The sequence below is a fragment of the Antechinus flavipes genome, chromosome 1, assembly GCF_016432865.1.
Source record: "Antechinus flavipes isolate AdamAnt ecotype Samford, QLD, Australia chromosome 1, AdamAnt_v2, whole genome shotgun sequence".
In the NCBI taxonomy this organism is placed as follows: Eukaryota; Metazoa; Chordata; class Mammalia; order Dasyuromorphia; family Dasyuridae; genus Antechinus; species Antechinus flavipes.
Genome location: NC_067398.1, coordinates 696,934,561 through 697,006,447, shown reverse-complemented (window position 1 = coordinate 697,006,447; position 71,887 = coordinate 696,934,561). Strand labels below are relative to the sequence as shown.

Below are 71,887 nucleotides of genomic sequence, written 5' to 3'. Positions count from 1 at the left end.
ACAGACAAAAGTTAAGGGAGTTTGGGTAGAATGCTAGCTCAGAAGACAGTCAAACTGAAAAAATATTATCAATCATGTCACAAACCTAAACTGGGTACTATGGAAGGTGCTAGAAACATAAATATTAAGGATAAAACAATTTCACTTCTCAAGATGCTTTTATTTCCAAGCAACAGAGGAAAAAATTAAGGATCTGGAGGATTCATGAAGGACCCAGAAGAACAAAGAACATTGGCCTATGGGTCACAGGATAGTCTACTTTTGACCTTTAGCTCCATCATTTAATAGTTGTGTGATTTTACGCAAGTCATTTTACTTCTCATCTCAAGTTTCCTTATCTGTAAAAATAATAGATTCAACTATATGATGTCTTCTATAGTTTCTTCCAGCCATAAATCCTAGCATCCTAAGTCTTTAAAATTATTCTGTGGAGGAAGGGAGGGAGGGAGGGGAGGAATACAGAGGAAAATTAAGACAAATCTTTTTTTTAAAAAATCAATTTTTAATCATAATTTTCATAAATAATTCCATGGGCTCTCAGAAAAACTGGCAAAGTCCTTCATGAACTCAAGTAAAAGAGAATTGTTTTGCATTTTAAAAATATCATTTCCCCTTCTGAACACACTGAAAAAGAATATAGACAGTTGATTTCAAGAAAATAACTCTTTAACACTTGAATTACTCAGAAAAAAAGTACTGTCTGCATATTGAAAGAATCCACTGAACTTCCAAAATGGAGAGTTTGAAATTCATATTTCCACTCATCCAAAAAGATCATTGAGATTCAGACCTATAACAATGGAGAAGAATCAAACTAGGCTTCTGAAATAAAAAGGTACCCCCAAAAGATAATGATTCCATATTAACAATCTCTACTCCAATTCTTACCCTCATTCAAAGGTGGTTTTTTAAAATAGCTTTTTATTTACAAGTTTATGCATAGGTAATTTTACAGCATTGACAATTGCCAAACCTTTTGTTCCAATTCAAAGGTGTTTTAAAACACATGTTGGTGGTCCATAAAATACACCAACTCAACCTCTCTTCCATTAGTCTCTCTCTTCAAGAGTCTAGCAGCAAGACAAAAAAGACAGGATGGTGGGTCATGGCCCAGAATGCAGTAAATGACTGTGGCAACTTCAGTGTCTCAAATTAGAAGCACTCCACAGTGTGTGCTTCAGCTGCCTTGAAGTTCATTGGTTCTGGTCACATTCAACCCATTTTGCGGGGGGGGAAAGTCTTCATATGTTTAGAGTAGACATCCTCTTGACTCATTGATGAGTTTGAGCCTGTAGGTTACCCTCAACCTGGTTTAGTTAATCTGCAGAGATGGTTTTACCAGAATGTAGCTATTATGTATGTTATAGCTTTGGGGAGCTACAGGTTGGAGTTAGGTGAAAGTGGACCTCACAGGTAGATAAACAACCCCCAAAAAGAACACAGCAAGCCCTCCCTTTCGAGATGCTAGTCCTCCCTCAACACCCCATAATCTCCAAAAGGAAGGGACTTGAATTAAAAGAGGTTGGGAAAGGCTTCTTTTAGAAGATGGGGTTTTATTTGTGAACTAATGGAAGTCAGAAGGTGGAGATAAGACAGGCATGGGAAATGATCAGAGAAAATGCCCAGAATTAAGAGTCTTGTTTAGGGACATACAGAAAGCCAGCATCCCTGCATTGAAGAGTAGGTATGGGGGAGTAAGGTATAAGGAGACTGCACAGGCAAAAGGCGGCAGGTTATGAAGGGGTTTGAATGCTAAACATTTGAATTGTCTTAGGAACATTCCGCAGATCACCTGGCGGGATAAAATACCAGACACTGAGGTCTTTTTTCAAACTAAATTGCCAAACATCCCAACTCTACTTAGAAAATGCAACTCCATTGGGCTAGCCAAATTGTTTGAATGTCCAAAAGATTATTTTATGGAGAACTCCCACAAGGTGGACAGAAAAAGTGATACAAGAACACCCTCAGGGTCTTTCTTAAGAACTTTAGAATTGATTGCATAACATGGGAAGACCACCCAACATGACATCCCCTCCTCAGGGAAGGTGCTGTGCCACATAAGAAAAGCAAAATCGAATTTGCTCAGAAGAAACACGAGATGCATAAAATTAGAGAAGCCACCAAAATGTTCATAGGGACTATTTGCATCTGACCCTGAGGCAGAGTACTCCCAGCTCCTTCCTACTGGTCTGATCAGCCACAGTTGGACACACTACAACTCAACTCTAACATAGTAATGTCATTTTGGCCCTCTTAGAGAAGAAAGGACAACAACCAACCAACTAAAAACATTTAGTATTTTATCTTAGAGGCAATAGGGAACTATTAGGGTTTATTTAGTAGGGGAATGCTGTTGATCACCTCTGTTTTAGGAAAATTATTTTAATGACTGACTGAAGACAGGCAGACCCATCAGAAAGCTATTGCAACAATCCAGGTGTGAGATGTTAAGGGTCTACCCCAGGGTGATGGCAGTGTCAGAGAAAAGTGTTATTGCAGAGGAGATATCGACAGGACTTGACCAACAGATTAGACATGGGAATGAGAGAATGAGGGGGTATAGGGCACTCCTAGTTTGGGAGCTTGAGGGACAGGGAAGATGGCATTTCCCTTTGTAGAAATAGGGAAAGGGGCAGGAAGGATTTAGGGGAAAGCTAGTAAGTTCTGTTTGGGGCATATTGAGGTTGGGATGTCTACTGGACATCCAGTTTGAGATGGCAGTTGAATTTGTCAGAGTGTAGATTTGAGAATCATCGGCATAGAGATGTAATTAAATCCACAGGAGCTGATAGAATCACCAAGTGAAGGAGTATAGAGGGAGAAAAGGGTCCAGAATAGAACCCAGGACAACTACAAGTGTCTGGTCTGGAATAGGGAACAAGGGAAACCAGTTAGGAGAGTCAGAGAGGTAGGAGAACCAAAGGAGAACCGAAAACTCAGATTTTAGAGAGTAGCTCCATCCTATGGCAATTAAATAAATTAATGGCTGATGGGATCACGAAGTGAAGGAGTACTGAGGGAGAAAAGGGTCCAGGATAGGACCCCAGAACAGCTATAAGTGTCTTGTCTGGAATAGAGAACAAGGGAGACTGGTTAGGAGCAATCAAAGGGATAGGAGAAGAACCAAGGGAGAACAGAAAACTCAGATTTTTAAAAAGTATCAAAGAGAAGAGCATGATCAACAGTGGCAAAGACTGCAGAGAGACCAAGGAGAATGAAAATTAAAACAGGACAATTGAATATGACAACTAAGACAATTGGTAACTGGTAACTTTGGAAAAAGCAGTTTTGGGGGAAATGATATGGTCAGAAGCCAGATTGTAAAAGGTTAAAAAGGGAGAAGAAAAATAGTGGAGACACCAGGTATAGGTAGCCTTTTCAAGGTGTTAAATACAAAGGGTAGAAGAGAGAGGATGATAACAGAGATAGAAGGATCAAGTGAGGATTTTTTTCAGGATGGGAGAGACACAGGGGCATGTTTATAGGCAGTAGAGAAGTAGAAATTGAAAATAAGTGAGAGAATGTGCTTGACAGAGGACAATCTGTTGGAGAAGGGGAGGTAGGATCAGGTAGATGGATCAGTTTCGGTAAGAAATTAAAGCCATCTTTTCAGGATGAAGGAGAGTGGCAGAAGGCCATCTGAGTGATAGATGAGAAAGAGAAGAGAAAAGGAGTTGAATGACTTCAATTTTTCCTGTAAAGTATTAGGCAAGGGATGATAGCCATATGTGTGTGTTTGAGAAGGACTAAGGTTTGGAAGAGCTTTTATGGATTCGATCAAAACGACTGCATGATTTTCTCCACCTTCATTTGGCAGCTCTTGCGAACATATGAAGGCAATGAATGTGTAAGTGATCTAAGATTGAAGTTTGATAATTGGAGATATGATAAGAGCTCAAGAAATTCAAGAAGAGAACAGGGTAAGGGTGGCATTCACTTGGTTCATCGAAGAATCAAAATGGGAAGAAGAGGGAAGCAAGTGCAGGGGAGAGGACCTGGGAGAGAAATGAAGGGTCAAAGGAAAAAAAGGTTTTTTAAGGGAAGGCAGGAAAGGAAAAAAGTCAATAGATTATTGTCATATAAGAGGATTTCAGAATTTTTTTTTCTGAGGCAATTGGGTTTAAGTGACTTGCCTAGAGTCACACATTTAGGAAATGTTAAGTGCCTGAGGTCAGATTTGAACTCAGGTCCTCCTGACTTCAGGGCTGGTCCTCTACCCACTGCACCACCTAGCTGCCTCCAGAATTTTTTTGGATGAAGGTGGGTGATGATAAGATTGATGGTATGACCATCTTTGTGTGTTGCTGAATTGGGATGGAGTAGCTGCTCATGGTAGGAGAGTAGGCAGATGGACTGAGTAGTTAGGGTACTTGAGAAATAATCAGTTTGATGCTGAAGTTCTTAGAATGAACAGAAGTAATTGAGAAGAGAAATCAAACTCATTCAGAGGAATGACTTGCAATGTCCTCGAGGGCAGGTTGTATGTGTGTACGCCTGGAACATTTGTTATGGGCCAGAACTCTGAACTTGAAACAAAGGATTCTTACAAGGTGCTAACTCAGTGGAATTGATAAAGACAATGGTTGTTTAGGATGGTACTTAATAAGTTCTCTAGTTTAGTACATATACTTAGTACTTAATACAGTTCTACAAGATTCACACCTATGGTGAGAGAGCATATAACCTAGAAGCCTCAGCTAGGTAGATCTGGGGAGATTCAGAAGCTGGCAGAGACAAAGAACTAGCAGCAGGAGCTCAAGCTCTCAGAACCAAGGAGAGAGATAGACCTCTAAGAAAGCTAACCGGGCCCCACGTTGGGCGCCAAAATGTAATGTTCTTTTTGGTTTGGTTTTCTTGAGGTCTCTGGGAGCAGCCTTTGTTTCAATTCAGTAATTACCACATGAGTAGTCAGGGGTTAAAGTCCAAATCCTTTATTATCTCTTTCAAAGTCTTCTTTCCTTTCCTGCAGCCCATTTAGCTTTCTTAAAAGCCTATCTCTCTCTTTGGTTCCAAGAGTTTATGCTCCCATCTGTCTTCTCTGCCCTCTGAATCTCTCCAAATCCAAAGATTTGTGCTTCAGCCTCCAGCCACCACAAAGGTGGACGATGGAATGAATCTATCTCAGCCTTCGAGAGCTCCTAATGCGCTTGTCTTCTCTGGCTCTGAGAGCTTCCCCTCTGTGGCTCTTAGTCCCTGTTTATATGCTCCACACTGAATATATACCAATCATTATATCACTAGGAAACCATTATTTGTTGTAGGATTTAATAGATGGTGAACTAGATTTAACCATTGTCTCCTCAATTCCACTTAGTACCTTGTTTCAAGTTCTGGCCCATAACATACATTGGTCGTAATTTAGTCATTTTTTTAGTCCTGTCTGACCCTTTATGATCCCATTTGGGGTTTTCTTGGCAAAGATAATGGAGAGCTTTGTCATTTCCTTCTCCAACAGATCCAGTGGATCCATTTTGTCAGACAATAAGATACAGTGACTTGAGATAAGAAGTAACTTGGGTCTTTTTGACTCCAGGCCTGGTACTCCATCCACTGAACCACCAGCTGCCTCTAACCTGGCACATAGAAAGTTCTTAATAATTGTTTGTTGATTGATTTGGGAGCACAGAATTCCCATCAGGAACTGAATGGGAATTACAAAGAATTTTCCAATCTAATGTTACATAGTTATGTAGAACCAGACTTAAAATCAGCATTAGCCTGATTTAACCTGAGAACATTTTAGCTAGGTTTTGTTGGCTATCCTTTGCTAATTAAGGTAGCTCATAACCTTTACTACAGACTAAAGAGTTATCCGCTTGTTCATCAGTCAGCAAAGTGTCACAGTAGAAAAAGCATTGTACCTGGAATGACAAAGACCTGAGTTCAAATCCTACCTTAGGTATTTGCCAGCTGTGTGACCTGGTTGTGTAAGTCACAACCTCTGTTTGCCTGTTTCCACAAAGATAAAATGGGGATAATAAGAACTTCTCTCTCAAAGGGTGGTTGTGAGGATCAAATGAGGTAATATTTGTAAAGCCCTTAGCACAGTACCTGGCACACAATAAGAGCTTAATGTCTGTTTTATTCCTTTCTTCCTGCCTTCTTAATAAGCAGAAACTATCTAAGAAGGCTGGGATCTAGCTGAACTGTCCTGAAGAAATGAAGCCCAGAAGATAAAAACAAAGAGAACCATAGTGACCAGTACAGATAGTGACCAGTACAGATTATAATTTAGGACAGAAACAGTGGGAATGGCAAAGTCCCCACTGGAAAATGTAGCCGTTACATCCATCAGAGAGCAGAGTGTAAACATCACCAGAGGACAATGGCAGCCCTTTAGCTTCAGGAGAATGAGTTGCCCTCGCCACATGTTCTATCTAAGAACACATGGAACCCACATGGGTTCATCTAAATTTCACCTCCACACATTTCATAAGTATTCCATCTATGTATGTTTTCTGCTCGTGAATACATATGCCCACCCCAGGTGGTGTGAGAATCTCTGAAAGACTAAAACCCATGTGTATTTGGTGAATGTTGGAGAATTTTTTTCCTTGTCCTTCTATTTGCTATATTGTTTCTATTAAATATATTTTGTTTTGAGTGAATGCATCCTTCTATTGGCTGGTAAAAGTAAACTTTATTAGGGGAATCTGTTGAACTGATTTGGGGTGGACCTACTGAGTGCCTCAAATCTAGGGTAGTTTTTCAGAAGTTCCATGTATGAGAGGAAATCCTCGGGTGCTACGTATAGCTAAGTTCTGAGTCCTGCTGGTAATTCTTCATCTGCTTCTTCCTCAGTTACCCAGCACAGTAGGTAGTCCTGGATCTCTCCATCCCTGTGTTTACCCTAAAGATATCTAACACTGAGGCCGGGCAATCTATGGCTTCCGAGATAAAGGAAATCAAAGAATGAACCAGACAACGAAGTAAGAACTAGAATGAGTTAAGTTTAGAACTGGTTGGTGTCCACTCTGTGATCTGGGCCACAAAGGCAGGCCAAGAGTCAGAAGACTTTTATAGCAGACAGAAGTCCCAGAGAAGCAGCAAAGGGATTGGAGAGGCAGCATCTACAAGGCTAAGGTAAAGCCCCACTAGACCAAGGGGTAATAGATTTTATAGAGCTGGAAGGAACCTTAGATTTCATCAAGTACAATTGTTTCCAGACATTTTTTGCTCATGCCATAGTATGTTTTCCATGACAAATTGTGGCAAGGATGGGAGAACTATGCTTGACTGGTATCCCTTCAATAAGAAGGGTTATCGGTTGACTTCTTTTCAAGTTTGAAGTCCAACATGTTCAGAGGCTAGTGAGCACATTTAATATTTGATTTAGTGAATATCATATTTACTGGCTTACAGAGGCACTGGTTATATACAATTTGTTTTTTAACAGACCTAAAATCTATCCATTTTGTTTTATCTGTAATGGCATCCAAAAAGCACATCCAGAAAAATTCACAGTGCACTCGGGTGTCATGGTGTACTCTTTGAGAATCATTTCCCTTAAATTTCCCACAGAAGAATATGTGGCCCAAGGTCACAGACATCCTTATGACAAAGCCAAGATTTCAATGCAGGTCCTCAGATTCCTAATCTAACATTAATCTTCATACTAAGAAGAAAAAACTCAATTGTTCTGGCTGGACGGGCAGGAGGAACAAACTCAAGAGGATTTGGCCACATGCTCCAAGAGGGAAGGTGATCTGCCCTGCTTCTGGACCCTGAGCCTCACTTCCAAAACTGACCCATGATTTTTGGCAGCTCGAAGAAACATAATAATTTTGGGACACACCTTGGTGTATTATTTTATTCAAAACCTCTATGTCAGGAGGAAAAGTGAGGAAGAAGGGGGAAAGGGGCTTGGAAATCCCCACTTTTACTTTGACCACACAGAGTGGTCCTGTTCCCTCCCCAAACCTCAGGGATCCAGTAATTGGCATCAAACCTGGGTCCCACTCAACCTAACTGAACGTACTCAGTCTGTTTATACCATTTCTTCACTGTCTTCCTTTTTTTCTATATTATTCTATGTTAATGTTTCTATATTCTTCTATCCCCTTTTCTCTCTTCCTTTTCTTCCTTTTCTCCTCTTCCTCCCTTTCCTGCTCTTCTTCCTCTTCATCTATTTGAGATTCTGCCATTTCCTCTTCTAAAATTGGTTCTGATTTGAATAGGACAGACAAAACTTGCTCTTCCTCCTCCTCCTCCTCTTCCTCCTCCTCGTCCTCCTCCTCTATGACAGACAAAACTTCCCCTTGCTGCTCCTCTTCCCTCACCCTGTTCTCCCGATAAAACAGTACGTATACCAGGCAGCACATTAATACTGAAAAAATGACGATTACAAATAACGTCTCAGATAAGGGCACAATGGACTTGTTGGCTTCCTGGCTGTTGTTTGCCGCGATTTCCTCCGTAGTCAAGTTAGCAGAGAGCTCAAACATTGGAAAGGGGCTAACAGAGCCTGAAGATGAGGGAGCGACGGGGTCTACCTCTGGCGAAGGACGGACCCTGAGGTCTATCTAACACGGGCAGAGGACAAACTAGGAGGTGGGTTGTTAGCGAGTAGAGTGGCTTGGGACTGCTGAGAGAAGGGAAGTAGCTTGAGAGAATGGGGCCTGTCCTTCAGAGCGGGGCCGCTGTCCACGCTGCCCCCCGGGCCCTCGGCCTCGCACGCGGGAGGAGCGTAGCCGGCGTCACAGTGGCAATGCTGCAGGTTGTTGCAGACCCCTCGGCCGTGACACGTGGTCTCGGGCTCGCACTCGGCCCGCGGCCCCCCCACGTCGGAGCACGTGTGGTTCACACAGACCTGGCGGGGGCCGCACCAGGTGCCCGCCTGCACGGCCCCTCCCTCGGGCTCAGCCGCCTCCTCGAAGAGGTCTGCCGCCCAGCACCACGCGTCCCCCAGGGGCACCTGGATCAGGGTGTGGTGCTTCCGCATCCGGGGCAGCCTGCGCACGTGCTCACACAGCAGCTTCCCGCACAGGACGTGCTGGGGCTCGCAGCCCACGAAGGCCTGAAGTAAGCCGGGCTGGCCGCGGCCGCAGTTCCCGAAGCGGTCCCCCCGCGTGTTCAGGTGGCGGTAGCAGCTGGGCGGGGCCGCTCGGGAGCCCGCCCCGAACAGCGCCTCGCACTGGCTGCGCAGGCTCCGGCAGCGGCCGCGGTAGCAGCGGCCCTCGGCCCGGCAGGGGGCGCCGTCTTGCTTGTAGCTGTCGGGCGGGCAGCGCGGGGACGCGCCGTCGCAGTACTCGGGGAGGTCACACTCGTCCACGCTGGGGCGGCAGGGCGTGGCGGCCTCCAGCAGCCTGCACTCGCTGCAGCAGGGCCCGGAGGCGCAGGCGGAGCCCGGCCGCCTCTGGCACGAGGGCAGGCAGCAGGCCTCCTCCGGGCAGGCGCCGGGATCGCCGCAGTCACACTCCTCCCCTGCGTCCACCACGCCGTCCCCGCACCTGGGCTTCCTGGGCACCGGCCGGGCCGCGGGCTTGTCGTAGAGGCAGGAGCCGTGCGGGGGGCGCACAAAGGCGTAGAGATCCCCCAAGCTGCAGTTGCTGAAACTGCCCTGCAGGCTCACCGGGTCCCCCATGAGGCAGGAGGGCCGGTCCGGGCAGAGGCAGGCCGCGTGGTCGTGCCTCATGCCCAGGTTGTGGCCCAGCTCGTGGGCCAGCAGCGCCGCGAAGGCGGCGGGATCTTCGTGCGAGAAAGCCTCGACTCCTGCCGCGCGCCCGGGCACGCAGGCCCCGCCGAGAAATGCTGCCCCCGCGCGCTCCCCCGGATCGGAGCCCACGACGAGGTGGGCCGCGTCGTGCCTCGCCCGCCCGGCCAGCTCCCCTTCCCGCCAGCGGTTGAAGGCCCGCAGGACTTCCCCCAGGTCCCCAGACACCCTCACCCGGTCCCGCTCCGTCCAGATCTCCAGGCCGACCAGGACCACCCTGACCCGGAGTGCCCGGCTGTAGGTGTTAACGTGGGCGAGGGCGTCCATCACCGTGCGGACCGCCTTGGTCACGTTGCTGTTCCACATTAGGAAGCGCCTGTTGTCGACCACCAGAAACAGCTCCAGGTACTTGGTGTGGGACCAGATGTAGCCGAGGGCCCCGGTTCCCACCGTCTCTCTGTCTTCCGCTCTCTCTTTCTGCCCCCGGCTTCGGGCTCTCGGGCCTTCCTCTGCCGTCCCTCCCTGCGGTACAGGACGGGTTCAAAATGTCTTGATGTTTCAATGGGTTCAACGCCATAAACTGATTTCTGGAAGATCGTTATGCCCCTGAGGCCCCAACAAGTGCTGATGGACACGAGGGACCCCGGCTCCCCTTCCACGGATCCATCATAGTAGCAGCCGGGACAATAGCAACGTCTACGTTGGGGACGCCTTTGGAGTAGGAGGAGACAGGGAAGTTCTTGACAAAATACAAAGAAAATAGCAAAAGGGTCCTGCCCGCAAGCTTACAATGGGGGAGTAAGCAGTAAACATACCCGCAAACAACTTTCATGTAGGAGAAATGGGAAATAAGAGGGAAGGCACTGAAATGAAGAGGGGCTGGGAAAGGCTTTCTGTGGATGAAATTTTCATTGGTACTTGAAGGAACCAGGAGGAGGTGATGAGGAGGGAGAATATTCCAGATGCAAAAGAGAGCGTTCTCGGACTATAGACTATGTAATAGGGAGTAAGGTAAAACTGAAAAGGGCGGGCCGGGGGCAAGGAAGAAGGCTAGATTATGAAGATTAAAACCTAAGAAAGAAACCTAAAAAGGTAAATTAATTTGAACAATTGGAAGAGGCTACATGATAATGTAATGCTAATATTCTTTTTTTTTAGTGCTAATATTCTTTAAGAGAAAAGAAACAAGTATCCCCTCTAAACCTTAATATCTTCAAAATGTTCTGAGATGAAATGATCTCTAAGACAACTCTAAAGATGCTATCCACCTTCAGAAAAAGAACTAATGCAACTCTTGAGTGCAGATTAAGTGCATATTATTTTTCACTTTATTTTTTTCCCAAGATGTGGAAATGTTTTTCATGACTTCACGTGTACAATGGGTGCCATATTGTTTGCCTTCTCAATGGGTAAGGGAGGGAGAATTTGGAACTCAGGTTTTCTTTTTTATGAATTTTGTTAAAAATAAATATTTACAATTTGGAACACAAGGTTTTGCAAGGGTGAATTTTGAAAATTACCTATGCGTATGTTTTGAGAATAAAAAGCTTTAGCAATAATTAAAAAATAAAAATAAAAATTTACAAGAAAAAGCAGCTGAGTAGATGCCCATCAGTTGGAGAATGGCTGAATAAATTATGGTATATGAAGGTAATGAAATATTATTGTTCTATATGAAATGATGAGCAAGTTAATTTCAGAGAAGCCTGAAAATACTTACATGAACTGATGCTTAGTGAGGTGACTACAACCAGGAGCAACACTATACAGAGCAACAAGATTATGTGATGATCAACCCTGAAGGCCTTGGCTCTTTTCAACAATGAGGTGATTCAGGCCAATCCCAATAGATTTGGGATGGAGCCATCTGCATCCAGAAAGAGGACCGTGGGGACTGAACCTTTTTTTGTTGTTTGGTTTTTTTTGATCTGCTTTTTCTTATGCAGCATGACAAATGTGGAAATGTGGTTAGAAGAATTGCACATGTTTAACCTATATTGGATTAACTTACTGTGTAGGAGAGAACAGTGGGGAAGGGAGGGTGAATGTTGAAAACGATCTTTGCATGTTTTGAAAATAAAAAACTTAATAAAAAGATGAAGATTCAGTTTCTCATACAACCCTCTTTATATTCTGTGTATATGGAAATGCTTTTAGATGTCTAAATTTAGAAAATATCTATATTTACACACACACATTTCAACTAACATTAAATCCAGAAATTAAATATATATATATATGTATTCTAACATTATATATGTATGTATATGTAAACATACTTAATTCAGAAATTATATTTATATATTTTAACTAACATACTAATTCTAGGGAGCATTACTTGCTGTGGAAAACTGCTTTTAAAATCAAGGATAATCCCAGTTAAGGAAGGATCTCTTAGGACTGGCAAGACTTACATGAACTGATGCTAAGTGAAATGAGCAGAACCAGATCATTATATACCTCAACAACGATACTGTATGAAGATGTATTCTGATGGAAGTGGATTTCTTTGACAAAGAGACCTAACTCCATTTCAATTGATCAAGGATGGACAGAAGCAGCTACACCCAAAGAACGAACACTGGGAAATGAATATAAACTGCTTGCATTTTTGTTTTTCTTCCCGGGTTATTTATACCTTCTGAATCCATTTCTCCTTGTACAAGAGAACTGTTCGGTTCTGCACACATATATTGTATCTAGGATATACTGTAACCTATTTAACATGTAAAGGACTGCTTGCCATCTGGGGGAAGGGGTGGAGGGAGGGAGGGGAAAAATCGGAACAGAAGTGAGTACAAGGGATAATGCTGTAAAAAATTACCCTGGCATGGGTTCTGTCAATAAAAAGTTATTTAAAAAAAAAAAGGATCTCTTTCACAGCCTCTGTTTCTCTGGAGATGGGTCAGATTTCATGAAGCAGCTGACAGTTCTGAGTGTCCATCTCAGCACCTTACCTCAGTTCCAAGCTCCACTGGTGACACGGTCCATCATCACACATCCCTAGGTGACAACTGCAGTTGTTGGTTTTAGCAGCAGAGAATCCCAGGATGTTGGGCAAACCCTCTGGCTACCTCTTCCCAGTGTTGATCTCTCTTTTGTGTCTCAGTGTCTTAGTTCTTGACCTGCCCAGAACCAGAGAAGCTTTGGTGCTGCTTGGATAAATGGGTTCTTTATAGGAATTCTTTCTGCCCACTCAACAGGTTCTGCCAGTACCCAGCTTTAAGGACAAGAGAGAAAAAAAAGATCTTCAGTCCTAGGTGCAGTCCTAGGGTATACCCCCTTGCTCAATAGCATCTCTGAACTGAAAAGAATTGTGTTGGGATGGTTACAGGGTGAGGTGCTTCCAGATCCGAGGCCAAGACCAAGAGCTCTGCTCACTGCTTTTCCCCAAATTAGTGCCTCTCTGTGCTCAGCGTCCCAGTGCAGCTGTCTATCGGCTCCCAATGTCTTTTAGAGTTGGTCATTAACGCTGGGCATTTTAGAAACCACCACCCCTCTATATACACAGATTCACGTCCATATGAGACCCTCCCCAATCTGACTTTTCATACTTTTTACTGTCAGGTAAAATTTCCTCAGGAGCAGAATGGTGTCTAAGAAATAATTTCTGGTGCACATTTCACAACTGCAAATAAAAACAATTTAAAATGTTTTCTACTCTATCTCATATCCACAAAGGGAGATACACATTATATAGTACACACGACATTGGTGGAGTTTTTGTTTTTTTGTTTTTGCCATTCACCTGCTTTCATTGGCTAAAACAGGTATAGTTGGATTGTAGGCATAGGACTGAAAAAAATAGGATCACAGATTCAGAAATGGAATAGAAGAACCTTTAAAAATTATCATTTTGCAGAGTGTTGGAAAGTAAGGCCCAGAGAAAGGAAGGGACTAGCCCAGTGATTGAATGTCCAAAGAGAGTCAAGGTAGCAGACCAGAATTTGAACCCATAAGAAGGTGGTTGCCCTTTGGTGTAAACAGGAATCTTCCTAGAGTTTCCATTTTATTCTAAAAATAAGACTCAGCATCTCTTAACTTTAGTAAAATCATTTTATATACAACAATGTAGAATATTTACAATATAATACTGATTCCAAAATAAAAATAAGCATACAGGTAACACTGAAAAAGGAGAACATTCTTGACCTGACACAGAAATGAAGGGTAGGTACTAGGGGATGTCTCACACGCCATCACTGCTGTAGACAAACTACCTGGGCTGATGGTTCATTATCAATTTGTAACATTTCTTTCCTTGAAAAGATGACAAAGTTTCTCTTCATCATCTGACAAAAAGATAAAATATTGTCAGACAGGTAGGTCATTAGTTCTGAAGAATACCCCTACAGACCAAAGGATTTCTAGACACATCTTTGTCTTTGCATTTTGTATAAAAGAGCGTTTCTTTAAAATTGTCCAATGTGAACATTTCAATTTGAAGAATCTGGGGAGATTCCTCCAGGACTTCACAAAAATCATTGGAATTACATATTTGAGTGATTATCTTAAAATCAATGAGTAGGATGGAATAAGAATAATCATTTGTGGGGAAGGAACCATTTGGACTTTTTATTCCATTGGCATAGGGAACTCCGAGTTTGAAAACTCCCCGTACTTCAGGCAGATCCCAGACTCATCTGCACCTTCTAATCCTAGACTCAGACTGAATTTCAACAGTTCTGAGAGGCCAAGAACTTACTCCATATCCATTACCCCTCTTGATAATTCAATGATTGGCTTTTTCCCACTTAAAAGATTACAGCATAATTAGAAATTAAATTACATCCCATCTTTGTTGTCAAACACAGCTGTTTATAACATGCCTGAAATCAATCTTTGACCTTGTTACCCTATTCTTACCTATCGATCCTTCAAATTGGTCCTTTCTCAAATGGATAATACACTTAACATGAACTCTCTAAAAAAAGGGGGAGAGAGGGAAAGGATAATTCCTCATGTCCACACACTTCAAAACACCTTTCTGATGACCCTGCCCATACATATTAGTTCATAAAGACACACAAGATACAGGTAGGATTGGCTCTGCCGCCTACCAGACACCTAACTATGGATGATCCAAAGGCATTTCACTAACAAACAATGGCTTTCATAAATAAATCAGTGGGGAGAGGTCAGAGGTACAAAGGAGAAAGTCAAGACGATCTACACCTGGTAACTTCGTGCAACTCACCTCTCTGGGCAGGAGTGGTTTTCTTATCAACTCTCCAATCCACAAGGCCTACCTTAGCCAGAATGTGTCAAAGCCTTTCAGGAGTAGGACACTCCTTAATATTTACACAAAAAAGAGACCCCTGAAAGTGTGGCTCAGGTTTGGATTATACCCACAAAGCAGGAGAGAAGGCTACTTCAAAGTAAGCGCCAGCCCTGCGGGCTTAGAGGCCAGGGATCCCTGGCCGGAGCATCCCAAGCCCGCCAAAAGGACCGCCATGACTGAGTGGCAATAGATCAGACGCCCCATGTGGCCTCTCTAGGTCAGCTCGGTCCTCCCACAGGCCTCAAAACACTTTCTCTTGGTTTTACGGACTGATGTTCAATGGCCCCTGAGGTGAAAAACAGGTAACCTATCGTTCGCTGCCTCAGATGTCCCTTATACCTCAGCCACTTCCAGCCCTAGTAAAAAAGAGGGGCGTTCAAGCAGATGTATTTTCAACTCTGGGGTGGAGATGAAGTCCCAGAATCTACACAAAAGGAAAAGCTTGGGCTGATGGCAATGCTCCTCAGGCACAAGCACCCCCATTTCCTCCTAGAAACTCCCCTCCTTGATTCCCTCAGGTTTGAGTTCTGCAGCTCTCAACCAAGAGAGCTATCTGTAGCCACGATCCTGTAATGGCCTCTTGGATGATGGAAAGCATTGCCAAAGGGGAAGAAAGTCTAGCTGTGCTGCCTGAGCAGGCAGCAGTGTAAGGGCAAAGAAACTCTCTAAATGGCCACAGGCTTTCTCACAAATTGTCAGAGTTGCCCCATGTGGTTCTAACCAACTGAAGATCTATTCAGAAAAGAGCTTGGAAATGGTCAGCAGCCATGGAGCAGCAGCCCAAGGAATCCAAGTTGTCAACTAGAACCCCAGAACTCGAAGGGGTACCCTAAGAACAGGGACTGTCTCCCTATGGTCTCTAACCCCAGAGACTGGCTCTAGGAGGGGCTGATCCATAGCAGGAGGAGCTTTATCAGTGCTTGCTGGTTAAGAGAGCTGGCGTAGTGGAAGCTCCTTCAAGGCACTGACTGGTTCATTTTTGCCTCAGCCTAGTCCCGTGTCTTAATCAGTGCTAGCTGATCAACTTGGCGTACTGTCAAAGTGAACAAATTTACTTTTTCTCTTCCTGAATGGCATCCCAGCTCCATCGCCTAGTCTGCTTACCTACATAGGTACCAGAGTCTCTCTAAAAGCCTTTGTTTTTTTAAATAGAAAAATATCATAGCAGATTGAGGGCCATGCTCTGAATATGTTCAGTCTAATGACTGGCTATGACAGTTGAGTGAACATATGGGAGCAGGAGGGAGAAACATGGCCAAATAGGCTGAGAGAAGAGCACAGATTTGGGGAGAAGAAATCTTAATGATGCAGAAGTTTCTAGTCTCAGAGTCAACAGATATATACAACACAGAGCCTTCCACGCCCTCGACCAAGGTTTAGAATCAACAGAAGAACAAGGAAGGAGGAACCAAGACAAACAAACAACAACAACAAAAAAAAAACCCTTGGATAAAAGGCAACAGGGAGAGATAATCTTATATTCAGGGCTGGAAAAACAAGGCGAACATTTGAGGAACCTACAAGCATAAAACGAATAAATGGACTAGAATCTGCCTTTATACTAAACTATTCAAATCCTTTTCATTCCTAACCATTACACAAAGAGAAAACCTTAAGGGACCTTACTATTCCACCCTAGAAAGATCAGGAGAAAAACAGGAAAGGAAATAAGACAAGTTCTGCACCAAAAAATCCCTCACTCTGGGGCAAGCCCAATGGCTCCGGCCTCAGAGGTCAGGCGGGCTGAGGATCGGCTTGCTGGGCTCCCTCCGTGACCGTCTGGGGTCAAAGCCAACAGAGCTGCCCCACTCTGGTGCTCCAGCTGTCACAGGCCCTGATAGTTCAGGGGGGAGCACACAGGGACCTTCTGAGATTATATTCCACAATTCTGTTCCAGCTTTTACAGAGCAGAAAGGCCTATGAAACTGCTTAGCTGCTCTGCACTGGCATAGTACTCTGTATCTATTACAAGTCAAAGGATCTTGGTGACATCATCTGCCTTAGAGACATACAAATGAACAATACAGAAGTGATAAGCTATTTCTAAGAACTCAGCTTGTCTTAAAAAAATATTACAGTACCAATGATTCTTGTATCTACACCTATACAGCATCTTTCAGCAGAATGGAAATTTAATGAAATTATGATTTATTAATTTACATAAAAATTACTTTGTACAGTTAAGGAATAAATTTTCAAAATGTAAAAAATAAAACAAAAACAAACTAATATTCCAAGGCTGTGGCTATTGGGACTCATGAGAAGCTGTCTGTTCTTCAATCACTTGTTTCACAATTTCTGCCAGTTTTAGTCGATCCACTTTGTCTGTGAATCCACGGCCTGAAAAGCAAAAGAACAGAGTTAGTATCAATAGACTTGCTCTGGCAAGAGAATGCCCTGGAAGCCACGATCCGGCAGTGCAGAGGGTTCCCAGGGCCTGGGCCTGGCTCGCCATATGACCCGGCTCCATCCAGGAGAGACTCAGGACAAATCCCCACGTGCCCTAGTGTGATCACCAGGGCCTTTAACTACCAGTGTCGGGCCAGACCCACTGTCTGTGGGGAGGGAAAAAGGGAGAGAGGTGCCCTGAGCCTTCTAACACACACCCGCAGCAGAGACAGACAGACAGACAGACAGACACACCCCTCTCAATGGAGCTCATCTCTGCCAAGGATAGAAATCGGTAGTCACACAGAGGCCCCAGAGGAGTCTACTCCTCTCCCCGCATTTTGGTACTTCTTGGCTCACAGAACTGGAAAACAGTCTAGTCCAACCCATATCAGCCTCCAAATCACCTGTATACAATAATCATCCAAGTCTGAATGAAGACTTCTTGAGCTATTACTTGCACTGATCTTAAAGCTGCTTTTTAACAACTTTTCTCTTCTTTCTCTACATCCTGTCCTTTGACAGATCTGATCTATATTTCAGCCCTTCAAACATTTGAAGCTAGCTATCAACGTCCTCCCCTTGGCTGGCTTCCCCGATCTTCACTTTCCAGAACTTAGAATGGTGTTTTTGAGGTCCTTAAGCACCCTAGTCATAGCTAACTGATGCTCTTTCTAAAAGTTGTATAGAGCCCAGAATACACCATTCCAGACAGGATAGTCAGCCCTCATTCTTTTCAGGTAGTCTAAAACTGGGTTACTTTTAGGACAGCCTCATCACCCAGCTGCCTCAAGAACAAACAACTACTTGTTGAAGCAAACGTGCCAATTGCTCTATAAATATTCTCTCAAAACATTCATAGGAAGGAAGTATTCTTATGATCCCAAGATTACAGTGGAGGTAAAAGTGACAGGGCCAGGATCACAAAGTTGGTAAGTGACTGACTCCAAGTCTAGCTTTCTATCTCCGAAGACACCCAAACCTCTTAAAGATGAATTACTGTCCAGCCACTTCCCCTGTTTGGGTTTGCAAAGGTAATATTTTACACCCTAATATAAGACTTTTTATTTGATCTTATTCAGCTTCTCAAGGTTAGTCAGGGTGGTAACCCATCCCCATCCTCTTGAATTCTTAGTCAATCAGCACCTTAGTCATTTTTCCTAGATTGCTGACATCTGCATCCCGGGGACAAGCTCTGAACCTTCCTCCAGGATCCCGGATAAAAATGTTCCAAGACCCTGGGGATACTCTGAGAGACCTCCTTCCAAGCCAAAGCCACAAAGGACTTTTTTGGTTCCAATTTCAAAGCCACCTAGCTAACGAGCCCAGCTCACAAATTAAATGAGGGCAGTGGAACACGGCCTGTTCTCCACCTGCCTCCTCCTCCAGATGTTCACTCATCACTCCTTTTGAAAGTGTCCATAAGAATTTTGCCAGAAATCAAAACTAAGCTCATTAGCCCACCATCTGTACACTCCACTGTTCCCTTTTTGGGAAAAATCAGAACTCCTGCCCTTCTTTAGTCCTCCCATCTGCACAATTTTTCAAAGACTACCTAGAGTGGCTCAGCAATCACAATAATCCTCAGCACCCTGGAAGAGGGGGATTGGGTCTGCCATCTGCAAAGAGCTCAAGCTCGTGGGTCAGCTCCACCCTCCCTTCATGGAAGGGAGGACCAGGACACCTCCCTCCCCTCAGCTGCTCATTAAGAGGAGGCAGGCTCCACAGAACTTAGCCCTATCTCCCTCCTCTCGACAGTCGGCAGCATGGTCGCAACAGTGGCCAGAGGTGGGCTTGAAAATGACACTTTCTATCTGTGGGACCCTGGGAAACTTACTTAACTCCTACTCAGTTTCCCCATCTTTACCTACTTCCCAGAATTATTGGGAAGATCAAATGAGACAATCCACATACAGCACTTGCAAACTTTGAAGCACTCCATAAAAACAAATGATCATTAACATTATTACTCAGTTGCTGCCCAAACCTGAGGCCTACTTCAATCAGACGGTTTCTCCCAAAGATCCACATCTTGTGAGCTATCAGACCTACCACCCTCATCCTTGTGGGAGTGAATGCTCTGGAGCCGCTCTCCTCCAGAATGACCTGGAGTCCTGAGAATCACTCAGCAGCAGTGGTGGCCGAAGGGGAGTGGCTGAACACTGAGCCTGGCCCTGCCGCCTCCCCCAGCCCATCCTGGCTCTGCCATCTTCTCCAGCCTTCCCTGGCCCGGCCCTGCCCTGCCACTTCCTCCGAGCCCAGCCCTGCCCTGCCATACCGTTCCAGCTGAAGCTCTGCAGGGTGTCCCGAAGGAGTTTACATTCCCGATTGTACTTCCACGCCTCCTGCATCACCTCATTCAGCTTCTCGTCTTCGTTCTCTCCTATTGAAAGGGATGAACAGGGAGTTGTGTTTTCTCAGAAGCAGCACAGGGTAGAAGGAGCATCAGAGAAGTCCCTTTCCTTAGGTGAGGCTTGGAGGGACTGGGGGAAGGGAAGGAGAAAGGAAGCAGGAGGGAAGGAGAGGACCAGGAGACAGGATTTTTGATCAGTTGATTCTCAAAGATCAAATATGTAAACCCTCACCAGTCTCAATATCCTTCCCTACTTGGACCAGATAATTCCAGGTCATTTACATCCTTGGTTCTTTATAATCCCATCCATTTCCCCTCAGAACAGAGCCCTAAATTCTAACATGAATCTAATCATCAGGCAGGGCCAACCACCACCAGACTCTGAAACCCCCAGGCAGAAAGGACAAAGTTCTCTAGGCTATTTTGATTACCTTGAGTTCTTTTCCTATCTCATAAACATTAAAGAATTAGCTTGAAAGGGTTTGTTTCAGGAAGATGCTTGGAATTTTCCTAAAATCTGAATAGTCAGAGAAGAAAGGTGTGGACAGCGAGCCCTCTCATTGGCCCTCGGACCGCTGCAAAGACCCGTACTGTCTAACAAGAAGCTGATGATTATTCCCCACGTGAATCACCAAAGGCCGTAAGCTTTGTACACTTTGTATGCAGCAGCAATGGTCAGTTTTAAACTGAGTGTGCCGCTTCTAATGCTACTAAGATGCTGATCAAAGTCTCCTAACAGACTCCCATGGACTCCTAAACCAAGGAACTGGAAGAGATGCTCAACAATCTCCACACTTTGATCCTGTCTAGATTGATTCGCCAAGATTTCACTCTCAGATTTCTACCCTTGCTTCTGAGCTTTAAATAAATCTCCCAACTTCATCTGTCTACTCTTAACCACATCCCTCCCTGCAAAAGTACAAAGGGCAAGGAAACCCAAAGAGAGAGTATTAATGCATCTCTGAGGCTCTACACTGACTTTGCTTAGTGGACACAGGATTACCCTGCAGCCTTTAAAACACAAAGACAGAAGGGCCACCATAAAAAGACTTGCTACTTTCAAACCCTAAATGCAAACACACACACCACACACACCACACACACAGAGACGTACAAACAAAGAAAGCATTCTTAAAGAGTGTGACCTTTACCAGCCTGGGGGAGAATACACTGAGCAATGACATCTCGTAGCTTCTCCAGTGCCACATTGGAGTCCTCTGCTCCATTCTCAGGGTCATGAATATAGACACCATCCTTCGGCTTCGTGCTTTGAAACATTGAAGGAAAAGTAAATTTTTTTTTTTTAAAGTCAGATTTCCCCAATCCAAATCTCTGAAAAAGATGTTAATTCCAATGCACCCAGAAAAGACTTTGCTCAACAATATCATGATAACATCTCCCAAATTCTGAAAATGCCTTGAGCATACTGAGTTGGCTCCCCCCTTTCCTCTCCCCCCAGAAGGAAATTGAAGATTCCTTGCACGGCTAGGTTTGGGGAGTCAGAACCAAACCACATTAGCCTTGTTGTTGGAAAAGAGAATAACGCAATCCAGAAACAAAACCAAATTACCCAAGCAATTTCCTCTTTCTGAGAATGGGATTATTTACAGAGTGCAGGGGTTTGAGGCTGACTTTGAGGTCCTGGATTCTCATGTTGGCCAGCTGTTCTGCATGAGCCTGTTGGATTCCAGCAACTACTGCCTGAATAGAAAGCAGCAGAGTTAGTTTAGCATTTGACACAGTGCCTGGTATATAGCAGGCAATTAATAAATACTTGCTGACTGATTGAAAAAGGCATGTGGGGGGAAATCCAAAACCATTTAATCCAATTTCACCAAGTATCACAGGGATGGTCTGCCAAACCAAAGGAGGATCCCGTCATGGCAAGTAGGTTACTGGGGCCATCAGGATTAGAGCAACTCAAGAGTTACGCTTTAAAAAACAAACTAGCAGCAGCACTAATAGGAAAATATACTATAAAAGTAGTAATAATAGTAGCAGTGGAGTACTAATATTCATTTGCATACTCTCTTGTTGTTACCAAAGCATTCTAACATAGACCATTTCATGCGACCCTCACCAAAACTCTTCTGATTCAAATAGAGATGGGCTGAATGTCAGAAAGCAGCTAGTAAGCTCACACAGTAAAGCATGCTTCCATACTGCAGATTACACACTTTCCTAAGATTCAGACCCTAAGAAAAGCGTTCTTTCCATCAGATCTGAGAGCTACTTTTTGGCACTATTACACAGCCTTATAGAAAGCCTCGCTGGAGCCAGCATTCAATAAAGAATTCCCAACTCATGGCTCTTCTTCCTCCACCATCTGCCCCCAAAATGGGGCCCAGTCTTTGGCTCTCTGTTTTTTTTGTCTCTTCATTCACTCCTCTGAACAGCTTGTCCCATCTCATGGTTTCGACCAGACCATCTTTTTTGGTACCAAATCTACGCTACTGGTCTTGACCTCTTACTTGAGGTACCATATTTCCAATTGGCTAATGAATGCTTCTACCCAGATGTCTCACTATCATTTCAATATATCCAAAACCAAACCCAAACCCAATTTCCCCAACTTCCCTCCCAAACTATCTTACCTCTCCAATTTCTACTTTCTGTCAATTATGGTATTGCTCTCTAGCCTCAAAACCACTGCATTGTCTCTGAAATCTCCCCTTTCCTTTATTCTCTACATCTACCTTGGAACCAATTCTTCCAAAGGATTTTTCTTCCCCAATGTATTCCATTTATCCAGCCATTCTTTCTTCTTTCTTCCAAATGCCAACAAACTCATCTATCTCATACCTAGATTACTGCCACAGATTTCTAGATGACTTCTCTACAAGCCGATTCTCCTTCCAACCAAAGTCTCACATAATTGCTAATAACCTTCCTAAAACACCACCTTCTCTAGAGTCCTGGGTCATTAGAAACTTGGGATGGTCCCCGTGCCATTAAGTCTGAACTCTTCTGCCTGGCTTGCACAACCTGGCTCCCTCTCCCTATCCAACTTGATCTGCCTCTAACCATGATCCATGTTAAGTTCATTTTCTACCATGTTCAAACTCTAGGCTTTGTTCACAGTGTTTTATTAACCCTTGTAAAGAGCTTTGGCTCCTAGGGCCATGTTAATTACCCTCTTCTCGGAAAGCCTTCTCAGTCCTACACAATGACACAATTATCTACTGTCTGACACTATTCTCCAACTGCTTTCTACATTAGAAACAAAGTGTTAAGTAGCCTCAGGTCAGGAACCAAGTCTTCTCTATAGCCCATAATGCTTAATATAGGGGTGGACACAGGGGAAGTAGGTGCTCAATAAACACTTAAAGTAACTGGGAATAGAGACCTATATTTCAACCACTCCAGCCCTAGGTCAGTAGTTTCTTGGCGTCTACCTCTTGGTCTAGTTTTTTATGAAAATACTTCCTGTCACACAAATGATACCACATTTCTGGGGACCACGTTAGTCTCCTAAAAGGATAGTTGACCATAACATGACCCTTTGCCCAGACATTTCCCAGAAACAAAAGAGGTATCAGCAAAAACCTTGTCCATCATCAGCTGGGCAGATGGCAGCACATTGTCCAGAGCTTCATTTGAGTTTAGCCAGGGGTGGTCCAACACCCCCTCAATGGTAAGCCGCTCCTCTGGCTTGACCTTCAGCAACCTATGGGAAGAAGACAAACACTCCTGACGTGTCCCGCTACTGGCAGAAATTCTAATAGAAACACATGGCCTAGAGCTGCTTTTCACCATTCCCGGCTTCTCCTCGCCTTCCCCCATTTACCAGTCAAACTCGATGAAGCTCAAGGTACCTAAAAAACTATGCCTGGGAATCCCAGCATTGACCCTGCTGTTCCTTCAAGAGTCCCTGGTCAATTCACTCTGGGGTTACATTGCTAACCCACCATTAGAATCAGACCTGCATGGCTTCATGTTACAGAGGACTTGGCAGAAGCAGAAAGGATGTGCCACTAAGAAAAGGATTCAGTAACTGGGACACTGATGCCTTGTTGGTGGAGTTGTAAACAAATCCAGCCATTCTGGAGAGCAATCTGGAATTATGCCCAAAAAGTTATCAAACTGTGCAGACCCTTTGATCCAGCAGTATTACTTCTGGGCTTATACCCCAAAGAAATACTAAAGAAGGGTAAGGGACCTGTATGTGCCAAAATGTTTGTGGCAGCCCTGTTTGTAGTGGCTAGAAGCTGGAAATTGAATGGATGCCCATCAATTGGAGAATGGCTGGGTAAATTGTGGTATATGAATGTTATGGAATATTATTGTTCTGTAAGAAATGACCAGCAGGATGAATACAGAGAGGCTTGGAGAGACCTACATGGACTGATGCTGAGTGAAATGAGCAGAACCAGGAGATCATTATATACTTCAACAACGATACTGTATGAGGATGTATTCTGATGGAAGTGGATTTCTTTGACAAAGAGACCTAACTCCATTTCAATTGATCAAGGATGGACAGAAGCAGCTACACCCAAAGAAAGAACACTGGGAAATGAATGTAAACTATTTGCATTTTTGTTTTTCTTCCCGGGTTATTTATACCTTCTGAATCCAATTCTCCCTGTACAACAAGAGAACTGTTTGGTTCTGCAAACATTTATTGTATCTAGGATATACTGCAACATATTTAACATATATAGGACTGCTTGCAATCTAGGGGAGGGGGTGGAGGGAGGGAGGGGAAAAATCGGAACAGAAGCGAGTGCAAGGGATAATATAAAAAAATTACCCTGGCATGGGTTCTATCAATAAAAAGTTATCATTTTTTAAAAAAAGATTAAATAGACAAACTCCTAATAATACTAATAAATCATGTATACAAATAAAAAATAATTTTAACTGTAAAAAAAATAAAGTGGATTAGTAGAAGGTACTATATAATGTACTAATATAAAGTACTTATAATGCCTACTTAAGATGTTATTATAGGAAATATATTTAATGACTCATAAATGCTTCAGAGGTTTTGTTTTTAATCAAGGGAATTTATCATTTCTTCTTAATAAACAGAAATTACAAATTTAAAAAAAAAAAAAAAAAAGAAAAAAAAAAGGATTCCGTCCAGGTATATTTAGACAACCTCTGAACTTCATGTAGCTCTTCAGAGGCAATCTGAAATTCAAGGACTGAATTTCTGAGTTTTAGTTACTTTTTACAAAAGATGACTTAGTTGAATGGCTATGCTGGCCAACAGTGAGTACAAATGAAGAAAAAATCTCTAATTAGGTCCACAGACTTGCTCTTGCTTTCACTGGGACAAAGACCTGAGCTCCAGGGATGCTGGTCTAAAGCAAAATGTCAGGACTTACGAGGGCAGAGGATCAGCACTGACTTGGGATATTGCTACACAATCTATGGATATTTAAATCAGATATGGGGAACTGACCCATAAATTTCTGGTTCCTCTTAGCAAACCGAATTGCCTTCTACTGCATTCCCTTCCCAACTACTTCTTCTGTTCAAGTCTCAGTCATCCAGCTGATCTTTCAAAGTTTGGGACTCTTTGAGCTACTCAGTTCAAAGTATTTGGAGTAGAGCTATAATTTCTTATTACATTAATTACACATTACAGAGATTGTGTCTTTCACTCTCTAGAAAGCTAGAGATTGCAGAAAAACTACCACAAAGCCACCTGCAAAATACAGATTTCCATTAGGATCATATGAACATAAATGTCTTAAAGTCCAATCACTTCATTTTAGAGATAGGGAAATTAAGACCCAGAGAGATGAAATGATTTGCCAAGGTCACCCAGGTAATCATGTAAACTGAGGACAGGAACCCAGGCTTTCTAACTTCAGATCCAGAGTCCTTTCCAGTAAGGCTTGCTTGCTCAATAGGCTAATGGCATTCAAGCAGTTATGAAGGACAAAACTGGCAAGAAACACTGCACAGAAGCAAAAGGAAGTGAAAGCAAGTGTTATAATTTAGGCTCACCAGTTTCTCTAGAGAATAATCACCATTATTCTCCCATTGTCTGGTGCAGACCAAAGCTAGATCAGCAAGTGATTCTAAGGAAAGAGGCATATGGGAAGAGCTGTCCGGTAACAAGTCCTGAAACAGTCACTTTAGTAGAGCTCTGTACCACGTTCATGTAAAACATTAACTGTTCTTCTGTATGACTGTTTAACCTTTATAACCAGACTCCTAACCTACCTTTCCAGCTTCATTATACATTATGCCCCTTCATGAACTTGATGGCCCAGCCAGACTAGTTTGGCTCTCTTCCCCGTTTGGGGTTTTGCATTAACCATCAACACCCTGCAATGCTCTCCCTTCCTTGCCCCCATTTCAAAAAATCCTTCCCTTATTTCAAGACTCCACTTAAGCATTGTCTTCCACAAGAAGCTTTTCCTGATCTCCCTCCTGCCACACAATCTTAGGTTTATCTGGATGTGATAAACTTCCTAGGTGCAACAAGGATAAGCTCCTTGAGTATAGGGGCTGTTTTGTTTTTGTCTTTGTATTCTTGCCTTTGGAAAGAGGGCCAGACACATAAACAACATTTAATAAATGTCTGCTAACTGAATGATGATGATTCAGACCCAGATGAATCTCCAGGGCTTGTCTACACCTTCTGCATCCTCAATAGCCATCAGAAGCATGGCATATGACAAGATCTTGCTGGAAAGGCAGCCAGGAGAGGACTATATATATATATATATATATATATATATATATATATATATATATATATATATATATATATATATATATACACAGAGAGAGAGAGAGAGAGAGAGAGAGAGAAAGGGCGAGAGAGCGCGCACGCTTCTACTGTTATAGTATTTTGTGAGCTGTGATTAGGCTTAGGCCCCCTCTGATCAGAATTCCTAAATTAGGGGATACTATGGGAATAAAATCCACTTTAAACAGCCTACACTTGCATCTCCATAATAGCAAGAACATGACCTAGAAAGCTCAGGGCAAACTATCAGCATCTTAAGACAACAAAGGATTCAATGTGATCTTTATATCACCTAACTATAGTGCCTAACACACTTAATCAAACACTTACTGAATTGAACACAGTGAAATTGGTTTGAGAATCCCAGACATAAAACATGAAGATATATTTCAAGGCATTATGAAATATATACAAGCACTAAGAGAAGTAGCAAAGATAACTCTCATTTTATCTGAAGAAAGATCCTTAGCTTTGCTTAAGGCAAAGCAGTGTCAAAGCATGGCAAACAAGCCCTTAAGGTACCCTATTTTATGCAGAATTGGGCAAAAAAGCCCTCAATATCTCTCTAATTTCAAATCCTCTCTTCGCCACAAGGCCTTTTCCTTTGCCCCTGCTGCTAGTGCTTTCCCCTCTGAAAAATCTCCCATTAACTTTATACATCCCTAGCACATAACTTCCATGTATTTACTAGCTGCATTTACATATACATGTATGTAAATACATGCAAACTAACACATAGTTACAGGCTGTTTCCCCAATAGAATGTAAGTACCTTGAAGGAAAGGAATAATTGTGCTTAAATCCCGGCATTTAGCACAATAGAGCAGATGCATTTGGATGGACTGATTCTACATAAAATCTCTCACTTCCTCACACCATCCTGTGGCCATATAGTATGCCAGAGCAGTCCAATCTAAAACAGAAGCGGATTATCCAACAAATGATGGACAACCCATTTGGCAAGAAGGCCCCAAGGCTTCTGTTTGAAGACTCCAAAGAGCATAAGCCCACTCCTCTTCAGGCACGCCACTGCTCTAATGTATTTTCACACCCTTCCTGTCAAAAACCAGGCAACCAGCTAACCTTCCTCACTCCTGCACCACCTCTTTGACTTCAGGGAAGCTCCACCATGACCGATGCTTGCTTAGCTAGCACAGGCGCCAATTCTTCCAGCATCTTTAGAATTCATCTGGGCCAGATGATTTAAAAGGCATCCAAGTCTACTGATTTTCTTATTATTTTCTTATTTGTTTAGGGTTTAGAATTCTCTTTTAGTTATTTTCTGGCTTTTCCAGTTCAAAGAATATTGTCCTTGGCAGAGGAAACAGAAATGAAATAAGAATGAAGTATTTCTATATTCTATAACCATCACCTACATCAGCAATGGTCTAACCTCTCTTGGATCTGTTTCCCCCCAACACAGAAACATCAATAAGCCAATGATCTGTGATTGCATCATTAAAGAGGCCCCCCCACAATCCATGGGGAGCTGCTTCAGTTCAACAAGCATTTAGGAAGTATTTGTTCCCTACGCGTTCTGATATTCAGTCTCTGCCTTTGATACATGTTGTTTTATATGTCCACAGATCAGAAAATAACAAACTCGCAGTACCCCAGGAACATTCTGGGACACAAATGAGCTGTTGCTATGCTTATGTAAAAGCAACTTCCAAAGCAAAAGATTCCTAGACACAGATGAAATAAAGCAAAAGTCTGAACTAACCAAAAAACAAATAACTAAGGTGTGTTTCAGTGTGCAAAGAGAAAAACAAGTCCTTGTCTTCAAAGAGTTTACTTCTACTGGATATAACTCTGAGGGATATAAGTCTGAGGGCCTTGCCTGAGGCTAGGTAAGAAGCAGATTGCTCAAGGTCACAAAGCCGCTAAGTTTCAGAGGAAGAATCTGAACCCAGGCCTTCTTGATCCAAGTTCTGCCCTTTGTTCAACAGGTCCATCTGTCTGCTGAGAAACCATCTTAAGGGCACCCATCTCTGAAGCAAATGGTATCGAGACTGGTTATTGGGAGGCCATTTTCGATCCAGCTTTGGTTTGCCAAGCTCTCTTGGGCTGCCTATAGCATTCCTCTCCAAGCTTGGCCCATGTGGGCATTGGTCCTGTTAATTCCTTTTCCTGCATTGTATCATTCACTTCTCTGACCTGTCCCTGCTTCAATTCTCTCTTAATAAGCTGAAAGAAAAACCTGAGAAATTGTGTATGAAGGGAGCAAAATCAAGAGAACAACTTGTAGAATGACTATAACACAGTAAAGAACAGTGAACACTGAAAGCCTTCAGAGTACTGATCATTGCAGAGACCAGGCACAATCTTGGAAAATAACAATAAAATGAATTCCCCAAAAAGAGGGATGATTCAGGGATGAAGGAGAAGACATTCATTTTCAGACATGGCAAATGTATGGCTCTGTTTTGCTTGGTTACACTCATGAGTTACACAAATTTTGGGTTTGGAAGCATAGAAAAGAAGTAGTGATAGAAGGGGGCAAAGAAGAACACTGACACTTTCTAATACTCAACTGGCTCTCTCCAATCTCATAAGCCTTCTATGCCTGCTCATCCTATGTGATCTTCTTCCATCTCCTCCCAAAAGCTCATCATACAGGGCTAAAGAGTGTCAGTGAGACTCTTTTCAACAGCAAGGTGATTCAGGCCAGTTCTAATAGTCCTGTGGTAGAGAGAGCCATCTATACTCAGTGAGAGGATGGTGGGAACTGAGTGTGGACCACCACATAGTATTTTCACCTTTTTCCCTTGTTGTTTGTTTGTTTTTTGTTTTCTTTCTTATTTTTTTTCCCTTTTTGATCTGATTTTTCTTGTGCAACATGTTAATTGTGGAAATATGTGTAGAAAAATTGCACATTTTTAACATATATTGGAAAGTTTGCAAAAAGGAGTGAGGGAAAAAGGAAGGAGAAAAAATTGGAACACAAGGTTTTAGAAGGATGAATGTTAACAACTACCTATGCATGTATTTTAAAAATAAAAAACAAAAAACAAACATATTAACATATAAACACAGGTAGGATAGAAATATAAATCATATTAATCTTTGACATTCCATACAAGAGAGGAATGCTTTCCTATCTAACATCTAAGTTTATAGCTATAAGTATCAGCACTATAATGATAGTGAGACTATGTCTCCTGGTCATCAGTGTTCTTTTTTTAATTACTGAACAAAACAAACATTTCCATAATATAATGTAAAAAAAAAAAAAAAAAAAAAGATGATTGCACATAAAAAATAGAATTCTATCCTATTCTAGACATTCTAGACAATTTTCAGATAAAGAAACTAAAGCCATTTCTAGTCATATGAAAAAATACTCTAAATCACTATTGATTAGAGAAATGCAAATTAAGACAATTCTGAGGTAGTACCTCATACCTACAGACAGGCTAAGGGACAGGAAAAGATGATAATAAATGTTGGAGGGGATGTGGGGAAACTAAGACACTAATGCATGACTGGTGGACTTGTGAGATTATCCAACCATTCTGGAGAGCAATTTGGAACTATGTTCAAAGGGTTATCAAAATGGGCAAACACACAAACAGCAGTGTCTCTACTGGGTCTATATCCCAAAGAAATCAAGGAAAGGGACCCACACATGCAAAAATGTGTATAACAACCCTTTTTTGTAGCAGCAAAGAATTGGAAATTGAGTGGATGCCCAGCAGTTGGGAAATGGTTGAATAAGTTACGGTGTGTGAATGTACTGTTGTTATCTAAGAAATGATGAGCAAACTGATTTCAGAAAAACCTGGAAAGACTGACATGAATTAATACTAAGTGAAGACTATCAACTGTAATGGACTTGGCTCTTCTCAGCAATGAGGTGATCCAAGACAACTCCAATAGAGATGAGATGGAAAATGCCATCAACATTGTAGACTGAATGTGGATCAAAGCATACTATTTCCACCCTTTTTTTGTTTGTCTGTTTGCTTTTCCTTTCTCATGGTTTTTCCTTTTTGGTTTGATTTTTCTTGCACAACATGAAAAATATGGATTATGTTTAAAAGGATTGAACATGTATAACCTATATCAGATTGCTTGCTGTCTTGGGGAGTGGGGAGTCAAAGGAGGGAAGGGAGAAAAAAATTTGGAACACAAAATCTTACAAAAATGAATGTCGGAAATTATCTTTATGTGTATTTGGAAAAAAAATATTATAGAGATAAAAATTTAGAATAGAAGGTTCTTCAGGGAAATAAAGGCAATAGCTCTAGAATTGACAAAATAACATACATAAAGGAGAATCGCAGTTCATGTACAATTCTTTTTTTTAGTTCTTTGTATATATGGAAATACTGGTATTTGCTAGTACTTGTCAAATTAAGAATAACAAAACAAATTTTGTTTTATGTAAATATACATAATCAATATAAATACAAACTCAATATAAATAAACTCAAAAGTGGTCAAAATCCTACTTTCTCTCCTCTAAATGTCCACTTACAAATTCTAATCCTACTAAATCTTCTAATAAATCAGTGGTGGCTATAGAGAGGATGTGACATTGCATCGTGTAGAACATCACTCAGCTATTTCTCTGGCAATGGGGGACATCAAGTCCTCAGACACATATGCCTAGAAAATCATGCCAGTCCAAGCAGCTCCTTCCAACTCAGCATCTCAGTTCAAGTTAGCTCCATAAGTGTGGCTGAATCTCCCACAAGAAAGGGTAGAGTGAGTACCTTGAAATGTGTGAAAGGTAGTAGCAGAGGATGCTAGATTTGGAGTCAGGAAAACCTGAGTTCGAATCCAGTCACAGATTCTAACTGACCTGGTATGTCACTTGTTTGGCTCAATTTCCTCAACTGTAAAGTGGAACAGTAAAAGATTCTACTTCACAAGGTTGTCATGAGGATCATGAGACAATATAGGATGTCCTAAAAGTCTTAATACAGAGTTTTAAACTTAAGCTACTAGATACATTGTATAGGAAAGAGATTTGCTCAGGACAGGGGAAAGGGTAGAGCCACCTAATCATTTATTAAACACTTAATATATACCAAACACTATCTTAAGCACTTGACAGTTTTTATCTCATTTATCCTCACAACAACCTTGTGAAATAGAAGCTGTTTTTATCCCAATTTTATAATTGGGGAAACCGAGGCAGACAGAGGTGATGTGATTTGCCCAGTATCACCCAAACACTAAAGGTGTCTAAGACTATATTTGAACTCAGGTCTTCTACATGTATTTACTGAGCTGTCTTTGCAAACTTTAAAATGTAATAAGACTGCCCATCGGCTCTCATATCCCACAAAAAAGGGACTGGACCTGCACCCCCCGGCCCCCGAGGGCAGAACCTGGAACAAGGGAAGAAACTTCAGGGAGGCGATTGTTTACTTCAAAGTAAGAAAAAAATGTAGTCAAAACTCAAGGCATTGCAAAGGCTCCCTGCAGATGGGGGTCCTCCAGGAGAGCCTCAGGAAATGCAAGCAAAGGGAGAACAGGCAGACTTAGGAGCAGGCCCAGAGGGAGGCCGCCCTGCCTGCCCTTCCAGCCTCAGGGGTACAGGAAGGACCCAGCTTTAGTTAAAGGGGCCTTGGTCAGCACAGTCTCCAAACTACTGCGAGCCATGACCACACGGGGACCCCAAAGGCACCTGTCCTCGCAGGTGATTCCAGGTTTCTGGCCTCAAGGGGGAAGCACTAAGACTGACGAAGAAAACACCCAGGTTTGTGGGAAATCCCATGATGGGGCTGTCCCTCGGGGAAGAGAGAGATCGCCATCCCACAGCAGCAGCCCCCTCCAGTCCCTGTGACCTGTTCAAGTTAATAAACAGAACACAGGCTCTGTGGACTCACTTTCTCACAATGTCTTTGGCCATCTCTGAGATCTGGCTCCATTCCTCCTCCGGAAACTCAAAGCTTCCCGTCATGATCTTCCTCCGCATGTCCTTTGGGATCGTCCGACTGTGGTGTTTGGAGTAAAAAGGTGGGTAGCCGCACAGCATCACATAAATGATCACCCCCAAGGACCACAAGTCACAACTCTGAAAGCAAGGAGAGGGTCACTTTGGGGCACCACAGGACAGGCAGGGCCCGGAACCAACCCTCCCACCATCTGCAGAGACAGGCTACGAGAAGGCAGGGAGCTAGGAGGGTACTGGAGTCCCCAGCTCTGAAGACGGAAAACCAAAGTAAAATGAGGGGTTGGGCTGGGGGCCCTTTAAGGACTCTTCCAGCCTGATGACTTAGATCCAGAAAGCAGACTCCCTGGGCCTCCCCCCATAGATGAAAACGTTCTGATAAAAGCAGAATGGCTCTCTGCCCTCCCATCCCGAGTTGGAGGGCTCAGGCTCCAAGCCAGGGTCTCTTATCTGGCTGCAGACCATCTCAGGCCTTCCCTAGACCCCAACCCCACCTGCCAGGTGACTCTTGGCTGTCTCCTTGCCTCAGTCCCCCCTCCACATTGCTGGGCATGTGCCCTCCCTCTCTGCCTTTCCAGAAGCTGCTCCAGGCCTGGCACTGGCTCCATCCTCCACTTCCCTCTGAATTCTGAACTTTAAAACCAGCCCAGTGCCAACATCACCTCTCAGGTAGCACTGTGTGAGGCACCTGATCCTGGAGCCGTGAAGCCCCAAATTCAGACCCAGGCTCCGATGCTTCCGGGGATGTGACCTTGGACAAGCCGCTTCCCTTCCGTCTGCCCCGTCCTCTTGTATAAAAAGGGTTGTAATAGCTCCCCTGGCCCATGGGAGGTGCTGCACCAACAAGTGTCCCTCCCCCCCCTCCCATTTCTGCTTTATCCAGCCAGCAGTGTGGCTCTGGGTGCAGATTTCTCCCTCCAGGATCATAAGCTTCTAAATCCGGCACCTCCTCTTGCACACAGGAAGCACTTAACAATAAGCAATGCAGACAACCAGGACCCCGACTTCAGAGCAAGAACTTCAGTCCACCAGCTCACAGAGGAGGAAAAGAAGACCAAGCGAGGTGAGGATCTGCAGGCAGAGGTCCCAAGGGGACAAGGGGCACAGCCAGGACCGAAGTAGGCCCTCAGACCTAATCCCTGCAGCCCACACCCCTGGCCACGTGCCCTGCACCCTGCACCCCTGGCCATGTTCCCCCCCAGGCAGGGACAGGAGCAAGGGCAGCAAGGAGGCCCAGCTCTCTGGCGGCCAGCCTCTTCCCTTGCAGCTGCCACAGGCGGCAGGCCTCAGACCAGACGAGTCTCTGCTTTGGCTCGTCCTCTTCTGGAGGCCCGCTGAGTAGGTGACTAGAACCAGACAAGGAAGACCTGGTCCGGCTGCCTGTGCTCTGCAGGGCCTCCTCCTGCCGGGCCGCAGAGGCTACCCCTACTCGGGAAAGCAGGCCAGTGCACTGGCCACCGTGGGGAGCCTGGCCTCTCCGGGCTCATCAGGGGAGGCGTTGTTGAAAACAACTTCAGGCACTGGTTCAAAAAGCCTTTGATGGTGGAAAGGAGGAACCCCTTCTTTCCTTCCTTCCTGGGTTACCCACTCCACTGGGAAGACAAAGTTCAGGAAAGCAAATGGAGCCTTGTTTCTTCAGAAAATCAAGACCTTTTAGGATTAAATGGCTATCAAGTTGACTTTCCACGTGAGAACTCCTAGCCCCAGAAATACTAACCAGATCTGCCCAAAGGGGGTCTGTCTCCCTCTAGGGAAAGGAAACAATGGGGGTCTTCTACCTGGGCCAAATGTCACTGCTCTCCAAGGTCATTTTCATTGTAAACTGAAATGAGATGATATCAACAAGACCAACTTCTGTCAATTTTACTTTTTCCTTTAAAAAATATTACTTTTTAGGGGCAGTTAGGTGGCACATTGGATAGAGCACCAGCCCTGAAGTCAGGAGGACCTGAGTTCAAATCTGGTCTCAGACACTTAACACTTCCTAGTTGTGTGACCCTGGCCAAGTCACTTAACCCAATTGCCTCAGCAAAAAATACATAGATATAGATACATGCATAAATACACACACACACACACACACACACACACACACACATATAATTTTTTATATGGGACAATTCTCAATAAAGAAGAGGGAAAAGAATATTAGAGAAAAATTTCAATTATGAAACACCCCAAAAGATACTGATTACATTTATCTTATGTTTATAAACATATACTATTTACATATTAAGATAAATGTGTGTATAATTATGAATTTTAAGATGTTATTGCTATTTCGGAGGTTTTATGCCATCAAAATTATGTTTTCTATATGTTAATTATGTATAAAATATTTTGATGATATAAAAAGCCAAAAGATATATGTCTATTACACACCAAATGAGAATTTCTATTGGCTCCTGAGGTGCCCAAATAAACTAAGAATAAGAATACAGGAGAAGAACTCTTGAATCTCCCAGCATAGCGCTGCATTAAAAAACCCAGTCACCATCAATTTAACATTTTATTAATAATAACAAGTCCCTAAGAGAAACAAATCAAATCACTATCATGGTCTTCCTGGAAAAGACAGGTTACCTATCTTGAGAAGGGGTTTGAGTTTGGTGTCCTGCCCACCCTTGCTAGATCCCAATGATGGAAGTTTGTCTTTCCTTCTCCCTGGTGCACTGGACATTCCCTAAGGGTAGCCTAAGTGCCTGTCTTAGCAATACTCTGGATTCCCCCCAACACCACATTTTGAACCCAGTGAGTTCTCAATAAGCAGTCATCAAGACCGGCAGTTCAGGGGAGTGAAAAGAATACTGGGCTAGGGGTCACACAACACAGGAGCTGCACTGGCGGGATGGGGAGGCCTGGGGGTATCAGATACAAGTAAGAAGAGGGGATCTACCCCACAGTGACTTGGAAATCCACAAAGCCCCACTATCAACGCTGCACTCTTACATACTCTCTGCAGTCTCAATGCCCATGACAGAGGAGGTGTCAATAAATGCCTATAAAATGATTACTTTGGGTTATGTCGACATGACAATTAACAGTTGGTTTAATCAGTCAAAAGTACAGTTAATTTGGAATTTAACTCCCAGGCTGCAGTCCTTGACAGGTCTCTGAGGGCAGAGGCTGTCTGACCTCTGTCTCTGTCTCCGCGTGCCCAGCACACACTAGGAACTTTAGAAATGTTCCTTTGCTGCTTGATTGGGTAGCTGGCCTTTGATGGACTGCAACGATGGGCACAGCCCCACATAGTGAGACAGCTATGGGATGGCAGACCCAGACTCCAGAATCTTCAGGCTGGAAGAAACCTTAGAGACCATCCCTGTTTAACTCGACTTAAGAGTTGATCATAGCCAGCCAGGCTCTTCAGAGACTTCATAGCCCCGGCTCTTCCTGTCCAATCATCTACTGCTATTCTGAAGGTCCTGAAGAACCCTAAGGGCTCCTTTAGTAGGGCTCATACTCCTAGACCTATGCTATTCTAGAATAGTTCCTCCCAAAGTCTGGTCTACACAAAAGACCACTGGGCTTAGGAGTCAACAAAGACCCAAGTCCAAATCCCCCTTTAGTCACTTACTAGCTGTGGGACATTGGGCCCCAGTTTCCTCATTTGTACTATGAGGGATTGGACCTCCTGGTCTCAAAGGGCCCTCCCAGTTCTGGAGCCACCTGTACTCTCGGGATGATCCTCTGAACAAGAGACTCTCTTATGTAACTGTCCTTAATTCCTCGAGGATCAGTGATTTCATTGGCATGGGCAAAACAAAGGTGACACTTGCCTAAGTGTCTGAGTGTCTATAATATGGAAAGGACGACACTTATTCCTGGCACAAATTCTTCTGTTATCTTTCAGAAATCATCAGACAGCCCTTCATCAATGTCTCATCAAAAGCAGCCTCACTCTTCCAGTTCATTCTGAACCAACAAAAAGGAGTCCTCAGAAATGTTTGAGAACCATAGCTTTAAAGCAGAATCAGAAAGAGCACGAGGGAAAGCTGGCAAAACAGGACCAAGGGAGAACTCCGTCCCCACAGAAAAGCACAAATGCCCTCGAGTTACCCACAGCTAGCGGGCCCTCCCAGAGAAATTCCACTGTTCTGTATCACACATTAGGCAAGATGGCTGACCCTTCCCCACTCTGGCTCCAGCTCCTTCTGGCGGATCCCCAGAGTGAACAGCTCTCTGTACCTGTTCCCAGAAGTCAATGAAGAGATGCCCATCCAAGAAGCTTACCTTGTTGTAAGTGTAGGGTGTGGGCGAGGTAGGTATAATCCCAGATTTCTCTTTTTGATGCCTTCTTTGTGCCTCCAATACCTGTTGGACCAAATCAAAAGCAGAAAAATCGCCATTAACCAGAAAGATCATTCACTTTGACCTTAGGACTTCTAAGAGGGCCAGTGGGTCAAACAACTTGGCTTTGGTCAGCTTTCCAGTCACACAAATACATCAAGTTCTTTTCCTTCCCTTCAAGGTTAGAATCCAGTTGGGAAAGTTCACCTCTCCTAAAAAACATATCTTGCTGTGCTGGGACAAATTTTAACCCTAGTCTGCTAAGTAAATTATCATCAGAATTCATTCTACTGAGAAATTCATATGAACCACTCTGAGCCCATTTATGTGCTCTTGGCATTTCTTTGCAGATGCATCACAACTCCCTGCCCACAGGAAGGGAGACAATAGCCTGGGCTGGACCCTAGGAGATCACCTAGACCAATCTCCTCATTGTGCAAATGAGAATGCTTGAGGGTCAGAGAAGGAAAGCCCATTTCTTAAGGTTAGGGTTAGGAAGTGGAAGAGATAAGATTCAAACCCAGGTTCCCCAACTCCAAATTCAGTGTTTTTGCTGTCTTTTTCTGGGAGAGGTATTCACTTTTTCAGAGGTTACCCATTCCTAGATGATGGGACAACAAACGTCTGCCAGAGTCGTGAGAAAAAGCTAACCCAACTCTAAAAATGGATAGAATCAGGTCTTTAAAAACCAAGAGAAGGAAGCAGCTCCAGATAAAATGTTTAAAAAAAAAAAAAAAAAAAAAAAAAAGTCCTAGAGTTTGTGACTGCTCAGAGCTGAAAGATCATGGAGAAGGAATGATTTTTTTTCCCCAGAACTACAAAGGGAGAAACACTGACCGGATTTTCAAAAAGGGAAAGACAAGGAGTCAGCAAACTAAGGACTGACAAGCTTAACTTCCATTCCTTGCAAACCCCCAGCATTTAGAATTAAAATAGTCTGTGATCATTTTCAAAGAATGATGATCAGTAAGAAGCAAATGGCTCCATCAAAAACTGGTCATGCTAAAGTAATCTCACTTGTTTTTGACAGGATTACTGAACTGGTGGATCAGGGCGAGAGTACCTAAGTGCCCAGGCTTGGCACCTGGCACCAGATAAGTGCTTGCTCATTACTTGACTGACATCTAATTAATTTAGAAAGATATTCCCGTTATCCTCATGATTGAGAGGCATAAGTTGGGGCAGTCAGGCATGTCCAGAACCGATGGAACGATCAGATACAAGGAAGACTCAGTGTTGCTGCTGTTGAATTACTTTAGTTGGGTCTGACTCTTGGTGACCCCATTGGGGGTTTTCTTGGCAGAGACACTGGAGATGATGGTTGACCATTTCCCTCTCCAGCTCATTTTACAGATGAGGAAACTGAGGCAAACAGGGTGAGGGGACTTGTCTAGGGTCATACGGAAAGTAAGGGTCTGAGGCTGGATTTGAACTTGGATCTTCCTGTATTCAGGGCCTCTGCCCTATGCTCTGTGTCATTCCACCATCTTTCAGAGAAGAGCAGGGGAGATGACCATAGTGAAGAAAGCCCTAGGAAGGGCAATGAAAGACATGGAGAATGTTTAACCTGAAGGAAAAAACTCAGCAGGGACATGGCCACCTCCAGGTCCCAGAAGGATCTCAATGGGAAAGAAGCATGGGAAGGGCTCTTCTTGGAGTCAGGGAGCAGAACCTGGGGCCTGGCGGGGGGAAAGGAGGGTGCACAGCCCGCTGCACAAACCACCACCACCTCCTGGCAGACACTCAGAGCTTCCCCAAAAGGCGCGTGGCTCCTGCCAACAGGCTTCCTTGGCCATGGGGCAAAAAGGATTCTCGGTCTGTATGGCTGAGGTTCTGACCGGTGATTCCATGAGTAGGCCTAGAGCCCAAGAAGATCAGAGGGCGGGAGGGAGGCAATCAAGACACAGGGCAGCCTGCAGGAACCCGACTCCTCCAGGAGACGCAGCGGCCACTAGGAGGAGCAGGAGCACCAGGCCTGGCGTTGGACTGGGACACTGGGATCCCAGACTGGTCCCCTCACCCTGTCTAAGTCCCCTGGGCATGTCCCTTCATCCTGTGTGTGACTCGGGCAGGTCCCCTCACCCTATGTGTGACGGGCATGTCCCCTTACCATATGTGCCTCATTTTGCTCCTCTGTAAAAGGAGCTGGAGCAGATGGCCAAGCACTTTGCTATCTTTGTCAAGAAAACCCCAAATGTGGCCACAAAAAGTTGGACATGATTAAAAATGACTGAACCCAACAACAATAAGAAATGATGAATATGACGAAAACAGAGATGTTTAGGGAGATTAACATGCACTAATACAGAGGAGAGCATGAAAAACCATGAAGACATGTGCAATGATGACAAAGAATATTATAGGAAAGAATAAAAAAAGTACAAATTGTGTTCATTATGATCATGTTTGAATCTAGAAAGGAGAATCCTCCATTTTTGGGGGGATGGGGAACTATGGGTGTGAAGCATTCCACATTTTGGTTGAAGAATCACTTTCTCCTCTACTTTTTTATTCTTTAACAGAGGATAATTTACTGCGTATGCAATGGAGGAGGAATATAACTGGAAATGAAAGTGAAAGAAAAAAAACAAAAGGATACAACTTGGCTCTGTGATTTCACTAGGGAACTTCCAGATGAAGAAACCCCCTCTACCTATGCAGGGGGTAAAAAGATTACATCTTTCACACCTGTTTCTGATGAATTGGGCAAGCCATTCTGGAAAGCAAGAACACCTACACTCCAAAGAAATAAAAGAAAGAGAAAAAGGATCCTTGTGCACAAAAATATTTATGGCAGCTCTTTTTGTAGTGGCAAGAAATCGGAAACTAAGGGATACCCGTGAATTAGAAAATGGTTTTATATGGTATTGAATTGTAATTAAATATTATTGTGGTATAAGAAAAGATGAAGGAAACAGTTTCAGAGAAACTTTGAGATGATGCAGAGGCAAACAAGTAGAACCAGGACAATGATAACAACATTGTGAAAACAAACAATTGTGAGAGACTTTAAGAACTATGATGAAAACAAAGGTCAACCTTAATCCCAAAGGACCACGACCAAGCCTGCGGCCCATCTCCTAACAGAGACATAGAGTGCAAAGCCAGCTTTTATTTTACCTTGTCAATGCAGGAGGAGTTTATTTTTCCTGAATGTATGTACAAATTTATGACAAGAGTTGTTTTTCCTCTCTAGTGAAAAAAGAGGTGATGGGAAGGGTAAAAATGGATTTGTATTTATTGAAAAATGTAATTTTTAAAAAAAGAGATATGTATTTAGACTGGATGGTATCGAATGTCCCTTCCAACTTTGAGATCTTACAGGTACTAAAAATAAATGGATAAAACTTTAGGGCCCCATTTTAGAGAAAAACCTCCAGGAAGAATGAAAAAATCAGTAAAATACAAGTTTAACCATATCTCCAAAATATTTTGTTTCAACCAAATTTTATCAACTCTGAATTACATCAGAAATAACAATGAGGGCACTGACATATAGAGATATTATTCTAGCTGCCCTCCTCTCAGATCCTTTTTCAAGCTTGTTAAAATACTTTCAACATGGTCTGGCCAGGACAGAGTAGAGCAGAATTAGAAACTCCCTTATTCTGAACCCAACTGTTCCCCTACTGCAGACTGACAGCACCCTACTTCTCTTGGGCTGCCATCCTGAATCCTCAGGAACTTCACAGCCACTAAAACTTCCAGGCCACTTGAACTATCACCTTGCTGCAGCTCCCAGACCCTATACGTGGGACAGGGACCTTTTAAATTCAGGGGAGGCCTTTTCAGTAATGTCCATTAACTGTCTTTTTATGAGACTGGGTCCACAGCCAATTGGAGCCTGTTGAGCTCTTTCTGGATCCATGCCATTCCACAAAGATGAGGAGCCCATCATCTACACCTTCATCCAAGTCCTGGGACCAGGCAGCATTCCCCTGGAGACAGCTCCCCCAGCTAACCTAGAGGCACTGAGGCTTACACTCTTGAGTCGAGTCCTTTCCATTAGCTCCTCCTTTCCCTCACTGACCAGGCCACATTTCACTATCCTGTCCACAAGGGTGACTTAAGAAACTGTCAAAAGACTCTACTGAAACTGAGGCAAACCTTCTCTCAGCAGCCCCATCAGCTCCCACTCCTGGAATTATCACAAATAAAAGGAAATTAAGTTAGCCCAGCAGGGCCGGCTCACAAGGAGGGCACGCCGGCCTCCCCTGAAAAGGCCCTCAACATCAACTTGACCAGCACACCCCGGCACTTCTCTGGGCACCCTCTCTCCTTTTTGGAGAATCGATGCACTAGCTCTTCTCCAGTCCCGTGCCACTGCTCCAAATCGCCCCAATCTTTTGTGGAACTCTGTGGCAATGTGAACAGAGGGTCAGCCTTGGGTCAGGAAGCCAGGAGTCCAATCCAATGTGCAATTCTAGTAAAGTCATTTAAACTCTGAGCTTCAGTTCCCATGTCTGAAAAATAACATCAGATTGCTAGAAGGCTCAGGTATTAGGGTTACTATTATGATGGTATTTTAGGAATATATTAGCCATCATCATGACTCTATTAAGTATGTATGATCATGCTGCTTGAGAATGATTAATGAATGGTAAAGACGGTGTTACTTGTCATTTCTGAGGCAGCAAAGCAAAACAGAACGCTGCACCCAGAATAAGGAAGAGATGAATTCAAACAGACCTCAAGAGAGACCATCTCTGTCTGCAAGAGTTTTTTCAATTATAAAATGGGCACAACAATAACAGGACCTAACTCCAAGAGTTATTGTAAGGATAAAAACTAGATGATACTTATAAAGTGCTTTACAAACCTTCAAGTGTATTATAAATGCTAGTATTAGTATTATCATTTCAAAGATCACCAGTAGAGGTCCAGAAGAGAAATGAACAGACAATTTCAGGGTCGGGAGGGCGGGGTGCGAAGCCCCGCTCTGCCATGGAACACCCCCTCGTTAGGCCTTTAGGCCCTCAGGGTCTCTCCTCTGAGCCAGACCATCTGCTGACACTAAGGGCAGTGAGATGCTCTCCTCCAGCTTCCTCACTTCTCTGATTTTTCAGCCCCCCATTTGACATTTGCATTCTATGATGTCCTCTCTGAACCAATGGTACAGAAGAAAACTTGCATATGACTGAGCAGTTTAAATCAGGAATAAGTGAAAATTATCCCATGTTCCTAAAGCTAAAGCCTAATAAAATACTAGCCATGCTCTTGGATCTTATTTCTAAAAACTCTTATTTGTAAGAACCTAAGAAGGAAAGAAGGTGATGACATCAAAAGAATACTGATGATAAACAAGGCATTCATTTCTTCACATTAAAAAATGCTTCTGGAATAGGAAAAGCTCATTCTTACCTGAGGTGCTACGTAATAAGGGGTAAATTGTGGCGTCATCAAGTCTCCTTGGTCAATTTTGGCAAATCCAAAGTCACACAACTTAACTGGAGCATCCTAAAATGAAGATATAACAAGTGGGATCTATCACTGTAAGTTCGGCCTTGTGTTGACTGCCAGATACAGGAATGATGCCCTGGGGTAAGCAGGGTCTGGGAGGAACAATTCACCCAACTAAGGTAAACTGAGATACGACTTTGTCATTGTCCCAACCAGGAAAAGGAACAAAGGAAACCTAAGCCTAAAGCCAACTGTGTCCCAATTTAATGGCCTTTTACTTCCAAGAGCAAACTGAATCCCTGACTGTTTCCAGGCAAAGATTGATAGTTAAGCACAAAATATTAATGCTACTCTTAATAACTTGTCATAAGACTTAAGAGGAAAACTTAAACCAAGAGAACAAGTATGTAGCAATAAACAGGGTAAAAAACTCCTGGTTTTATCAGGCCCTCCCAAACCCCAGATTTCAATCTGGTCCATACAACAGGATCAAATCCCTTCTATCCTCTCCCTTCCCTCTGCTGGAATCAAGCCTGACTGTGGTCCTGGGCTCCAGTAACTGGCATCGGTCTAAGCAACAGGCCCCTCTCTCTTGCCAAATATAGTGATGGAAGCCAGTGCCGAGGACACAAGGCTTCTGAGTAATATATATGGGGGTTGGTAAAGGACCGGAGTAAGGCATGAGACACCTTGTAGCCTTCTGGCCTAAGCCCTCCCTGACCTCTCCCCTTCTGGATCTAGGTCATGCAGCGTGAGCTGGGGCTCTAAGAACTTAAAATTGCCAAAAAGCCAGGCTTCTCACCAAAGAGTTATCCTTGAAGAGCAGATTCTCAGGCTTGAGGTCTCTGTGTGCAATGTTTAGTGAGTGACAGTGCTGCAAAGCCAAAGCTATCTGGAAAAGGGCACAATAAATCAACTGAAATTTAGAAGTGAGAAGTGGTTACATTCCCCTTGCTTAGTTAGACCTCTGAGGAAAACGGTAACGATTAGCCTTTTTCCCAAGACGCAGTTGAGACATTTTCAAATAGACAGTATTTTCAGAGAAATCCAAAGCAGAATACATGAAAGACCAATCACACCAAATTAAATCAAAGAATCAAATTTAGCTGCAAGCTGCCAGGACAGCAATGCTGGCAAGTCATGTCCTTTGCAATCCAAGTTGAGGTCCATAGTAAACAGGTACATTCTTGTGGCAGGTGAGCAGCAGCTTTACCAAGACAGGTCCAAAAGAGTTCCCAGAGATCTGCTGCAATAGGAGCTTTACAAAGGATATTCCTCACAACAACCCTGTGAGGTAGGTCACAAAAGTACTAAATATTCCCATTTTGCAGATGAAGACACTGAGTCTCAGAGAGGTAGAACACCTGGATCTGAGTCTTTTGTTCTTCCCATTTATACCATACTGTGTTCTCCTGTCCCCGGGCAATAATAAACACAATTGAGTTTAGAAGCCAGTTACATTCTGTGATCTTCAACTTCAGGTTCTGACTTTGAAAGAAAAAAAAATCTGAAACCTTCCAGCTGAATTTTTCCATCTGATTTGCCTACTAGCTCTTGCTAAATGTTGAAAAGTTGTTTGTCTATGTGGGCTTGGGATAGGAGACCGGGTTCTGTTGTCTTCAAGATAACCACAGGACATCCTTTATTCCAAAAGAAATTTTAATGTAAGATAAGTTATGCTAATAGAAGAGATGATTTTTAAAAGAGATTCAAAGCCTGAGAGTAGCATTTCCCAGTTATTCCAAAAATAACATTCTTCTCTGCTGCTCAGCGGCATCATGGAAAATTTGGCAGTACTTTCTACTCAGAACTATTTGTGCTTTGGGAAATGGTTTTTTTTCTCCCCTCAGCTGGCCTGAAAACACGACCTCTGAGACTTAGCTTTTCGCCTTCTCAAGAGGCCTATTCTCAGCTGGAGTTCATGAGGTAAATCATCTCTATGGCAACCAAACATGAGGTCACCAAGAGGAAGACTATAACCCTCGATAGAGATAGGCAGGACCAGGGGAAATCCAGGAAAACAAAGGTCTGGTAAACACTGAGAGATTGAAGAATTCAGAGAACGGGAGGCTACCCGGGCACCCACGCATGCACCCGCACTCGCACACTTACACACACACACTCTCCCCGCCACCCCTGGGATTTTTACAGGCACAGTTGTCTTAGACTATGTCCCAATAACATACAGTTCTCTTGGCATTAACAGCAGCATTTAACCCAACAGCCACAGCACGTAAGAGATTCCTATTTCAAAGCAAGACACCCAGAGACTATCATCTTCCATCATGAGCAGAATAACTAGAGTCACACTGTTGGCTTCAGGGAACAGCCGTGTCAAGGTTACAATCCCTGGCGTCTAGGGGACCCCCAAAGGCACCAGAGGTCCCATCTCTCCTGTCCAGACGGCTTTTCCGATCACATAACAAAGCAGGCAATGAGAGCATCAGATCAAACAAAGCTTTCCTTGGGGCTTCCTCGTCTCCCCCCCAATGAAATTGTTCTTGCCCCACGTTTGCAGTTGGGTGGCTATGCAGGGGTTCACTTGCCTGCTTTGTTACTTGGCTGGCTTGCTTCTCTGTAAAGTGCCGGTGCTGGCTGATTCTGTGAAATAGCTCTCCCCCTTCCATCATCTCCATTACAATTAGGAGTCGAGCCCTGTTTGAAAGCATTTGATTTTTGTTAAAGTGAAAAAAAAAAAAACAACTCAAACATCAAGTTGTTGACCTAACGATGCACATTTCACACGGAAAAGGTGCCACCCTTTTATCCATTTTAAATATCGCAAGTTGTCTCTGTCCCCTTCCTCTGGTTCTCCCAACCAGACCCTACCGTGCCACACAAAATTAGGCCAGCTAAGACAACTGGAATAGAAGCAAATCATTTGTCTTTGGATCCCTGAAGACTTCTTTATATCTTTAACAGATTCTTAATGTCACTAGGATTTAAGATGGGATCTTAAGTGCAGCACAGAGCAAATATTCCACAGTTTGTGGATGGGATCACAAGAGCCAATGTTCTAGTGCTGGAAGATACATCAGAGGCCACTAGTCCAACACTTTCATTCTACTGATGAAAAAAACCAAGGCTGACAAAAGCAGGTTAAACCACTTGTTAGTAAGCATCAGGGAAACGCACAGGTCTACTGAATTCAGAGGAAGTGATTTTAACACTGTACCATGGAATTACAATGAAACGTTGTCACTGTGCTCCCTTCCTCCTCTCACCCCCAAAAATGTGTTTTAGGGACATATGACAGTAACATTACTGATTCTGCACCGTAAGGGTCTGTTCTTCCTCCTAGCCCCAGTGAATACGGGCAAGGCGAGGTTACAAAGAGGGATGATCTGTGGTCCTGGTGGGAAAGAGACTGACAATAATCATGTCTTCACTGGTACTAATCACTAAGCAACCCAACCACAGAGACCATCTCCCAGGAAAAGCAAGATTCAACCAGCAATTGCCTTGTCTCACTGGAACTACTAAATGCCAAGAGTCAGACGCTTCCCCCAAAAGTTGCCAAGAAGACCCGTCCTCTTTTGGTCACCTCTTCTCAATACAAAGGCTTCATATCTAAATGTTGCTGGCTTCTAAAAGTTTTCGCCAAGAATGCCTCCTTATAAAACAGGACCGTTTGGTTTGTGATCTATCTGTCTATCTATATAGCACAGTAAGCCATAGCATTCTTCATTTCCAAAGTCAAGGAGCATTGCTTGTTACAAATGGTGAGAAAGTCAATCTGGGCTGAACAACAGGAGACACTAACTTTATGTCATGTGGAAATTGATGCTCAACTTCCATTCTATTAACTGGGTTTTTTTATGCTCAGGTCAACTTGCAAAATTTTGCCTTGAACACCACCAAGCAGAGAAATGTGGAGCAGAACGTTCCATCTCTCCCCAGCAACTTACCTTGGGCTGGACTCATGAGGAAACTGCACACTATTAGCGTACACTTCAATAATCTGCACAATATTTGGGTGTGTGGCACACATCATGTGCAAACGTACCTTAGAGAAAAAAGAGATGTTACCATGTGGTGGGATTGCAAAGGCTTTCCTTCCAACTTTCAAGGCCCTGGGCTACCCAGAGCCCAGCGGAGTGAGGAGAGCAATTTCCAGGAAGAAAGCCCAATGGCTGGGACTGACAGAAGGGTTTTTTCTGAATAAAAAGAGAAGACTGGATCTTCAAGGAAATTCTCTAATGAGACAGTCTGAACTCAGATTTGGACAGTCATACAATCTAACCCTCCTCTGGCTGCCATGGCAGCTAAGCTGACAATTGCTGGGCCAAAGGTCCCAGCGACTCATACATATTTTTCAGGGATATTTCCATGAACCAAGTCCCCAAATTGATGGACTTTGTACCTTACTGGCTAATGGAAAAACAAACTGAATAGTAAGGATCAGGCCTGGGCAGAGCCTTGTTTTATTCAGTAAGATAAGAGATTCCTGGGTGTACAATCTCTGGCATTCAGGATCAGTCTGAGCAAGAGAAGGAGGGCCTTCAGTCCCCGGCCCCCCGACGGGGTCGCCCCCCCAGCACATCTCTAGGAGGCCCCTCTGATCCTTGCCCGCTGCTCCTCCGGCTGCTCCCTTGTCTGCCCTGCCCCCACTCACACACGGAGCTGGGACCGCAGTGAGCAGACAATGAGGCCAGCATGAACCCTCAGGAGCAAGGACCAGAAAGACTACCCTGCTGGTGCTACTGCTACGTCTTCAGAGAAGCTTAAGCTGAGATAAGGAAGGGAGGACGACAGGCCAAGTTTTCTCTGAGATGGAATTATATGTGTCTGTGTCCCGTTAGGAAGGCAAAATGCCCGATATCCAGCCATTAAAGGTAATGAAGGAGGAAAAAGAACTGTTTCTATAAATGAAAATGGAGCAAAGGACGAAGGAGAGAGAAAAGCAGACTTGGCTCATACCTCATTCCGAGCTTTTGGACGATCCAGAAGAATTTTCAGTGCAAATCGTTCTTGGGTGGATTTTTTCACACAGACCCTGATGTGGGGGAAAGGGGTGGGGGTGGTCAGAGATCACATCAGAAAGAAGACCCTGCCCTTCATCTAAATATCCGATATAAACCATAGAAAGATTCCCAAGCAGCACGCTGGGAAGAAGTCTGCCTCGGCGCTCTGATCAGCCCTGGGCCCAGGGCAGCCTCCCGCAGCAGCTCCTACAGGACACTCTGAGCAGAAGCCACAGGGCAGCAAGCGATCATTGGGTTAAAGCTCTGCCAGCGTGGCTCCACAGCCCTACCTCCACCTACCACTGCCCTAAAGCTACAAAGCCCTAAAATACAAAAAATCCGGGGCTTATTTTTATTTCTAAATGTACAGGGAAAAAAAAAAAAAACTCTTAAAAAGTTGTACTGTCATTCTCCATGTAGTTCCAAGTTATTTTCCAATCTGGCTGGACACTGATTCCTATGGGACATCTGACATTCCCAACATCCCTTATCAGAGCCGTGTCGTTACATTTCTTGCGTGGCAAAAACGTTATGCTCTCTGTTAATAGGATCACTGCAAGTCACACATCAACACAAAATCTGTCACAAAATGACTCGCAGCATCCAAGGGGAAGGAGAAGGTGACGAGACAACATTTGAGTCAAAATTGATCTTCTGGCATCCATTTTGAAAGCAGAAATTCAAATGCATAGAGTTTCTTACCTAACTGGACCACTAATTCCAGCTCCCAATTTCTGAGTCCAATTAATATTGTATTCTTCTAAAATGGAGGTCTCCTATTAAAATAAAAAGGGAGAAAGAGGGAAGAGGAAACAAAGAATTAGTCCCTTAATGACGATTCAGAATCTTCTAGATCTCGCAAAGTATCTTAAACATGGTACATATATGATCAAATAAATGTTTGCTGAATAAATGATTTCAGCTAACATCACGAAGATGCCCCTTTTGCATAATGTATCAGTTGAAAAAAAACTATGACACACCTCTGGCAGTGGATAATGGTACAATGTTAACCACTGAAAATTTAGTCACCTTATTTGCAATAGGTTTAACACCCCCAGAAAAAAAATGTCAAGATAAAAGGCTTTGTAAAGCTCATATAAGCAGGCAAAATTAATGATGCTGACAATAATCATAACTTTTGTTTAGATGCAACATTTTTTTTTCCAAAATATGCTCTAAATCATTATTTAAAACAATTCCTCTCAGGTTGGCTAACATGACAGAATAAGAAAAGACAAATGTTGGGGCGCATATGGAAAAATTAGGACACTAATGCATCGTTGCTGGAACTGTAAATTGATCCAACTATTATGGAGAGCAATTTGGAACTAAAAGAGCCAAAAACTGTGCATACTCCTTGACCATATTCCTAGAACTACTAGGTTCATATTCCAAAGAATTAAAAAAATAAAAAAAATAAAAAAAAGGAAAAGGAAAAGGACCTACATGTACAGAAATATCCATAGCAGCTCTTTTTGTGGTAGCAAAAAGTTGGAAATTGAGGTGATGGCTATAAATTGGGGAACAGATGAACAAACTGTGGCCCATAATTCTGATGGAATACTCTTTAAGAAATGACAAGCAGGATGCTTTCAGAAAAAGCTGGAAATCCTTACATGAAGTGATATACAGTGAAGTGAAAAGAACCAGCAGAACAGTCTACACAGTAACAACAATAATGTATAATAAACAACTGTGAATGATTTAACTATTCTCAGCAAGACAATAATCTAAGACAATTGCAAAGGATTTATAATGAAATTATGATGAAAAAAACCCTCTCCAAAGAAAGAACTGATAGGAGTCTGAAGGTGGAACAAAGCATACTTTTTTAAACTTTATTTTTCTTGGGGGGCCAGGGGGAGTATGAAAAATCTGTGTTTTCTTTTGCTAATATGGAAATACATATTACATAATTCTACATGTATAATCTATATCAAATAACTTGCCTTATCAATAAGGAGGGAGGAGAGGAAAAGAATTTAGAATTCAAAATTTCTGGGGAGGGAGGCAATCAGGGTGAAATGACTTGCCCAGGGTCATATAGTAAGTGTCTGAGAATGGATTTGAACTCAGATTGTCCTGACTCCATAACCAGTGCTCTATCCACTGTACCTCCTAGATGCCCCAGGAATTCAAATTTGTAAAAAAAAAAAAAGAAAAAAGTTACAAAATTGTTTTCACAATTAGAAACTTTTTTAAATACGTCAACAAATTTAGTTATAAAACTAAGATAGGGATACTTAATCCGGGGTTAGTAAGCGCTTTTCTTGTAATATTTTGATACTTGCATTTCAATATAATTGGTTTCCTTTGTAATCATATGGATTTTTTTCAAAAATGTTATTAAAAAATATTCTGAGAAAGAATCCATGGACTTCACCACACTGCCAAGTCATCAAATGTTTATTAAGTGTCCACAATGTGCCAGGCATTGTACATACAAATAAATTTGTATTCTCTTTAATTTTTTTGTTTCATTATTTCTGGTTATCCATAATCATTTTTTTAAAATGTTTTTAAAAAACACATTTCCTTATGAATCACGTTGGGAAAGAAAAATCAGAACAAAAGGGAAAAACCATGAAAGAGGGAAAAAAATGAACATAGAATGTGTTGATCTACATTTAGTCTCCATAGTTCTCTGTCTGAATGCTGATGGCATTTCTCATCCAAAGTTTATTGGAAGTATCTTGGATCACTGAACCACTGAGAAAAACCAAATCTTTCATAGTTGATCACTGGACATTCTTACTGTTACTGTGTATACTGTATTCTACTTATGCTGTATGTTCTGCTTGTTTCACTCAGCATCAATTCATGTAAGTCTCTCCAGGCCTTTCTGAAATCAGCTTGTTCATCATTTTTTGTAGAACAATGATATTCAATTACTTTCATATATCATAACTTATTTAGCCATTCTCCAACTGATGGGCATCCACTCAATTTCTAATTCCTAGTCACCATAAAAAGAGCTGCCACAAACATTTTTGCACATGTTTCCTCTTTTATGATCGCTTTGGGATACAGGCTCAAATAGAGAGGTCAAAGGGTATGCGCAATCTGATAACTTTTTGAGCACAGTTCCAAATTGTTCTCCAGAATGACTGGATCCATTCACAGCTCCACCAACAATGCATCAGTGTCCCAGTTTTCCCACATCCTCTCCAACATTCCTCATTATCTTTTCCAATTATCTTAGCCAATCTGACAAGTGTGAGGTGGTATCTCAGAGTTGTTTTAATTTGCATTTCTTTAATTATTAGTGACTTAGAGTATTTAGAAATTTTTATTCTCAAAGAACTCACAATCCAATGGAGAGACAACAAGCAAATAACAATGTACAAACAAGACAGAATCAGGATCAACTGGAGATAAAAGAGAGAAGGCACTAGCAACAAAAAGCATCAGAGAAAGATTTCCTATAGAAGACGAGACCAAAGAAGCCAGAAATGAAGATGAGGGGGAAGAGAAGCCCAAGCATGAGGGGAAAGCCAGAGAAAATGCTCTAAGGGCATTAGCTTGGGCTGTAGAATCCATGGGGGTGCACAGGGTATAAGAAGACTGTAAAAGTAGGAAGGGGGATGGGTTATGAAGAGCTTTGAATCCTGCTTTATCTGATCCTAGAGGTGATAGGATGTCATTAGAGCTTACTGAATCAGGGGTCTATGTGGCCAAACAAGAATGAACCGGATGGGGGAGAAACCTGAGGCAAATGACCAACCAGAAAGTTATTACAACGGCCCAACATAAGGTTTAAAGTGCCTGCATCTGGACAGCTGCAGAAAGAGCAGGAGAGCATGTGGGACAGACATGACAAAGGCAGAACCAACGTGAGCTGGCAATGGATCTAGGAGGCAAGAGAGTGAGAAGTCGAAGGTGACACCTGAGATGCAAATCTAGATGGGGGGAATAATGAGAGTGCCCACTACAATAATAGGGAGAAAAGAGAATGACTTCATTTTGGGGATGCACCGAATTTAACATGGCGACAGTACCAACACTTCAAGCTGTAGAAAAGGCAGGAGACTGGAGGACAGGAAAGATTAGAATTGGCTCAGCAGACTGGAAATAAACACTGGAAATTCTGAAGAGAAGTCTCAGTTGAATCATGAAGTAAGAAGCTAGATTATGAAGGTAAAAGACAGGGAAGAAAAAGTGGGGATTAGGGTTAGAAAAAGTGGGGGTCCTTGCTTTAAAACAAAAACAAAAAAGTCAAGCGCCTGTCCCTAGAAATTTAAGAAATAACAATTTATCACACAATACTACACACAAAAAGAAAGTAAAGTGAAGAAGAGGGAAACAAATTACTAACCAAAATAAATAAGGCAGATAAGAAAGTTCAAACAAAAGTATCAGTACTGACTAAAAACAAATAGCTTCTAAATCTTCAACAGCACTACTCTGATTAGGAGGCTTATGTTGTTATCAATTATCAGTCTTCTTGGCCCAGAATCATACCATACAGTCTACCAAAGAATCATAGAGAAATATTTCCCAATATCTGTCAAAAGCAAGAGATTTCAAAATACTGTTCTGTGGTGTTCTCTTCTTTTTCTAAAATATGATGGTTCTCTCTGGGAGTAGGTTTCTTGGGGAGGTTTTCTGGAGGCAGCCTTAGTTTCAGTTCAAAGTTATAATCACTTCAAAAGTAGCCAGGAGTTAAAATCCAGTCCTTTATTGTGTCCTTCAAAGTCTTGAGCTTCAGTACTTAGCTCCCTCTGAATGTCTCCAGCCAGCACAAAGGTGGAATATGGAATGACCCTGTCTCCGCCTCCAAGAATGAGCTTCTCTCCCTGGCCCTGAGAGCTTCTTGCTTATATGCTGTACACTGACTATCACTGGGAAATCATTATTTGTTGTAGTATAAAATCAACTTTAAACTAGATTTAAACATTGTCTTCTTAATTCCACTTAGTACCTTGTTTCAAGTTCCGGCCCATAACATCTCTTGTAGGATCAGATCAATCATAGTGAGCTATACTAAATTAGATAATTATTGTCTCTATCAATTTTAATGAGTTAACACTTTGTAAGGATTCCAACACTGTTCATTTTTAACAAATATTTACTGAGCACATCCAAGTGGCTTCCATTGTCCTGAGGAGATGGGCCACCTAAGTAGAAAAGTAAATAAAGATAATTTAAGCTAGTGAGAACCCCCCAACACAGCAGGGAAGATCAGGAAAGGTCTTTGGGAGGAGATGGCACTTACACTGAGTCTGGAAGAAAGTTACAGATTCTCCCAGGGAGGAAGGAAAGCATTTTACCCACAAAGATGTACCCAGAATTTGTTCAATTGGGCAAAAATCAAATGGGCAAAAGATATAAACAGGCATCTAAGCTATTCTAATAATTCTATTATTTTAGAATTAATAATTATATTAGAATTAATTGGAATTAACAATATTATTTTAGAATTAATAAATTCTAATCTAACCATGTGAAAAAATGTTCCTTATCACTATTAGAAATACAAATTTGAGCAACTCAGGTTCCATCTTAGACCTCTCTGATTAACAAAGTTGACAAAAAGAAAAAATTGACAAATGCTAAAGGAGATAGGGAAAAACAGGGACATCACTGAAATGAAGGTGGAGCTAAGACATATCCTGGCCACTTTGGAAAGCAATTTGAAATTATGCCTAGAAAGTTATCAATCTCTGACCCTGCAAAATTACTATAGCCCAAAAGATCAAAGCAAGAGAAAAAACTCCTGTGTGTAAAAATACTGTAAACATTAGTAACAGCACTTGATAAAGATAATAACATAATGCTTTTTAATAATGATGATAACTTGCACACATATATTGTATCTAGGAAACACTGTGACATATTTAACTTGTATAGGACTGCTTGCCATCTGGGGGAGGGGATGAAGGGAGGGAGGGGAAAAGTCGGAACAGAAGTGAGTGCAAGGGATAATGTTGTTAAAAAAAAAATTACCCAGGCATGGGCTCTGTCAATAAAAAGTTATTTAAAAAAAAGAAAAGGAAAGAAAAGGAAAAAAAAGAAAAAATAATAATGATGATAACTTTCTACTACTACTACTATTACTATTAATACAGATGACATACTTTCAGGCTTGTAAAGCACTGTATATATCTTATCTTCTTTGATTCTCATAAGAATGCTGGGAGGCAGGTGATATTACGATCCCATTTTACAGATGAAGAAACAGGCTGAAAGGCAGAAGCCATGTGTCCAGAGACAAACAGCTAATTACTGGATTTGAATTCAGGTTTTGCTGCCTCCAGGTTTTAGCACTCTTAGCCTCTACACTCCCAAGCTTCCTTTGAAGTATAAAGACAACTCTGAAAGTCTTAGTAAGTGTAATCATGGCAACAAAAGGAGGCCATTCCAGAGGAGGAATGATGAAGCAGCTCCCCACCTCCTGAGGGAGATCATGGATTCAGGGCAAATACCAGGACATTCTTTGGGGGCATGCACAGTGCAGGCATCTGTTTTGCTTTGACTGCACATTTGTTAACAAGTTTTGTTTTCTTTTTCAAGAGGAGACAAAAGTGGAAAGGGGGAAAGGTTAATTTTTGCCCACCAAAAAATGTGATTTAATTTTCAAAATGTAATCTTTTTCAAAAAAGAAACTAAGCAAACTCCTGTTGGAAAGTTGTTTGAAAAGTTAACATTTATCACAAAAAAGAGAAAAGGACCCACACGTGCAGGAATGTCTGAAGCAACTCTTTTTATGGGGATAAGGAACTGGAAACTGAGTGGATGCCCATTAGTTGGGGAATGGCTGAATAAGTTATGGTATATGAAAGTAATGGAATATTATTGTTCTATTGAAAAACGACCAGCTAGATGACTTCAGAGAGGCTTGGAGAGACATGAACTGATTTAGTGAAGTGAGTACAACCAAGAGAACAGTATATAGGGCAACAAGAAGATTATGTGATGATCAATTCTGATGGATGTGGCTCTTTTCCACAGCAACATGAGCCAGTTCCGATGGCCTTGTGATGGAGAGAGCCATCTATACCCAGAGAGAGGCTATGGGGATTGAATGTGGATCACAATAGCATTTTCACCTTTTTTGTTGTTGTGTGCTTGCATTTTCTTTTCTTTCTCGTTTTCTTTCCCTTTTTGATCTGATGTTTCTTGTGCAGCATTATATAATAACAAGAATTGCACGTGTTTAACCTATATTGGATTACTTGCTTTCTAGGGGGGGAGGTAAGAGGGAGGAAGGGAGAAAAATTTGAAATACAAGGTTTTACAAGGAGGAATTTTGAAAACTTGGTATATATTTTGAAAAAAGTCATTTTTTAAAAAACAAGAAGAAAAGCTAACATTATACTTGTACTTGTAAAAGTAATTCCTCCTCTTCTAGACCTTCCCAAATCCCAGCTCTCCTCCCATCATTTTCCTCAGCTAAATATTACAGCTTTATTAATATTTTCATGGACACTGTCCTTGTTGAATACAAGTCTAAATCCTAATGCACCAGAGAGTAAACAGTTCAACATGTCAATGTTAGATTGATTACAATTGACAGGTTTACTTAGAAATTTCAAAGCCAGAAGTGAAAAGCGAGAAGGGATAGGTAATGGAAGCCTACTAGCAAGAAAGGCTTCCTGACAATCCCTCAGTAAGTATTTACTGAAAACCTACTATATGCTGGTTAAGAGGAACACAAAGACACAGGAGAGGCGGTACTTGCATTTAAGTAGTACATCCAAATAAAGGAGATCCGAATAAAAATATACAAAAGATAGAGTAAATAAATCCATCAAAAAGCACTGACTAAGCACCTATTACTATGTGCCAGGCAACGCTCAGAATAACATTCTAGTAAGGGAGACAAAAACTACACTGGCATGCTAATAAATATGAATTCATGAAAACATGAATTCTAGGCCAGTTTCTGCCATTCACTAGCTGGGGGATGTTGGACAAGTCACTTTGCCCGTCTGCCTCAGTTTTCTCATCAGTATCAGTAGGGATAACAATAGCACTGCCCTCCCAGAGAAGTGAGGGAATGGGGTTGTCCGAGATGGAGAGCACTAACACTTCTGGGGACCAGGGAAGACTCCAGGTAGACAAGAGTGCTTAAGCCCCGTCTTGAAGACGGAGACTCTGAAACAAAGGTGAGGAAAAAGTACAAGCTGGGCCCAGGAAGTAGTCACTACAAAGGTGTCCCTTTTGAATTTGGGGGTGTGTTTTGGGGAAATGCAGAGGGGGCGCTGCTTTAGCCACGTTGGGATCTTCAAGGCCGCTTGGAAGCGGAGAGGAAGAGTAAGTACGCCAGTTCGGCTGGACTGGAGCAAGCAGGAAGGGGAGCAAGGTGTCTAAGGACTGAAAAGGTAAGGGGTCAGGCTATGGACAACTTTCAATATCAAACAAAGGAGAGTCTCCTTGATGAGCCCTGGACACTAGTGGTTTACAGAACCAGACTTTACCTTAGGAAAGTCACCTTGGGAAATGATCTGGATGACGGTCAGTTTGGTCTGGGCTGGAGAAGAGATCTGAGGCAAGGAGGCCAATTAGATGGGATAGCTTAAGGGGAAGCAGCTCAGGGCCTCCACTAGAATGGTGGCTGTGAGGGGGGAGAAGGGAGAAATTTATTCGGGAGACGTGACGACAAAACCAACAAGGTCTGGCTGGTCAGAAATCTGGATGCCAGATGGTGCCCTCGATACAAGAGGAGTGTTGGACGGGAAGTCTGTTTTGGACGTGCTGAGCCAGGCAGTCGACTGAAGAGGTGGGAGGTCCTGGAAGAAACCTGGGCTGGATGTCCAGATTTCAGCACAGAACTAACAAGCGAACTGAGTCACAAGTGAGATTGTGTAAAGAAAGGAAAAGGAAATCCAGCACAAACCTTGGGGAATACCCACCTAAGTTATCCAGAGTCAGATAAACATTCATTATGTACTCACCATGTGCTAGGCAGTCCTTGCCCTCAAGGAGCTTACTATCTAATAAGGTAACAGAGAAAAGGAAGCTGGAAAGGGGAAGGGGGCACTGGGAGGTGACCGGCACAGAGCACCTGGTCTGGGGAGTTGGAACCAAGTGGGCCATAGATGGAAAATGAAGTAGCTGTAAGGTCCAAAGGCTAAGGGAAAAGAGGCTGACGGAGGCCAGAAGGAGCGAAGGTTTCAAGGCTGAGGTAGTACTGTGGTGAGATTTTTTTTCATCAAAGTCCAGCAAAGAAGAATAAGGCAGAATGGCCAGTATGGCAGGGCAGCGTCTCACAAGCCCCCCCCAAGAGGAGGGCCAAGGGTCACATTGTGACAAGCACTGACAGGATTCAACAAGAACGGTGAGAAGGGGGAAAAGCCGTTCTCTGGCCACAAGGAGAACACGGACAGTTCTGGAAAGGAGAGCTGCGCCGAGTGAGCGAGGTAGGCGAGCACGGAGGGCTAGAGAGAGATAGGAGAGGGAGCAGTGGCCCCCAGCCTTGAGGGGGAAGGTAAGGGAACCAGCCAGGAGGCCCAGAAGGCTGGCCCCGGACCAACATGGTGACCCTGAGCAGGCCAGTCAGCCTCTGTCCTCCTCTACGAATGTAGGCCCTGTCTGTCCAGGGCTCGCACATTTCAATGCTACATCAATGCCAGATGTTGTCATGACAACCACCGCCATCATTACCCGGTCTCTAACTACAGAGAGCAGTAGGGGCCAATTTAACAGAGACTGGGGCATGTCGGAAGCAAGAAGGGAAGAGGTCAGCAGAATGGGAAAGACTGGGGGCAGAGCAAACTGCTGAACAAGGTCTGGAGGACGGGGCAAGAAGCCTCTGTGGAAGCCCTGGGCCTCTCCCCCAGAGAGCAGAGTGAGGGAGATGATGGGGACGGTGGGAAGCAGAGCCCACGGCCAGAGCAGCTTTCAGAAAAAGGCCCCAAGCTCTGCTCAGTGAAAGGTGCAGCAAAGTTCTCAGCTGAGAGTGGGGGAGTGGGGGGGGGGAGGCTGCAGAAAGGAGGAGGAGACTGAGCGGGACACAGAGCTGAGCCGGAGGAACAGGAGCGCCCGGGGTGGGAAGTGCCAGGCAGGAACACCTGGCAGCAGGGAGCGCCAAGCAGTGGGAAGTGGCAGCGCCAGGCAGTGGGAAATGCCTGGCAGTGGGGAGTGCCCAGTGGTGGGGAGCACCCATCTGATAGCAGACCTGCAGTTTCTCCCACCCCACTCGGCAGCACATGAAGAGCACAGAGGGACAGACCAGTCAGGGCAGCTGTGTGAGGGAGAGACTTGGGCGGGGGGGAAGAAGGGGCTGGAAGTCCCAGGGAGGACAGTGAACAGCTTTAGGGGATGCAAGGCCTAGGTTCTGTTGTGGATCACTTGTGGGAAACAAGGTTACAGCATGATCATCCCCGTGTGGAGTTGAGGGAGCGTAGAGGAGTCATGGAGGCTGAATAAACTGAAGCCTCAGATGTGGGTATTTGAAGGAACATGAACACGTGCTGACGAGGACCAAAATCGGGGTGGAAAGAAACCCTATAAATGGCAGTACTAAGTTCACCAAAGAAAATGTGAATGGTTGAACCCAACTATGAAAGTCTTTAGAGGTCAAACCAAAATTTATATTTGGAATTGTAAGTAGTTTGGAGCCCCCAGACCTTCTTGCATAGAGGAGCAACACTGATCAATCAACAAGGTCTTGTTTTAGTCCAGTTGCATTTCTCTGTCTGTGAAATAGAAGGCAAAATAACGTTCCCTAAGCTCAAAGCTTTTTCTCAAGGGAGAAAAAGGGTAAACCTAACGCCACATAAAACTACGTACACAAGGTGATTTGTTAGGAAAAACAAGCTGAAGAGATCAAGAAAATGCTCATGAAGATAAAAGTGGCACTTTGGCTAAATTCTCAAGGAAAAAAGGACTCTGAGAGGCAGAAGTCTGAAGGGATTACATTCCAGGCACGGGACAGCATGTACTCAAAGCAGGGAAATGAGAGATGGAGCATCATGTGTGAGGAACAGCGAGATGACCAGTTTGGCTGGGCTGGAGATCTGGGAAGGGAAGGGACATTAACATAAATCTTGAGAAGGTTAGGATGGAGTTGTGAAAAGGGTTCCAAAGGCAAACAGGAAAATTGTGTTTGACCCCTCCTGCTGTCCTTGCTTCTGGCTCTCCATCAGCCCACACATTCAAACCACTGCCAAATCTCAATTCTTTCTCCAGGACACTTTTCACTGACATCCTCGCCACTCAAGCCTAGATCTTTCACCCAGACTATCTCAATAACTTCCTGTTTGATATCCCTGCCCCAACTCTTTCAATGATTTTCTTAAAGCATGACTCTGAAGGTTTCAAGTACCCGGCCTTCATCACCATCCACAACAGAGCCCGGGCTGACCCTCTCACCTGAAAGGCAATCCTTCCTTATCTCTGTCTCATATTCCCTGGTTTCCCTCAAGATTCAGCACAATCATAATTTAAAATCAAAACTAGTTAGCACTTGCATGACAATTGAAGTCTGCAAGGCTCTTTTCAAATACTATCTCCTTACAACCTCACAACAACACAGTATGTGATATCATTCTCATTTAATATAGGGATAAAAGCAGACAAGACTTGCCAATGATCACACAGAAAATAGGTATCTGAGGCTGGATTTGAAATCAGATCTTCTTGACTAATCCAGCACTTTATCCACTGCTTCTTGAACCATCCTTCTGCTTACTTATTATTTTATTTTTTCCAATTACATGTAAAAACACTTTTAACTTAAAAAAAAACTTTTATCTATTTTGGACGCCAATTTGGCAGTTTATTGGATGGGGGGGTGAGGGGGAGTGAGGAGGACCATGTGGGCAAGGAAGCTGAGGGTGACTTCCAGATTGTGAACCTGAGTGACTGAAAGGATGATTATACTCTAGAAAAAACAAGAATATCCCAAAGAGATAAAAGTTGGGGGGAAAGAGGCCACTTGACTAAAATATGAAGCAGAACATTTTCCTGGAGATCTTTATTATAAAGTTTCTATCAATTCTGCCTATAGTGACCCTGAGAGACTGTTTCTTAATAAGCATTTATTAATCACCTACCACGTGCCAGGTATTTCAGGTTTTTTTTCCTTTTCTCAAGTTTTGTTTTTTAAACCACCTATATGACCTAATATATCTTCCCTCTCCTCCTGTCCCTCCCCCTCCCAGAGGGCCATCATAACAAAAAATAAAAAATTGTTTAAGGAGAAAACAATTTAGCCAAACTAACCAACATACTGAAAAAGCTTGACATTATATGCAGTATTCCACACCCCTAATCCTGGGCCTCTGAACACAGGGAGGGGCACTGCTTTCACATATCTCTTCTCTGTGACTTCACGTTGTCCTTACCCTTTGGCCACATTCCATTTCAATTGTGCTGTGGCGCTCCTTGCATTGTTACAGTCACTGCATCTATTAATCTCTAGACTCTGCTTACTTCACTTTCCATCAGTTCATATGGCTTCCTATGCCATATGAGTGTGTCCATCTTTCCACAACAGCTCTAGAACCGACTATTCCCATTTTTGATATCTTTGCCAATTTGCTCAGTGTAAACTTTGCGGTTGCTTTTAATTACATTTCTCTTATTACTGACTTGACATCATTTCATATAGTTGTTCATAATTTACAATTCTTCTGGTAAGAATTGTTCACTCGTATCCTATGACTACCCTGCCAGAGAAAGGCTCTGGTCCATATATTCTGGTTAGTTAGCTATAGCTTAGATGTTAGATCCTTACCAATGCTCTTCTCTCAGATGATCACTTCCTACTTTATTCCAGCTGCATTAATTTTGTTCACGCATAAGCTTTTTTATTTCATTTATTAGAAATTACCATTTTATTTTGGTAATCATCTCTCATACCTTTCTTGGTTCATAACTCACCTCCTAACCACAACTGTGAAAGATTCTGGCTCTGGTTTTCTCGTTTTTTATAAAAGATCATTAATATTTCAGTTATATATATATCAATTTTGCATTTACTATAGCATATGACCTACCTAGATGTTTCTGAAAACATACTCTGATGGATCTTTGCTCTCACTGACACATCCTCTCATGACTGCCCTGTCATTTGGCTCTCAATTATGCCCATAAAGGTTCCCCAGGGGAATCTTCCTCCTCCACCCCTTCCCCTCCTAGCATTTACTCTATAAGCTGAAGGTGGGATAATTACATGAGTTCCGTTCTGGGCCACAGTACAGTGTGTGCTGCTTCCACAACAACTGCACTAAACTCACATGGAAAGCCCCACATTACGGACCAACGGCAGATATTTAAGGAGGGGTCAAGGTGCCGATATCTAAAATGGACTACATCGGGATTCCGAAATTGATTCCAGAGATCATCAACTCAAGCAAATAATGTTCTAATTTTCAAAACATTTATTAAGCACTACTAGATATAACAGATTGCTAGGAATGTGGAAGAATAAATGTGTAAATCTCAGCACTACAAAAGTTTATAGTTCTGTAAAGGAGATTATCAAGGGCAACAGTAAGATTAAGACAGAGTGAGTGATAGCAAGAACTAAAAAAATTCAGAGAAGAACAGATCAGGATCTACAATCCTTCCCCTAGAGTGCAGGTCAATAGGCACTTACTTGGTGCCAAGTGCTTGTTTTCTCCCAGGGCCCTCGGAGCACTTTTATCATGGATCACTGCAAAAGCCAACATGGTCCCACAGACACTGTTTGGGATCTGGAATCGTTCCCCCAAGTTCAACATCCACTTCTGTGACATTTATCTACTACCCGCGTAAGCTACTTAGAGATCTCCTGGCTTCTCCTGTACTGAAACTATGTCACCGCTGACAGGACCCTCCAGGACGTCCAGCACTGCTCCCGGCAGCCCAGGCTACAAGGCCTAAGGGTGCCCCTCCCAGCCCCTGCGGCTACCTCTGAGCCCTGGCCCCATCAGGACAATCTCCCCTGGGAGACCAGAGTCTTCTGGTCCTTTCCCTCCAGGGCAAACAGCCTTAGTCATTTCCAAGGTCAAAGCCATTTCCCCTTCTTAGCCTCTTCTTTCTGGGCTCCAGCCTCGTAGGAGGTTCCTAGCCTGTGGCCCCTCAGTCTCACCAGTCCTGGGGCTGCCAACATCACAAATAAATGATCTAGATGAGAGAACGCAAGGCACGCCAAGGTGTTACAGACCCAAGTTTTAGGAGAATGATGGAGCCAAGTGCTGGGAATAAATGATTGGTGCAAGAGATTTCCCTCAGATACCCTTAACTCCATTAATCCCTAAGCACACTTTGTTATCAGGCTTGAGAGTTTACAAAACTTCTGGCGGCGATGCAGGCCTCTAACACAGGCTCCAGCTGTGACTGCTGCAAGAGGCAGACCGGGTCCTGGGTCCTCAGGGTCAAAGCCCATGATGTGCTAGCTCACATTATGCTGCTCTTAGAAAAGGTTGGACATGTGCATGACAAGTTGAAAACGTTTAAGCAATATTTTGTTCCAAAACATTGCACATAACTATTTACTAATAAGCTGTTAATCAAGAAAAGCTGCAAAACATGGACACTAGAAAATAAGTTTGGGCTGTGCTCAATTTCCCTTGAGTTGAAAATTCTGACTTTCTAAAATGCATCTTTTACTTACATATCTGAAAAACAAGACTATAAGGCTTATAAATGTACATGCAATTTTTTCACTTGGGTCATCTTCTCAATGATATATAATTCAGTCATCCTAAAAAAGATTTTTCCCATCCCCAAAAAAGAGTTAAATACAACAAAGGAGAAAATGAATTTTAGACTTTGATGTTTTTAAAGGCATATATATTCCTTAATATTTTTTAACTGCTTCTCAAGCTTCCTTGAAAAGCTGGCACTCCTACAGCACCGCTTAGTCTCCAGTATGTATCATCTCAAAGAGATGACACGGCCTTTTGGCTGAAAAGCCAGCTTGAACACCTGGGTTTCCAGCTCTACCTTTGGTCCTCCTGGTAATGTCTTTAGCACGGCCCAACCCAGTGCCCCCAGCACCTCGAAGACTACAAGGTGCAAAGGTATTAACTTCCATGGGTAGAAGGCATCTCCTCACTCTGATGTGCTGATCAGAACATCGGAGTCCCTGGCTGGTGATGGAACTCTAGTGCATCCTTTATGAACTAGGTACAAGTACTGAACTTGTCACTGAAGACGCCCTTCCAGAGTTCATACCCAGGAGGAAATCTAAGCTGTCAAAGGAAGTCTGTGCCAGGGAAACGCCTGAAGAAGACCGGAATACTATGGACTTGTCCCTGGCAGATCTGAAAGTTTGGTCTACAAGATGTCAGGAACTAATACACATCAAACTTTTCATCAAGAGTGGTATGACAGCTTCGAAGCTTGCTTCTGCTTTGCATAATTAAAGCCTTCACATTTCCTAGGCATATGTCCATCAAAATAACATTCAGACATGTCAAAAACAATTTGGCTCGTTTCATTTTAAAATGAAAAAAAAAAATCAATCAATAAGCATCTAAGTGCTTTCTGAGTGCCAGACACTGTGCTAAGGACTAAAGAGTCAAAAGAAAAGCAAAAACAGGGAAGAAAAAATAGGCTTTAGAAAAATTCATTTTGTTACGGGTTCTCCAAAATTTCCATTTATTTGTTTCTCCCCTAGTACAGAAAGCAACAGAACAACCAGGACTCTTAGTTCTTTTTAAACAAATTAAAGCTCCACAGGGGAACCAGTAAAGGTTTTGAAGGTCAAATCAAGGGCAATTTTCAGAAGCACATTCCCAATCTCTGAAGGAAATCCTATTATCATGTCCATTCCTTTGCCAGCTGCAGCTCAGAGTCTGGCAGGGAGCGGCCCTGTGCACACAGACAGGACACACATTATCAGAGGCAAGAATGGAAGTCTCCAAGGTAGGAGCTACTGCCTCTGCCCTGTGCAGCACAGTCCCTTAGAAGAGAAAATCCTCAAAGTATCTGAAGTCACTGAAAAGCAGGAGGAAAGCTCCCTAAAATGCCCAAAGTTGGGCAGCTGGGTGGTGCAGTGGGTAGAGAACCAGCCCTAACGTCAGGAGGAGTGGTCTCAGACACTTATACTTTCTGAATGTGTGACCCTGGGCAAGTCACTTAACCCCAATTGCCTCAGCAAAAAAAAGCCCAAAGTCAGTGCATTTCCTGGGACCCACTTCCACACAGACATGTGTATATCATCTCAAGAGAAATAAGCCACTGTTGTACAGGACACTTGCCTGCTCCGTCCAAAGAGCATCTGAGAATCTGAAATTTTAACTCGTCACTCTTAGTCTCATCTGATACAAGGAGGTGTGGGGGTTACTGATCTTTTCGTTACGCCAGCAGAAGTGGGAGAAAGCAGGGCTGGAGGGGAGGCAGGAAACCTAGAGAATGCTCCTCCTCCAGACAGCAGCAGGCCCTGGGCACAGTGGGGGGCCTCCTGGAAGCAGGAGCGATGGCGGGGGATGGCTGGGGCGGGAGACAAAGACCTCTGAACCAAGCCCCGAATCCCGTCTCTGCCCCGAGTCTGGGACCCCAGACCTTCCGCTTCCACGTCGGTGAAGATGGATTTCAGCAACTACCCGAAAGCGCGGGGGATGGAAACCGCTGCGGTTCCAAGCTCTCCTCGGCTCCTTGCCACCTGTTGAGACTTTGGGGAATGACTTACCCTGCTTAAGCCTGACTCCTTCCCTAAAGGGAGAGGGATGGACTGGCTGGCATCGAAGCCCTTCCACTCCAAATAAAGCCTGGGCAAACATCTTGCCCACTTGATGCCTCCTTTCCCCATCTACAAAATGAGAGCCTGGTTTGCCGCCACCTGCCCGTGCCTTGAGAGGTGAGAGCAGGGGGCAGAGGGATGACTGGGGGCAGGGGCTGCTCGGGAACAGCACCAAGTCTGCGGGGGCCAGAACGGGCCGGGGCTGCTGCTTTTACTCCCAGCGCCGGCCTTACTTCCTGTCAGACTAAGTCTCTGGGGACTCCGGATGCAGGTCCGCCCTGGCCCTGAGGCCCGGGGAGCCCCTGCATGGCCACCCGAGGTCAGCTCCCGGACGCTCCCCCCTTGGACGGGGTACAAGGGATGGCAGTTACAGAACCCTGGAGCCAGGGAGCCCAAGGGGCTACTCTTGGTGCTTGTAAACAAAAGATGCCTCACTGGAGCCCATTTCACAGAGGGGGAAACTGAGGCTGGGGTCACAGGCCGGCCCACAGGGGCCTCTTTACGCCCTGGGGCCGGGGAAGCTGGCACTCTCATTACCTCCGTGCCAAAACCTAGGACCTTGTGTGTCCCCGCCGAGGGGCGGTGCTGTCAGAGCTCGGCCCCTCCATAACCTCCCTGGAGGGCGCTGCCCTGAGCAACGCCTCAGTCTCCCAATCTGTAAAATGGACCCCATGCTTGACGCCAGCTGGTGAGCACCAAACACCGGGGAAGCGCTCAGAGACAGCCACAGACCAGCTGCTGCTGCTGCTTTTTACTCTTATCAGCTCCAGACACTGAACCGAGCTCAGCATCTCGCCTGAAATTCCCAATGAGGCGGGTCCCATTACTGTTCACAGTGGGGGGCACTGAGGCTGGAGGAAGTCCCTGAGTCTGGGTCTGCAGGCGGTGTCAAAAGAGGGCGGTCCGTCTGCACTTTTGGGGTGCCTACGGGGTGCCCGGCCTCGTCCTCGGGGCCCCAACTCCTTCCCCTGGAGGAGACCAGGAGCTCGGTCCCCCAAGTTTGCAGAGGCGCCCTCCAGGAGTCCCCGCCTACCTTGATGCTCTTCTCCATCTCCGGATCCGCAGACATGCTCCTCGGCGCGGCCCCCGCGGCCCGGACGCGGCGCGGACGTCCCCGGCCCCCAGGAGGCGACGGAGGGCTCGGGGGTCGCGGGGGCGCTAGGCCGGCGGCGGGCTGGGGGGCTCCCCGGGGCGGCGGCGGCGGCGGCGGCGGCTGCTGTTGCTGCTGCTGCTGTTGCTGCCGCCGGCGCCGCGGCCTCCCCGCCTCATCCCCAGGCTCCGGGGGCGGAGCGAGGAGAGGGGCCGAGGCCCCGCCGCCGCCGCCCGCCCCGCCGCCACCGTCCGCGCCGCCGCCGCTCAGGCCTGCAGCCGCCGCCAGCTCCCGCCGCGGAGCCGCCGCCGCCGCCGCCGGGGCCGCCGCCGCCACCGCCGCCGCCGCGATCCCGCTCCGGCCCGGGGTCCTACTCCAGCTCCCGATCCCGCCGCCGCCGCCGCCGCCTCAGCGCCAGACATCGCCGGGACACCCGCGCCGGGCCGCCCCGCCGCCTGCCCGACCGCGGCCCCCGGCCCGCAGCCCCCGATCCGCGCCGAGCGACCGCCTGCCGACGCCTCGAGCCCACCGACGCCCGCCGTCCCGGCGCCGGAATTTTCCAAACCCGTCCGGAGGCACGAGGGCTCCGAGCAGGCGGCCCCGGGGACCGCCCGGCTGCGCGACACTGGCACGAAAGGCCCCCGCCTCGCCTCAGCCTCCGCCCTGCCGGCGGGTCGCCCGGGGTCCTTCGACAGCTGTGGGCTCCACGCTGATGGCGTCAGAGGTCCCAGGAGTAGGCGGGGAAACGGGGCGGGGCGAGGGGCGGGGCAACGTGGAATTTGGCAGATGTCTCAGAGAGCCTGTAACGCGCACGTGTAACACACGTGCACTGCCGTTCCCAGGCTAGTGGCATCAGACCGGAGCCCCCAGGGACAGGGCATCCCCCTGTTACAGAGGAAGAAACCGAGGGCGACCAGCCCAAGATCACACCGTGGCCGAGAGAGGACTCAAAGTGTCCTGAATCCAGAGCTGGAAGGAATTCAGACACCTCCCTTTTTCCAAAGGAGGAAATTGAGCCCAAGAGAAATTAAGTGATTTATGAAATGTAACAGAAAGCCTATCTAGAACCGGAAGGGAAAACCATCAAGATCAACCCCTTCTTTAAGAAACAAAGGAAGGATAGGAGGGAGGGAGGGAAAGAGGGGAGAAAGGAGACAGGTTAGAAGGGAAGAGAGGAAGAAAGAAGAAAGAAGAGAGAGAGTGAGGGAAGAAGGAAAGAGGAAGGAAGAAAGGAGGAGGGGAGAGACAGGAAAGAAAGGAGGGAGGAAGAAGGGAGAGAGGGAAGGAGAAAAGGAAAAAGGAAGAAAGGAAGGAGGGAGGAAGAAGGGAGGAAGGACAGGAAAGGAGGGAGGAAGAAGGAAGGAAGGACAGGACAGAAGGAAGGAGGGAAGGAAGGAGGAAGGAAGTCAAAGACAAGATCCTAAAGATCATATCCAGGATCAACAAGCATTTATTAAGTGCCTACTCTGTGCTAAGGATACAGAAAAAGGCTAGAATGGTCCCTCCCCTCAAGGCATTCTCATTCTCATGAAGAAGAGAGCACACAAACAGCTATGTACAAACAAGATACATACAAGATAACTTGGAAAAATAGCATTTACATGGGCAAGAACCAGTTTTGTTCAGATGATGGAGATTTAACTGAGATTTGAAGGGAACCAGAAAGAAGGAAGAAGAGTGTTCCAGGCATGGACACCACTGAAAATGCCTGGATTTGGGATTCCCCGGGTCTTAATCAGAGAATATGGAGGAGGAAAAGGTGTCAGACTGGAGATTTAGGAAGAGCCAGGTTATAAATGGGCTTTAAAACCCAGCAGAGGGTTTTACATTTAACCTCAGAAATGCCAAAATCTTCTCATTTTACAAAAGAATTCAAATTGACCTCAGACACTAGCTGTGTGACACTGAGCAAGTTAACTCACCCTACTTGCAAACATACACACACAAAGTTAAACAGCTTGTTAAATGGCAGAAGTAGGAGCCCAAACTAACTTTATATCTGCTTTAGAATTTTAAGATGTAAGAGCTAAAAGGAATCTTAGAAGTTATCTGTTCCAACTTTTTTTTTTTCCAGAGAAGGAAATTGAGAGAATGGGAGAAATCCATTCCAGGTAATTCAGCCAGTTAATGGTATATTCCAAAGCACATTGGTGTGGGACTCTCTTTATTGGTAGAGATGAAGGACCTGCCCCTGTGTGAGGAATGAGATGGAATATGTCAGAGCTTCAGAATCCAGCCAGTTCCCTTTGGAACTCTCCAAGAGACAGCCTTCTTAGGGTATAGGGTAATATTGGATTTGACTTCCAGTTTTGAGAAGAAAGAAGTCAAGTCTACTTGAGGCTGTTAAATGGATAGATTCTGGGAGGAGACAGTCAGTCTCCATCAGGTCCCTGTTTCTGGTTTTCTAATAGAGATTCCGGGGAATTTTCCCTTGGACGAGCACAAAGGACCCTCTCTTGGTTGATCTGAGTTGTCTTGCTCCCAAGAGGAGAACTTCTTCACTTTATTGTCTAGCATACATTTTCTTATGTACACCGGCTCTGATTTCTGTTTGGCTGTGATTTAGAGAATGGGTTTCTTGTGGACCTGTTATTAGGTAGACCCTCTCCCCCAGGATTCATTTCTAAAGCTTGAGCAGCAAAGCTGGGACACCAAATCATGGCTCATGGATGAAAGACAGTTCTGAAGAGCTGAGAATATTTTCACTAAAAGAGACTTAACTTCTCGAAACTTCTCCCTGTTGTTGGGGAAAATCCAATTCTAGGATTTTTCCAGTTTCCAGGAAAATCCAGAAATGAAGTCCCAAAGTCTTTATTGACTTAAATCAGTCTTCAAACATCAAACATGTCAGAAGGACTCTTAAAACACAAAATATCAGAGCAAGAAGGAGCCGTGGAGATTATCTATTCTCATCTCATTTTACAAAGAAACAACCCCAAGGAGGAGGAATGATCTGTTCTTCTGACTCCCTACTCCATCCATTTTATACAGGGAGAAGAAAGATATGGGTCCCTCCCCAGTGCCTTGGGAAGATGGTGGGTGGAATGAACCCAAAAGGAGGTCAGACTTAGTGCTACTCCCAGATCATTGTGTGCTCTCTCTGCTGACAAGCTGGGGGTGAGGGAATAAGAGGGAACATAAAGGTGGGAGGGGAGGCTTGAAACCACAGTAACAGTTGGGGAAAAGCCTTCACAACTTTGCCACTGAGTCATAGTAGGGAATTACTATGGTTTATTTGGAGGGAGGTCAGACTTGTGCCTTCCAAAAATCACCTTAGCAGCTGGATCAAGGATGATCAAGAGTGGGGAGAGACTTGAGATTGAGAAATCAATTAAAATCCTTTTTTAGTCTCCTAAAGGTAAGGTGATGGCAGGTGTGTAAGATGGTAGATATGTAAGGGGCTATATAGGAAAGATATTGTGAAGGTACAAAGAAGGAGATTTAGCAATGGATTGCATCTGTCAGGGGAAGAATTCAGCAAGACAAGCAGATTGTGAACCAAGAAAATGAAAGGAGAAGAGTAAAGATGGGAAATGGGGAGATTCTGGAGGTAATGAATTCTGCTGCTGACTTATCTATAATTGAACCCACAAAATGTGGCGAGATCATCAGGAGAGACAGCATTGGGAGAAGAAAAGGGGCCCTGTGGGGATACCCACAGTTTTCAGGGAACCCCATGATGTAAAGGAAAGAGCTGACTCTTCAGGCAGAATAGCTGCGAACTTCATTTCCCTCATCTTGCCCTTCAGGGCAGTCATAAGGAAAGAATCCAGAGTGCTACAGAAATAGTTCCTAATTTCCTAAAGTCAAGTTAAGAAGCATTTATTAAGTGTTCACTACATACACGGGCTGAAGCATTGGGGTATAAAGATAGGCAAAAATGGTCCCTGCTTCTATTCTAAGAAAGGAAGACTAGATGAAAAGGGCCTGAAAAGTGGAGAGAGTCTGGAGAAGGAGAAGGGCTTCTCTGACTCCTTCCTCAAAAGGCACTTCCAGGGAGACCTTACCAAAGAGAGAACTACACGGGGCCACGTGGGGAGAGGGGAAGTGGAGGGACAGCTCCAAGGCCCTCTCATTCTTCATATGGAAAATTGGGGGCCGGAGTTGCTAAGTGATTCCACAAAAGCCAGACCAAGTAATAAGTAAAAGAAGCAGGATTTCAACTCAGGATCCAAACTCACATTTTATTTGTTCTTCCTTTGGGTGAAGCTGTTTATCTTCCCAATATCAGGGAGTAGAAGGCAGATTCTTTTACTAAATTCATTTTATCAGCGCTGAAAAGGGACTGATCCAACCCCTCAATTTACAGATAAAGAAGTTGACAACCCGAGATTAAATGCCTACTCCAAGGTCACAAGTGATAAGCAACAAAGCTAAAAATTGAACTCATAATGATTAAAAAAAAAAAAATCAAGCCTTTCTCAAGTCCCCTCTTTTCTTCCTCCCATACTCAGAAACAAAACAACTCTGAGGTTTTATTCCTGAGGGATGAGCTGGCAGGAAAGTTAAGAAATGATTTACTTCTCCTCCAAAGCAAAAGCAGGTTCCTTCCCTCCCTAGGGCCAAAGAGACAAGTTTTAGCCAGGCTCATTTATAATTCCTTTAAAAGTCTACTTATTGTGCACATTTTCTGAGCTAGCCAGCAGTGAGGTCTTCAGGGATATAAAGCCCAAATCAAAATCCTGTTAATTGCCTTGAGCTGGGCTGGGAGACCGGCTGTCTTGCATAACAATGGAGCATCACTTTATAATCCCTGCAGCTTCACCCCTTTCTAGGCCAGGAGATTGTCAACCACAGTCAGGAGAACACAAGAAAGAAAAAAATGAAAGAAAAGAAAGAAGGGGGGGGGGGGGAAGGAAGGAATGAAGGAAAGAAAGAAAAAGAAACCTTCTATTCCAGGAGGTTCTTTGAGCTAGAAATAAGGCAAGTACCAGGGAGAGAGTCTGCACTGGACTTACTGATGGTTTTAGAACATTTATATAAGAGATGATGGGGTGAATTTGGATAAGACATGTCACTTTTCTAGGCGTCAATTTCTCAATCTGTAAAATGAAAAGATTACTCTAGTGATGCAGGTTCCTTCCTAATTATCTGATCTAAGGTTCTTCCATCCCAAGTCTGATTTCTTGGGTTCTCAGATCTCTCTTAGCTCTGATACTCCCTCCTCTAAGTCCCCCCAAGGCCTGACATCCCCTGCTCTAAGTACCCCCCAGCCTTGACATCCCCTGTTTTAAGACCCCTCCCACCTCTGATACCTTGTTCTAAGATCCCTATGAGCTCTGACATCCCCTGTTCTAAGATCCTTCCCAGCCCTGACATCCCCTGTTCTAAGATCCCTCCCACTTCTGATACCTTTTTCTAAGGTCCCTCTGAGTTCTGACATTCTCTGTTCTAAGGATGCCCCCTCCACACCTCTGGTATTCTCTGTTTTGAGGTCTCTCCTAGCTCTGATATTCTTTGTGCTATGATTTTATTATGTTACTGAATTCTCTCATATTCTCAATTTAGCAAAGTTGTCATATTGAGTTTCTGTATCAAATCCCAACCCCAGGTTTATGACATAAGAATATAATGGAATATTATTCTATCAGGTTTTAGAGAAACTAATAAGAATTGAATCAACTGTTGCAAAGTGAAGTGAGCAGAACCAAGAAAACAATTTATATAAAACCAACTTTGAAAGATGTTAGAACAATGAGGAACCACCACCCTTCCAGAAGACTAATGACAAAACAGACTACTTACTTCCAGACAGAGAGATGATGGGTTGAATTATACATTTTAGATACACTGCCAATGTGGAATTTGTTTTGCTTAAACATGCATATTTATTACAAGAGTTTTATATTTCTTTTTATTCATGATGAAGTGGAAAAAGATGGAAGGGAAGAAAATATATTTTGTTTGTTGAAAAAAAGTCATTTTAAATTTTTAAAAAGGAAGTTAAGCAACTTAAAACCAAGGCCATATAATCAGGGTATATAAGTCCTTCCCCACCTGGTCTAACCCCTTTCTTCTTTCCCTCTCAGACCCTCTCTATCATAGGATAGATCATAACCACAAAATCTTAAATTTATGAAGGAATGGAACTTTGAGACCATCTAATCTAGTTCCCTAATTTTACAAATGAAGGAAATAGGCCCTGAAAAGTTGAATGGATTCCCAAAAAATGACCAAACCAACAATCTGACTCCAAACTAACTTCACGATATTGAAATCCTTATTGCATCTTCTGCTCCCACTGGGGCTGGAGTATTAGATTCTCCTTTAGTCTCCAAATTCATTTGGTTCTTCCATGTTGTATAAAGCATTTTCCCTGCTGAGCATAATGTCAAGTTCTTCCTCACACTTCCAGAAGAGACCCCTGTTTCCTGGACTCCATCCTTCCCAATGCTACTGACCTCCCCATACTCCCTAGTTCCCTTTCCCAGGAGAAATTAAAGTGTCTGTGGTAGATTCTCCCCAAATCTGTCCTTGGAGAATGTTACCAGTGCTGGATCCCCTGAAGTGGAAAAAGGAGGCCAGAGGTGGAGGAACAGGGATAGATAAAGCTGATCAGTGAATGAATGATGGTGAAAGTTAACTTGCAGCCAACCCAAGAGATGACACATTCATTATGCATAATCTCCAAAGCCTAATTATCTTTATCCAGCAGCCCATTAAAAAAAAAAATCTAAGGAAGGCTAAGGAGAGGAGTTAATAAATAATACATACAATTATCCACTTTCCTCTTTCATTTGTGATTCTCTTATCTCCCCTATTATTAGTTTGGTTGGAGCTGAGCCCATTTCACCCCAAGTTTTTTGGAAAAATTGCTCAAATGCAGGAATAGGACATCTCCCTCCTTGGTGACTTGATTTTTCATCAGGCTCACCAGCTAATATAGATGTTATTCTTTCTCAGGTTAAAAAAAAATGTTTTCTCTGGTGGGATATAGAACTATCCCATTTAAACAATGTATTTTTTTTAAAGAATAAAAAGCAGTAAATGAGTTACAAACTATTGAAGACTCGGTTAATTAGTATTTTAAAGAACAATGATAAGATTGGATAAAACTTTGTGGCTCAAAACCTTATTTAAAACTGGATTACCCAAAAATTAACTAAACCTTCTGAAGGCGATAATTGTCTCTTTTCAGAGATTATAGACTCTTTTCTACCATTTTCTTCTACAAATATGTATGCTTTTTCTTCTCTGTGGCTGTCCCTACCCCAATCCTTTCTGTCTC

The 71,887-nt window shown here is 43.7% G+C and overlaps 2 protein-coding genes across 2 annotated transcripts; both read right to left on the bottom strand.

Annotated features, from left to right (window-relative positions):
* Positions 1 to 8,521: 8,521 nt before the first annotated feature.
* On the bottom strand, positions 8,522 to 10,468 carry LOC127548493 (disintegrin and metalloproteinase domain-containing protein 1a-like). Its single transcript, XM_051975925.1, has 2 exons — positions 10,445 to 10,468; positions 8,522 to 10,177 (listed from the first exon to the last, which is right to left on the bottom strand). Exons 1-2 carry the CDS (start codon positions 10,466 to 10,468, stop codon positions 8,522 to 8,524), a joined length of 1,680 nt encoding a protein of 559 aa, XP_051831885.1.
* Positions 10,469 to 13,692: 3,224 nt separating this feature from the next.
* On the bottom strand, positions 13,693 to 64,748 carry MAPKAPK5 (MAPK activated protein kinase 5). Its single transcript, XM_051972799.1, has 14 exons — positions 64,603 to 64,748; positions 47,651 to 47,724; positions 46,905 to 46,980; positions 45,893 to 45,990; positions 44,531 to 44,639; positions 42,787 to 42,876; positions 41,946 to 42,041; positions 36,528 to 36,608; positions 32,230 to 32,417; positions 23,224 to 23,344; positions 21,248 to 21,378; positions 20,829 to 20,944; positions 19,603 to 19,707; positions 13,693 to 17,276 (listed from the first exon to the last, which is right to left on the bottom strand). Exons 1-14 carry the CDS (start codon positions 64,636 to 64,638, stop codon positions 17,182 to 17,184), a joined length of 1,416 nt encoding a protein of 471 aa, XP_051828759.1. The 5' UTR covers positions 64,639 to 64,748; the 3' UTR covers positions 13,693 to 17,181.
* Between the last annotated feature and the right edge of the window lie 7,139 nt (positions 64,749 to 71,887).

Excerpts from the sequence above, each read along its gene's own strand:
- LOC127548493 (XM_051975925.1), bottom strand. The coding sequence starts at position 10,468 with ATGTTTACTGCTTACTCCCCCATT. Across the intron at positions 10,178-10,444 it reads TTACTGCTTACTCCCCCATT|GGAGGGACGGCAGAGGAAGG; the intron begins GTAAGCTTGCGG and ends CCTGTACCGCAG.
- MAPKAPK5 (XM_051972799.1), bottom strand. The coding sequence starts at position 64,638 with ATGTCTGCGGATCCGGAGATGGAGAAGAGCATCAAG. Across the intron at positions 47,725-64,602 it reads AGATGGAGAAGAGCATCAAG|GAGACCTCCATTTTAGAAGA; the intron begins GTAGGCGGGGAC and ends TTATTTTAATAG. Across the intron at positions 17,277-19,602 it reads GCAGAGCTTCAGCTGGAACG|GCCGTGGATTCACAGACAAA; the intron begins GTATGGCAGGGC and ends TTTGCTTTTCAG.